Below are 72,089 nucleotides of genomic sequence, written 5' to 3' on the forward strand. Positions count from 1 at the left end.
GACAAATGCCAATGGTTTGTAGAGATTTACCCAATCATCCCTGGGATGAATTAGCTGTTGACATTTTGGGTCCTCTCACAGGGGTATCTGATACACCTTATCTTATTGTTTTAATTGATTTATACTCACGTTGGATAGAGGTATGTGCTGTTAATGACATAACCTCAAGTTCAATCATAAAATTTTTATCTGACATATTTATGAGAGAGAGCTTTCCTAATAGCATCTTATCGGATAATGGTCCGCAATTTTGTTCTACCACCTTTGATGATTACCTTAGCAAATGTGGTATAGTACATAAACGTTCATCGTTGTATCATCCTGAAACGAATGGTGCTGTTGAGAGAGTCAACCGTACATTAAAGGAATGTATTCAGTTAGCTAGAGCTAGTGGTTTAAATTGGAAAGGAGCACTAAAGGAAAGAATTGATGCATATCGTTGCTCTCCTCACTTGACCACTGGAAAATCCCCTTTTGAACTATTCAAGGGAAGAGCTCCAAACACAATGTGGTGTCCAGGATGGATGAATTTGAAAAAGGGGTTTGTTGATAATCATGTTGGTACTTGGAGAGAGAGAGAAATAGAAAAACAAACTTGTAGGAAAACATACTTTGACAAAATTAAATGTGTTAAGTTTCATGAAGTAAAAGTGGGTGATCTTGTAAAAATAAAGGCACCTGTGGGGAGAAGGTCTTGGTCAAAGTACACTAATGTCAGATCTGTCATTAAAGTTTTTGGTAATGCAATCAAAACACAAGATGGAAGGATTTGGAACAAAAGTCGTGTTGTGGTTGTTAAGTCCAAAAACATTGCTCGTACTGACTGTGATTCTGACACTAATCTTTTTGGTTCTATTAATCCTTCTCCGTCCTGTTCTAACTTCTCTACCAATAATCGTGGGAGAAGTCAGAGATTGCGTAGTGCTCCAATGTATATGAAGGATTACGTGTAAGCAAAGTATAATTTTCTTCCTTATGTTTAGTTTTAGTATCTTCTTTTAATTTAGAAGTTTTATTCTTAAGTTGTTGTAAAGAAGGGAGATGTGTAATATTGGCCTTATATGCATCTTTCCCTTTAAGGTTCTGGCTTCCCTTCTCGGGACGCTTCATGTACAAGTGTGTTCTGTATTCTAAGAATGTGGAAGTTAGGAGATTCTAGGTCAGTTACGACCTGAGGCTGTTGCTGGATGAGGCGAATAAAACATACTGGAGAACTACTCTGCATTATATAATTATTTCTTAATAGAAAACACCACACCCTTCCCGCGGGCCATCCCTGTGGATGTGAACTTCTACAGGACTTGTAAATTGGCGAAAAGGTGCGTTTTGGTGATGAACTGAGACGTAAATACTTGCACTGGACATCCACTCTGCAGGGGTCTGTGTTACGCCCCTGTCTGCATGAAGCGGCACATGTGGATAGGACGGGGGTGACACAGGGCCCTGCAGTCCCTGCAGCGCAATGGGGCGGAAGGGGGCATGGTTCAGGGCTTCGATGCAACCCTAATCCTTGGAACACCTCTGAGATACAGTAGTCTCAGGCACCCCTCATCACATTCTTCAGGGTCCCATCACTTTGTGTTGCCTGCAGACTTAGGTCGTGAAAAACACCGTCGCGGTCTGTGGCAGGGCACGCACGCAGGGCCGGGCATGACGCACCAATGCAAGATATGACAGGCCCAGTGACTGGAGGAAATCGGAGCAGAAAGTTTTAGAAACTTTTTATAAAACGTTTTAAACACAAAGAGACACATTAGGCAAATCACACATCATCAGGTCTGGTAGCGGGGACCCCCTTGGAGTCCCCATGTCCGGTGCTGGCTTTGCATCACTTCCGGCATGGCAGAAGGCGGGGGCAAGGTGCTTATACCTGCCCTTGCCCACTGGGCCTTCCTCTTTTGTCCAGCAGGCCACGCCGTCTGGTCGTCGTGAGATTGCGGTCCGCATTTCCTTCTACGGATCTGGAACTCTGAAGTTGCGTAGTCCTCAACCAGGTAGTAGCGGTCGGTCGTATGAGTGCTGCCGGGCGGAGTTGTGGGGAGGGGGAGGGGAAGTGTGGGGGGTAGTAAACTATGGATTAGGGCCGATTACAGGTAAGTAAACATAAAAATATATAAAATGAATTTCGTTGCGCGCACTGCATCGCCAAATGAAAAGTCTGATTCTCACACTGGGAAAGTAGGTATCGCAGGGCAGGGGGCACGAGGAGCAAGGGTAAAGGATGCAGAAATTCAACATAGGACCAGCCCAAGACTATGGTCAAAAGGGGTGCAGGGCCCTTTTTATTCCCAATTCTCTGTCCCTGCAGGACCAGCCAAGTCAGAGGTAAGGATTGGAGGGGGAGGTATGGACAGCCAGGGCTCACCTTCCTTATTTTCACAGATGACGACAGGCGGGGACTCTCAGCCCAGCCTATCTCAAGATGCCGACTGGGCATCATTCATGCAGATGGCGAAGACAAAAGGCTTGGATTAGGTGAAGGATTTAATGAATGTGAGAGAACCCAAGACACTGCCACATCTCCCAGCACCTGCGCACACTTCACTGGCTCCCCATCGAAGCTAGAGTCACCTTCAAGATGCTCACCCACGCTCACAAGGCCCTCCACGACACTCGACCAGCATACCTGAACAGCCGACTCAAATTCCCAAAGGACCCTACGATCAGCCCAGCTCTCCTACGCCGTGGTCCCCCGCACCAGAAAGACCAGATCGGGAGGCCGCTCCTTCTCCTTCCTCGCGGCCAGAGCCTGGAACGACCTTCCGCTCCACCTCAGACAGACAACATCGCTCCCCATCTTCGCAAGAAACCTCAAAACCTGGCTCTTCGACAGACCACTCCTTGATGGACTAGATCCTGCGACCCCCCCAGCGCCTTGAGAGCCGCATGGGTGAGTAGTTGCGCTTAACAATCACCTGATTAATTGATGGATTCTGGGGTCGAATTCGACAGAAGCGCCATGGAGCAGCCGTCCCCGCGGACGCTGGGCCCTCAAGGTCGAAAAGGGCCTGCAGTCCGCTGACTAAGGAATTCACCGCGCCAAGGGCTAGAACACCAGCAATTCAGCGCGAGGCAGAGACCGTGGCATTACCATCCATTAGCGCAGCACAAGCAAGCCCAGAGACCATGGAAAAAATGGGTAAACTGATGGACACCACGATGAGTTTTATGGCGGACTTCAAATCCCGTCTCACCGGCCTGGGGCCCCCGCCCTCACGCAATTGTGAATGTGTGGGAGAGGGAAACATCCTTTACAACGCAACTTTTACCACGCAAACCATTACAAAGCATTGCGCTGGGGGGCGCTCTAGGATGGGGAATAGATTTAATTTACTATCCAACACCTTCCCTAGTGTCCACGGGGACTGGAGTTGGAATAGTAAATTAAACTATTCACTATCCAGCACCCCAAAGCGCTATGCGTTGTAATGGTATGCGTTGTAAAAACTGCCATGTAAAAGCATGCGTGGTAAAAGCATGCGTTGTAATGTCATACATCCTGTGGGAGAATCAGACCAGTGAAGAGCAGACACGGGGCGCAGTTTCCCTCAAAAAGGCATCATCACCAATTACACAGGTGGAGAGGCAGTTGGATGCTACACAAGCTATAGGCACTCCCACAGGAAGCAGCAGCTCGCTGGCACCTACCAGCCCACCTCCCACTTCTTTGTCCTCCCTTGTCCAACTGGTGGTTGAATTGGGACCTGAAGCACAGATCAGGGAGGCAGGCCACCCATTGGATACAAAAGGTACAACCCCGTCACATAGACCGGTAGAGCCACCAAAGGCAGCGGGCAGGCGGTATCTGGTCGCTGCACACTGGCGTGGCAGGTCCCGTTGGCAGCGAAGGAGGGGATTTGGTGACAGGAATTTGTTGATATATTCACATGACTTATGCATGGTCTGGATGGGATGGACACAAGAAAGTTGGGCAGGAAGGATGCGGACCAGAAGGTGAAATATCAAGACCGCCTGGAAAAAAACTGAAAACTGGCTAGAGGCTTTTTCCATCCTGCCAGCTGTAGTGATGGAAAAACACCCTGAACAGAGCCCTGGGCTCTTCCGATGTTCCCACGCCATTCACAATGAGGCCCTAAAGTCGGGGGGCCTGGGGTGGTACAATTATGATAGGGAGTTCAGAAAGAAGATGGGGATATGCCCGAACTGGGATTGGATAAAAAAAAAGTCCAGCTCTGGATGGAGCACGTGGGCACCTCTACCCCGTAGCAGAAGGAATGACACAACAAAAATCAGGGTGGGCAATCATCAATTGGGAGACACCACTTCAAGCAGCCCTTTCAAGGCACGCACGGGGGAACTGGCCATAGGGGAGGTTCAAACAGTCCCCCAGGGGCACTTGCAGGTTGTTTAATGCTGGGTCCTGCTCATGGGGTAAAGCCTGCAAATTCGCTCACAGCTGCAGCAAGCGTGGGGCCCCTCATTTAGCAGCGGCTTGCAATAGCAAGCGTGAGCCCCCCGCGCCAAACAACAAGAGGCAGGACGGTTGAGCTGCGCCAGGCGAACATCGACCCTCCCCCCTTATCTACCCAGACCATCACAGCTTTTCCCTGTGAGGTGTCCACTCCTGGGCACCCCCAAGGTGGAGGCCAGGCATCCAAGCGCTGCTGGGGCCGTGGTGGAGATTAAGCAAGCTATTGCCCAGAGTTGCGGAGTGGGACTCCATGATTAGAGAAGGCACCGAGGCGAGAATTATCAGGTCCGTGGAATTTTGAGCCCAAGACCCGCCGAGGCGGGAATTGAACCCTGGTCTCGGGCTAGACCTCTGCATCAGGGTCTGCCGCTCTAACCATTGAGCCACACTTCTCCACACTACTCCACAATGTGGACAGCTCACTAGCCACTGCCCGCACAGACAAGGGCCCGTCACCAATACTCCTGCATAATACCCTACCACTATCAGACAATACCCCAACGCAAAAGATGGACAGCTGCTGGTGAATGGTTTTGGAGAAGGCTTCAGCAGTGGTACAGGAGAAAGTCGCGAAAGAACTGACATTAGGAAGGGTGGTAGGGCCATTCCCTCGCCCCCCGCTCAACAACTTTGTTGTCTCCCCACTGGGTTTGTCCCTAAGAAAGAGCCAGAGAACTTTAGATTGATACACCACCTGTCACACCCCAGGGGGAATTCAGTCAACCAGGGGTTGGAGGGGGGAATCTGTTCGGTGTCATATTGCTCATTTGACATGTCAGTTGGCATTGGTCAAGAGGGCGGGAAAAAGAGCCTGGTTGGCTAAGGCAGACAGCGAGTCGGCGTTCTTCTTGCTGCCCGTCCACCCTGAAAGCCACCACCTGCTAGGTTTCAACAACAGTTCTACTATGACAAGTGCATGCCCATGGGTTGACCAGTGTCTTGTGCTTACTTCGAGACACTCAGCTGTTTCTTACGATGGGCACTCCAAGAGACCTACGGTGTAAAAGGGGTGACACACTACCGGGATGATTTATTGTTCATTGGGGAGGCGGGGACTCACGTTTGCAGGGTGGCACTGCAGAATTTCCAAGGATTAACTGGCCACTTAGGGGTCCCTCTGGCACCAGGGAAAACCGAGGGCCCAGCGCAGGTCCTGACATTCCTGGGCATCGAGCTTGACACAGTGCAGGGTGCGTCTAGATTACCGGTGGGCAAGGTACAGGCCAAGTGTCAGGACAGCCAGGCAACACTGGTGAAGGAAAAGGTAAGTGTAGGCACCATCCAGAGCATCCTAGGTAAATACATTTTTGCATCAAAGGTGATCCCAGCGGGGAGGGTTTTTGCCTGAAGGTTGGCCCAGGCCACGGCCAACAAAAGAAAGAAATAAACACCACCTAGTTAGACTGAGCAAGGGACTGAAGCAGGACCTTAGAAGGCGGGTCTAATTCTTGGCTGATTTCAATGGCTCTCTTATCTGGAGAGCATCCTAGGCAGTCAGCCCCGAACTGCGCTTGTTCACAGATGCATCAGGCAGGGAAGGTTTTGGCGCAATCATGGGGAGCGAGTGGTGTGCAGAGATAGGCCTAATGCCTGGCGCAAAAAGAAGATCAGAGCCAACGTTACAGTCCTGAACTGTTCCCCATACTGGCAGCCCTCCATCTATGGCCGGAGGCCCTGGTGTCTAGAAGGGTTCTGTTTTGGTCCGACAATATGGCAGTGGTACAGGCCATAAATGCATAATCAGCTAAATGTCCACTGGTGCTCTGCTTACTGAGGGAATTGGTGCAGACTTGCCTGCACAGCAATGTGGAGTTTAGGGCTAGGCACATCCAAGGGGGCCAAGAACGTGGCAGCTGACGCTCTCTCTCGTTTTCAGTGGCTCCATTTCCGGGAGAAATGGCCGCGAGCGAGAGCGGAGACGACCCCCGTCCCAACCCACCTTTAGCACCTTCTTCAGTGGAATAGCAGTTAGTGGAATGGGGCAACCTATCTCTAAGACCAGGGTCCAAAAGGTGGTACAAGGCCTGCGTCTTCACTTTCTGCAAGGTGGTAGGGTCCCGGGGTGGGAATGCAACAACACTGGAGCACAAGGTGCAAATGTTTGTCTTGTGGGCCAAGGCCCAGGGCAAGAGCCACTCCTGGACCACTGGCCATCTTGCCACTGTGAGCCACCATGCCTAAACCAGGGGACTACAGGATCCGGCCAGGGCATTCCCTATTAGGGCGGCGCTTAAGGGTTGGGCTACAGGGGGGACACGAGTACCGGAATCAAGGTCGCCCATTGAATTCCTCACGCTTGAGGGTATGATAGAGGAAGTGCACAGGGCCAAATATTGGCCGTTTGAAGCCAGCCTCTTCGCGGCGACATTCAGCTTGGAATTCTTTGGGGCCCTCAGAATAAGCGAGTTGGTGGCCAGATCAAAGAAGGATGGGTCTGGGGATGTTATGGGCAGACAGGACATCCAGCTCGTACGAGATTCCCTGGATGTGAGAAGGTCCAAAACTCCCCAGGCATGGCTGGGGAAAGTGACCATGCTGCAATCTCTAGGTGACAAGAGGTACTTCCCTGTGGGACTGATCTCTGACTACTGAGCCCTCCACCCCAACACGGGAGGCTACCTGCTAATACATGCAGATCTCAAGCTTCTTATCAATTTGCAGGTTGAGCAGGCCATGAAGTCTTGCCTGGATTTGTCAGGAAATTCTGGGCCAGGGAAGCGTTTTTCCTGCATTCCTTCTGGATAGGAGCCGCCACCTCAGCATTTAAGGTTGGCCTGCCACCTGACCGCATAATAAAGGTGGGGCGGTAAGAGTCACAGTGATATAAGTGCTACATTCACCCATAAAGATTCAAAACGAAAAATAAAGGGGGCGCAATGTAAATCAGAGCGGCTATCGATGTGTACCATTATCTTGCAGTATTAGTATTAGTACATGGGATTTGTCAGTTATTACGTGAACTTGATTTCACAACAGTGTATTGTGTATGTAAAATTAGATGGTGTTTGCAACTGCGCATTTCTTTATTTTGCCAGGTTTCAAAGTATGGGTGATCGACCATCAGGCATCGATCGGGAGGCGCACTGGGCAGAAAGCAGGAGTTGGAGGCATGGGTTCTCCCACACACAGAGAGCCTGCTTGGGGTTCCCAGGCATGCAATGGCACAGCTTGCTCAATAAGCTGCAGCAGAGACTAGCATGAGGCGGACCCCCCAATATTTTGGTCATTCACCTTGAGAGCATCGACCTGACGTTCATGGGTGGAAGGGCACGTTTACAGGCTATGAAGCCACCATGAGCAAAATCAGTAATTACATTGGGCAATGTGAATTATGGTGGTCAGAGATCACCCCACGGAGGGTCTGGTAAGGGACCAGGTCAGGGGAGCCCATTAAACTTTCTCGTAAAAGGGTAAACAGCGCCTTGCACAAGTTCACGGAGCAGAGGGGCTTTGGCTTCATTAGACATGGACTCCTACATGCTAACGCCACTGGGTATTTGAAGGATAAGGGTGTTCACCTGTCCAAGGTGGGCATAGACCTGTTCTTGCTGGACCTGGGTGAAGCCTTAGAGACAGCGGGTTGTAAGTAAGAAGGTTGCCTGCCTTGGTAGGGGGGAGCCCTGGACGTGATGGCTGCCAAATCCAGAGCTGTGGCTGAGTTACATGGCGATCCGGTGGCTGAATGGTACATAGGGGTTCCCTCTTCAGGAGCACAATAGGGGTGCAGAAGCCAAACCCCAGGAGTCTTTATGGCAAGACCCTGGAGGAAAAAGACGGGGCCCGCTAGTCCTTCAGGCAGTTGTAAGCCTGAGCAACCGGGGGCTTGCCTATACACGCTCTGCCCCTAAAATGGCGCGAGTAAAGGGATGGACTGGTGGTCCACAGTATTTAAGGGGCATAACCCCCACAAAATGGTAGCACCGATTGGGTTGGCCACGGTGCAGTTGGCTCGTCAGGCGGGCAGGGCACCACTGCCTGACCTTGGATCGCCCGAAATTTGACCCGCCACATTGACATATTTTATATGAAATAAACCTGCAGCAAAATGTTTCCAACATACATGTCTAGTGTGTTTATTTTATTACTGTGCCTGCTATGTTTTTCATGGGGCTGAGGCTGCCGATATTGACACTATGTGCTTGGAAAGCGGGCTCCGACTAAGCGAAGCCACACTACTACAGTTAACAAAATAGCGAACGCAAAAGGGCCAAGGATAAAATGGCAAAGAAGGGAAGGAAATGTAATATGTCGAGCATAAGTTATAACAAACCAACGAATCAGGGTTACTCTAGGTAAAAAGAGGTATTTACAGCTTCAGTAAATTGTTCTGTCCTCAAAGAGCCCCCGGTGGGCAGCAGCGCGTTCATTTTTGGTGCTGAAAGATTCAAAGCTGCCAAAGATACTGGAGAAAGACAATGTCTCAGGAAAGACACAGTTAAACAGGAAATAGTTCTGCTCCCTGCCCAGGAGTATCCCACGTCACAGGAAGTGTTCATGCTGAAAAGGATCTTTCAAAACGCGCCCAAGTCTGCTGGACTGGTTCTCCAGACACCGGCTCAAGGGTTCTAGTTTCAGGGGCCTCCCCGCAACTCAAGTTCAGATCGACAACACATGTCCGGTTGCAACTGGACCTGGTCATTTCTTGGCAGCAACTCTCGCTCCAGCTGAACCTTGCACTCTCATAGTTAGACATAGAAGACAGGAGGTGCCCCTTTGTAACTGGACTACTGGTTTACCTTCAGACAGCCGCTCCCTCTGCCCCCTGACCGCCTCATTCTACAGAGGTGGACATGAGTGTCCCTTTGTAACTGGTCCACTGGTTTACCTCCAGACAGCCTCTTCTTCTGTTGCTGACCGCCTCATTCTTTAGAGGTGGACATGAGATGTCCCTTTGTAACTGGTCTACTGGTTTACCTCCAGACAGCCGCCCCCTCTGCCCCCTGACCGCCTCATTCTTTAGAGGTGGACATGAGGTGCCCCTTTGTAACTGGTCTACTGGTTTACCTCCACACAGCCGCTTCCTCTGCCCCCTGACCGCCTCATTCTACAGAGGTGGACATGAGTGTCCCTTTGTAACTGGTCTACTGGTTTACCTCTAGACAGCCGCCCCCTCTGCCCCCTGACCTCCTCATCCTACAGAGGTGGACATGAGTGCCCCTTTGTAACTGGTCTACTGGTTTACTGGTTTACCTCCAGACAGCCTCTTCTTCTGCCGCTGACCGCCTCATTCTACAGAGGTGGACATGAGGTGTCCCATTGTAACTGGTCTACTGGTTTACCTCCAGACAGCCGCCCCCTATGCCCCTGGTCTCCTAATTCTACAGAGATGGACATGAAATGTCCCTTTGTAACTGGTCCACTGGTTTACTGGTTTACCTCCAGACAGCCGCTCCCTCTGCCCCATGACTGTCTCATTCTACAGAGATGGACGCGAGGTTCCCCTTTGTAACTGGTCTACTGGTTTACTGGTTTACCTCCACACAGCCGCTTCCTCTGCCCCTTGACCTCCTCATTCTCCAGCTGCAGGAGGCAGGGTCTACAGAGGTGGACATGAGATGTCCCTTTGGAACTGGTCTACTGGTTTACTGGTTTACCTCCAGACAGCCGCTCCCTCTGCCCCATGACTGTCTCATTCTACAGAGATGGACGCGAGGTTCCCCTTTGTAACTGGTCTACTGGTTTACTGGTTTACCTCCACACAGCCGCTCCCTCTGCCCCCTGACCGCCTCATTCTCCAGCTGCAGGAGGCAGGTTCTACAGAGGTGGACATGAGATGCCCCTTTGTGACTGGTCCACTGGTTTACCTCCAATCAGTTGTACACCTGGGAATATGTCAACATGGTACGCCTCCCAGACCCAGGTGTAATGAGGAGAAGTATCTTTATTTCTTCTCGTTACTTTCTTTTTCTATGTATGATACATCACACACCACTCATAGAACAAGGAAAGTACCTGTAAGGATTGCGTATATGCCGGACGCTGTCCCTTCCCGCACTTAAACCCTCCTACTAGTAACGCAGCCCCCTTGCACCATGGGGCACGGGTCCCTCCGTTGGCGGTGGGCAGCAGACGGTGCAGCAGAGCCAGGAAGCAGCAGAAATGAGCCATATCTTTGTAGATAGGATGCACTTCCGATGTCTCCCTTCCACCCGCTGCAGCGCAGCAAGTTGCGTTGCAGGAAATGTTAGTAAATCTGCTCCAAGGTGTATGTGACAGGAGTCCAGATAGAAATGTGAGTGGCCTTTTGTGAAACACGGCTTCTGACTTTAGGCAGGCTGTGGGTAATGTTTCCAAATTGGGTAAGCCTTACAATTAATGAAAATGTAGCCACACCAATATTCTTTACATACTCAAGGGCTACACACAGTAAGTGTGATTTTGATGGTGCTTTCCTTTCAAAGGAATTAAATTCAAAAAGGGGGTGGTGATGGACAGTTTTGGCCACCACAAGTGTGGAAGGGTATGCTCAGATGTGAGTCCCTTGCTCACTGCACCATCAGGATTCAAGCAAGCCGGGCCGAAGACGGCTGTAATGCCAGAAACCGGTCCCCGAAAGCTTGTTTCCTTTCCAGTAAAGAATTGGCTTGGTAGTTTGGTCTGCCCTGTTCCCATGATGCACTGGGCCAGGGTCAGACTAATTTGCATGTAGCCAGGTTCTGAACTGGGATGGTGCAGTGAGCTAAAAAACGGTGATGGATCAAGCCCTGATCTTTTGACTGGGTAGGAGTGTTCTGCTTAATTCAGATACTCTGTCCATCACCACCCCCTTCTTGAATCATTCCTTTCAAAGGAAGCTACAATAATGGTGAAACCCAAGATGCAGTTCTAAAAGCATGCTATAATTACAAGTGGGACATCATTTTTCAACTTCTACACCTCATATCTGCACACTCTGCAACTGTTCAAAATCCACTGCTGTTTACCAAAGTAACTGGGATTGAAACTTTAGAATGAAAGCAGTTCTCCCTTTAAGCAGAATAGCAAGGAAACCGAAGGGTGGGTCTAAATTAAAACACCAAGCGGGCTCCAAGGGGCGACCTGGGTGTCAACTGGTCTGACAGCAGAGAACCCCAACAAGACTTACAGTGGCCGGGTGTAGGAAGGTGGAATCTGACTGCCTAGTTATCCCCACTTTTTTTCCTAATGTTTTGCTAGTTTTTGACTAGTCTGACTGGGATCCTGCTAATCGGGACCCCAGTCTATCTGCTTTCTGCCTTAAATTGATTGCATATTCTTTAGGTACACTCCAAATTGGATTCTGAGGTACCCTTATCAGTCCCTAGTATATGGTACCCCATGTACCCAGGGCATAGGAACCCCAGAGGCCTCCCAGGGGCTGAAGCATGTATCGTACCACCCCTGAGAGGCCATTCAAATTGACACGACAAGCCTGCTACAGCAGACTGTGTAACCTGGTGCTTGCACCACTTTCTTAAGATATAGGTTCACTATATCTATCTTTATCACTACACTTAAATACCTACAGTCACCCCTATGTCAGACCTTAACAATCCTGAATTGCAAAAAGACCTATAGATGGACAGAATGCAGAACAATGTCATACATTCACCCCAGTACAGAGATCTGGGCCTAAATCCATTGTTTTTTTGCTCACCATGCCGTTCCAGTATGGAGTCTGGAGTCAAGCTATCCTGGATGATGACGGCTGATAGCCAGAAACCGGTCCTTGGATGCTTGATTCCGGTCCAGGGAAGACATGGCTTGGCAGTTCGGGCTGGACTGTTCCCATGAGGCACAGGGGGTAAACATCGTTTACCGCGAAGTTTTTACAACGCGGTACCTTTAGCACGCATCCCTTACAACGCAAGTCGTTACCACGACTTGCGCTGGAGGGCGCTAAAGGATTAAAAATAGTAAATTTACTATCCCAACACCTTCCCTAGGGTCCACGGGGACTGGTGTTAGAATAGTAAATTATACTATTCGAAATCCGCACCCCCAACGCAAGTCGTGGTAACGACTTGCGTTGTAAGGGATGCGTGGTAAAGGGATGCGTTGTGACGGTACGCGTTGTACCGTCATACATCCGGCACAGGGTCAGACTGATTTGCATATGTCCATGTCTGAACTAGGGTGGCGTGGTGAGCAAAATAACGATGGATTAAACCCAGATCTGTGACTGGGGGTGAATGTTTTGCTATTGTGCAACATTCTGTCCATCATCTTGTGTGTTTTGCTGTTCGCCCTATGTGGGAAGGGTATGCCCAGACGTGGGTCCCGTGCTCACTACGCCACTGGAGTCAAGCTATCCTGGCTGATGACGGCTGATAGCCAGAAACCGGTCCTAGGATGCTTGATTCCATTCCAGGGAAGACATGGCTTGTCAGTTCAGGCTGTACTGTTCCCATGAGGCACAGGGTCAAGACTGATTTGCATATGGCCATGTCTGAACTGGGGTGGTGTGGTGAGCAAAATAACAATGGATTAAACCCAGATCTGTGACTGGTGTGCACAGAGTCCAGTGGATCCCCAGAGTTATAGCAGAGGCTAAATCAGATAATCACTAAGAGCTCTGTTTGTGGTTGTGTGGTCGATCAGTTAGGCTTACCAGAGGGTGTGTTGAGCATTTATTGTATTGACTCAGGCAAGAACTGAATACACACTCAGAGACAGAAGCCAGACCAATTAGGTAAGTATAAAAAGGTATACTTATGTTTTCTTTCTAGAACCAAGCAGAACTTGACATGGGTAGGTGTAACGAGGTGACCGGGACATTGTCTAACAGTAAGGGCGGCGACAGAGAAGATCCATGGTGGTCTGTTCATGATAAGGATATGGTTGCTCCTTCTTCACAGGACGATCCTTTGGCTTGGGGAAGCCCGTCGCAAGAAATAGAACACGGCCACTTTAACTGGCCGACGGAACAGGACGCCGGGACTGCCCATCGTGACGTATCCTTCATCGCATTGGATAAAGCCCCGGAAACATGGAGGTCGGGGTGTGACGTCACCGACCCGGGAGGAGGCCGCGGAGAGGAACCCGAGGAGGAGAACGCCACGCCAGGACGAGAAGCAGACGAGGCTGGGAGAGGAGAGGCTCTGCCCGAAGAAGACGTGCCAGGAGGCCAACGAGACCGCGCAGCGCCGTGCCACGCTCCCGAGGGAGGAGTGTGGCTACGACAGGTACGGGAGCGAATCTCGAACTGGGTAGGACGGCGGGGACATTCACCCGCAGTAAAAAGCCTCACAACCCCATAGTATCCTACACTACCCTTCCCCGTGTTAAAATACCCTCCCTCACGCCTGTCACGTAGCCGCAGTAAAGTCTACAACACTTGAAGGTGTCCCTCACTCCCTGGTACCCCGGAAAAGAAAAGTATAGGACATGGCAGTAATTGGTCCTTTTCTGTTTTATTTCCGGTATAACTGTTGCGAGAGGTCCCTCTGGAAGAAGCGCTATCCTGACCCAAGACGCTATAAAGGAAAGAACACCCCTCCACCGTCAGCATCACGGATCCTGCTGGTTTTGCCCGAGAAAGACTCACTTTACGGAAAAAGAAACTTTATGTTAAAATAAAACCCTCGTTACCAAGACCCCGTGTCCAGTCCATTCCTGACCCCCCTTTACAGTAGGTTAAATGCCAGGCTGTACACAGCAATGCAATTGTGGATGAAATTGGTATTTGTACAGGTTTGTATTTGCTGTAAAAACAATTCAGAATACTTTGAAATTACTTTTTCATTACTTCAGTGTTACTTTTTCGTTACATCGACTACTCGGGTGATATGCCTAGATATCACACCGTGGGTCCTACAATACAATGGTAAGTACGGCAATTTGCTTTTCAAAGCACAGTTACTTTTGTTCCATACAAAAAGCAGGTCGACACAGGACCTTTCAGAGGGAAAACCACAAAATGGGTTCCTATTGGGAAAAAGAATGTTATTGGTTTATAGGTAAGTAAACAACTTATAAGGTTGAGTGTTTGGGGTTAAAACCAAGGTTCCCCAAGGTTCACGAAGGCACTCGAATTGCACCACCATCGGCCCTAGGGCAGTCGGGTGCAGCGTACAGGGGCCCGATGTTAGCCAATGGGACTAGGGGGCCTTTCGGTTAGGGACTGCTCCTGGGTTTAAGATCAGCACTGCAGGGGCCAACAATCAGCACAGGAGCTGCACCACCAGTGGCATAGGGTGGCCAGATGCAGAGTGCCAAGGAGACATTGGGAGCCCTGTGGATTCCAATTGAGATCTCCAGTTCAGAAGAAAGGCGCAGGTGAGCACCAGCAAGAGAGGTAAGTTGGGCTGTTGGGGAATGTCTGGACACCGTCGGTTGGGCTACCTAAGCCTGTGGGGCGCCGGGTGCAGAGGTGTCTTTAGGCGTCAGGTTTTCTTACCAGCTCCGACCACAGTTGGGGGATCCCTCATGTTGAGCCTGCAGGCATCGGGTAGATTATCGAGGCCGGTCAGGGATCATTGGATCCCAGGTCAGGATCGCTAGGGAGACCTCCTCGCAGTGTTGGGACACTTGAACTTGGGCTGTGGGCATTGGTTGCAGAGTGGTGGAGAATTGCGGACCAGGCTTAATCTGGGGTCTGTGTTGTAGTCTTTGGTTGATCAAATCCGGTGCTCAAGGGATACAGAGTATTTTTGGTGAAGGCAGGGCAGGTCCTCCTGGTTCTGGATGGATGCTGGCTGCCGTTCCTGCCGGGGTTTCGCTGGTTGCAGGGTGCAGTCGGAACAGGTCGGTAAGGCTGGGGCTAAAGCAGTTGCTCTTTTGCCTTGTGCACCACGGTTTTTCCGTCCTTCTTCTTTCTTCGTCTTGAGCCTGAGAAGGCAAAGTTCAGGGTCCTCCCTAAATACTGCATTTAGGGGTGTTAATGGGGTGTGCAGATTGGAACCAATGGGTCCTTTCCTTAGGGTGAGTACACCCCCTACTATGGCACACTCCAGTGGGAGGGGCATGAACCGCTCTCTGGTTAGATGGATCTCCTCATCTTGCAGATGGAGGGGACTGAGATATGTCCTTCACCTGAGAGGCGGGATTGGTAAAGGTGGGCACACCTCTCTTCCTAACTTGGTTTTCCCATCAATTCTCATGCCCAAAGGGGGCACAGAACCATTAGGAGCCTGTTGCTGGGGGAGCAAAAACCAGGGTCAACTAACAATGGTGGCAGGACTCTCAAACTTCCCCTTCATAGAGCCAGCCCATCCTAGGGGAGGAGGCATGACGCCTCTGTCCAGGATGAGCTTTGTTTCTGGACCCAGAGAGTGGAGACCCTCTACCCAGAGGTCCAGAAACCTGTCTGGTGGCAGCAGATGACAGGTAGCCATTCAGGAAGCACCCCAGGGCTGGTCATTTTTCAGGGGGCATCTCTAAGATGTCCCTGAGTGCTTTTTATGTTACATTCCACACTGACATCAGTGTGGGTTTAGTGTGCTGAAAAGTTTTCTACCAAACTTCCCAGGTTTCAGTAAATCCATGATGGTGCTGTGGAGTTCGTAATGACAAACTCCCAGACTATTTACTCTTTATGGCTTTACTGCACTTACAATGTCTGAGAATGGACTTAGACACTGTCAGGGTACAGTGCTCTTGCAACTGTACCCTCACCTGAGGTCTAGTGCACCCTGCTAAAGGGGCGACTTACCTAGGCTACCGGCAGGGGGTTGCAGGTATGGCACTTAGGGATGGGTGCCATATCAACTCTTCACGTTTTTCTACATCAAAGTACACAGCCTGCAATGGCAGTGTGTGTGTGTTGAGGTGCAGGGCCTCTAAGGGTGGCACAACAGGTGTTGCAGCCCTTAGTGGCCTCCCCTGGTCACAGTGCCATTGGTACCCATGGTCCCTTTTACAAGGGGCTCACATGTGGCCAGAGATGTGCCAATTGTAGATAAAAAGATACAGTTTTTGGGAAAGAACACACGCCCTGGGAACCTTATTGGCAGGGACCAATGGCACATCAAATCAAAGTGCATCAAGTGTCAGGCAAACAGTGGGGGGTAACCATAAAAAAAGGGGCAATTTCCTGCACAGACCGACTCAGACACTCATGCGCCCACTCACACACCCAGTGAGGACTTATGCAGCCATTTTTATTTATTTATTTGTATTTATTAAGGAGTTTTATATAGCGTTGGCCGGACCCGAGGGTATCGGAGCGCTTTACAACAGTTTTTGTGCAAGAGTCATACGATAAAGCAGTATTATACATATTGGTTCCGAAGTCCAGGTGTGCTGAGCAGCATTGAGGTAGTACGTGAGTCCTGAGATAACCTCATTGAGTGCATGTTGTCTTGGGTTGAACCTCTTAGGGGGGGTGGAACAGGTACGGGTCAAATAGCAAGGAGGAGGTAGGTCTTCGTGATACAATGTCGGGGAGCAACAACGAGCAGGAATTTGCGTTTAGGCGGCGGCTATCCATTCAGGAGGGAGCGGTTGAGGAAGAGGACTTGTATGTGTTTTTTTTTAATTTTGTGAATTTTGAGATAGTCCTGATATCTACTGGGATGAAGTTCCAGATTTTGTGCGCGTTACCGGCGAAGGACAGTGCGGAAGTTTTTTGTTTGCGGGTTTTCATAGGGGTGAGTAGTAGGGTAGTGGAGGTCCTGAGGTTCCTTGTCTGACCAGCCCTCTTGAGTTTGGCAGCCAGGTAGTCAGGTTTTCCTGTGCGCAGGGCTTTGTGCTTGAGGCAGGCAGTTCTGAAGCTGGCACACAGTTCGACTGGGAGCCATTTTAGTTCTATGAGTGCTGGTGAAATATGATCGTATTTCCGAATTCCAGTGACCATTCTGGCTGCTGCGTTGAGAGTAGTTTTGAAGGAAGCGAGGTGGGATTTTGTTGTACCAGTGAGGGTTGCATTCCCATAGTCGAGTCTGGATAGCACCAGTGATTGGATGGCTTGTTTGAGGTCTTTGGTTGGGATGAAAGGTTTTATTTTGTTGAGTAGCTTCAGATTGACGAAGGCATTCTTTGCGAAGTTCTTAATGTGTTTGGCCATGTCGAGTTTTGGGTCTAGGGTGATTCCTAATGATTTTACGGAGTTGGTCAGAGTGCGATTGCCGTTGAGAGCATCCCTAGCTTTTAGCCATTCTGAAATTTGAGGGTTCTCTTCTTTTTTGGAGATGAGGAGGATCTCAGTTTTGTCTTGGTTGAGTTTTAAGTGGTTAAGAGACAGCCAATGTTGGATTTCTTTTAGAGTGTCATTTAGTCTGTGAATGTCATCTATGGGGGAGGTTTCCTGATAGATCTGGGTGTCATCTGCATATAGGTGGAATGGGATGTTGGTATTTTTAAGTAAGGTGGTGAGGGGTTCCACGTATATGTTGAACAGTTGTGGTGAGAGCACTGAGCCTTGGGGGACGCCCCTGCTGACGGGGTGTAGGTCGGAGGTAAAGTTTTTTTTTATCCTTTGTGAGCGTCGGTGTAAGAAGGAGGAGCCAATCCCAGGTCCACTCAGACACTCACTCACAGACCAGCTGAGAGACTCACACTTTCACTCACAGACCCACTCAAAGACTTATGCACTCACTCACAGACCCACTGAGACACTTACACACCCACTCACAGTCTCAATGAGACACACACACCCTCTCATAAACAGACTCAGAGACTCATGCACCCATTCGTAGACCTACTCAGACATTCATGCACCCACTCACAGACCCACTTGAACACTCACAGACCCTCTCATGCTCTCATGCTCCTCCTCACAAACTCACTCAGGCTCATGCACCCACTCAAAGACCCACTCAAAGACGTATGCACTCACTCACAGACCCACTGAGAAACTCACACACCCACTCACAGTCGCAATGAGACACATACATCCTCTCATAAACAGACTCAGAGACTCATGCACCCACTCATAGACCTACTCAGACATTCATGCACCCACTCACAGACCCACTTGAACACTCACAGACCCTCTCATGCTCTCATGCTCCTCCTCATAAACTCACTCAGGCTCATGCACCCACTCAAAGACCCACTCACAGACTCGTGCATACACTCACAGACCCACTGAGAGACTTATGCACACACTCACAGACCCACTCAGAGACTCGTACATTCACTCACAGACCCACTGAGAAACTCACACACCCACTCACAGACCCATTCAGACACTCACACACCCATTGAGACACCCACGCACTCACTCACACACCCATTGAGACACCCACGCACTCACTCACACACCCATTGAGACATCCACACACTCACTCACAGACCCTCCAAGACACCCATGCACTCACTCACACACCCATTGAGACACCCATGCACTCACTCACACACCCTCCAAGACACCCATGCACTCACTCACAGTCTCAATGAGACACATACATCCTCTCATGAACAGACTCAGAGACTCATGCACCCATTCGTAGACCTACTCAGACATTCATGCACCCACTCACAGACCCACTTAGGTTCATGCACCCACTCATAGACCTACTCAGACATTCATGCACCCACTCACAGACCCACTTGAACACTCACAGACCCTCTCATGCTCTCATGCTCCTCCTCATAAACTCACTCAGGCTCATGCACCCACTCAAATACCCACTCACAGACTCGTGCATACACTCACAGACCCACTGAGAAACTCACACACTGTTAGAATTGGGGGTCTCTAGTTGCCACAGGTAGGTACTTGTGACAAGTAGGGGCCCTCTCCTCTAGTCAGGGTAAGGGGGTACACTCCCAATATAACTCCTGCTCACCCCCTTGGTAGCTTGGCACAAGCAGTTTAGGCCTATCTCAGAGGCAGTGTGTAAAGCACTGGTGAACCCATACAGTAATCAAGGGACAACACTACAAACGGACACCAGGCAGGTATTATATCAAAAATAGTTCGCTTTTATATAAAGACTTAGCACAAGACCAAATAACGACAAAGTATTCCACAATACTAGTAGCAATAAAGAGTTCTTGTAAAAATGCGTAGTTTTAGAATTCTGTGCAATTCGTACTCCTTGTCCGGCTCTCACAGCAATGAAAAATAACACAAAGAGTCTAACAAGCGCAGCGGACGCTTCAGTCCGATGTGTTTAGGATGGGGTTCGAGACGTACACAGTACCTTTAGGTGATGCGTCCGAAACGGACGAGGCGTTGCAAAAGGAAGGCGATGCACGATGCTTTGTCGGCCAGTCACGGTGGAAGCTCCGGCTCATTGATGTCCTCTGTACGAGGCGGAGAGCCGCATTGAGCGAGGCGGATGGTGCGGGATGCAGTGCGATCAGCTTACATTGTGGCGTACGAGCCGTACTGCGGGAGCTGCATTATTCAGTCTGGGATGCGGTGCGAGGCGGACGTACGGAGCGTACCCCTCTCCAGGTGCGATCGGCAGACTCAAACTCAGAGGCAGTGTACCTGTCGTTCCGACCAGGGCGATTCGAGGCGGCGAAACATCGTATGATGTGTTGTCGGACAGTCACGGTGCGAGCTACTGCTCGGGGACGTCGTGGGTACGAGTCGTTTGAGTAGAAAGCCGCGTTGATTGAGGCGGACGGTGCCTGATACGGTACTTGGCGGGATGTGAGTCGATCGTACGAGGCGTACACAGCTCCCGGCCTCGGCAACTACGGAAAACAGCGTTTCCCACAGCTCTCTTCGAGTCGGATGAAGTCCACTGGTCCTGGGACTACGTTCAGGGGGCAAGTTCGCTTCCAAGCCCTTGGAGATCTTGTGGCACAAGTTGAAAATAAAGTCTTTCAGTCTCTCTCCTCTCCTTTAGCAGCAAGGCAACTACTGCAGGCCAGTCCTCCAGGTCAGGGACAGTATTCCTCCTTCAGCTTTCCCAGTTCCTTCTCTTCAGGCAGAGGTTTCTTCTTGTCAAATCTGGATCTAATTTCTTGGGAGCAGGGTGCCAATACTTATACCCCTAAATCCTTTGTTCCTCTAGGGTAGAGGGGCCTTTGCCCAGCCAAAACCAGTTCTTGAGCACTTTGTTGACATGGCTCTGACTTTTCATTCAGGGAGCAGGCTGGAGACATTAGACACTCCACAGGAGGTGGAGCCAGCATTGTGGTGGAGAGGCACAGTTCTATTCAGAGCCCAGCAGTCCTTGGGCCATCCCAGTGGTCTTGGTCCGAAGGCTGCAGCGCCAGGTGCCACACCCAAACTCTGGTTCTGTGTGGACTACCGAGGGCTCAATTCGGTCACGAAGACCGACGCGCACCCCATCCCCAGAGATGATGAGCTCATTGATCGGTTAGGGGCTGCACGGTACCTCAGCACGTTTGACTTGACGTCTGGGTACTGGCAGATCGTCTTGACTGATGGGGCAAAAGAGAGGTCAGCATTCTCCACACCAGATGGGCATTTCCAGTTCCGGGTAATGCCCTTTGGAATGAAGAATGCCCCTGCCACCTATCAGAGGTTTGTCAACCAGGTGTTGGTTGGGCTGGATGAGTTCAGTGCCACCTACCTGGATGACATCGCAGTGTTCAGTGTCACTTGGGAAGAGCACTTGCGCCCCCTCTGGGAAGTGTTGATGGCGCTGTGGAAAGCAGGCCTCACGATCAAGGCGAGTAAGTGCCAGATTGGGCAGGGTTCCGTGGTGTACTTGGGACACCAAGTGGGGAGCAGCCAGGTGGAGCCCCTACAGCCCAAGATTGAAACCATCCTGGCTTGGGAACCCCCCAAACCCCAGACAGAGGTGAGAGCCTTCTTAGGACTCACTGGGTACTACAGGAGGTTTGTCAAGGGTTATGGCAACATTTTTGCACCCTTGACAGAGCTGACTTCCAGGAAGCAGCCCAAGAAAGTTATTTGGACTGACACCTGTCAGAAAGCTTTTTAGGCCCTGAAAACTGCCATGTGCACGCCGCCCGTGCTCCTGGCACCCAACTTCTCCAAAGAGTTCATCGTTCAGACAGACGCTTCAGAGCATGGTGTAGGGACTGTTCTCTCACAGATTACTGAGGAGGGCTTTGACCAACCTGTAGCTTTTATCAGTAGAAGGTTTCTTCCACAGGAACAGAGGTGGAGTGCAATTGAGCGTGAGGCATTTGCTGTGGTCTGGGCACCGAAGAAGCTGAGACCATACCTGTTTGGGACTCACTTCCAGGTTCAGACAGAGCACAGGCCCCTCAGATGGTTGATGCAGATGAGGGGTGAGAATCCAAAGCTGTTGAGGTGGTCCATTTCCCTACAGGGTATGGATTTCACGGTGGAACATCGCCCTGGTTCAGACCACGCCAATGCTGACGGTCTGTCCAGATTTTTCCGCCTTAGCGATCAGAACTCCCTGGGGTAGGGTAGTTCTCCACACATTTCAGCTGGAGGGGACACGTGTTAGACCTGGCACCTTGGCGTGGGTCTCCCTTCCACTTTTTGTTGCTGTGCCTCATATGTTTTGCTGGTGTTAGCTGCTCAGAGCACTGTGCCACTGCCAACCAGTGCCACAGTGCAAGTGCTCCCTGTGTAAAATGCTATATTGATTGGATTCCATGATTGGCCTATTTGGTTTACTGTCAGACCCTAGTGCAGTGCACCAGGACTGCCCAGGGCTTGTAACTCCAAATGCTGCTGGTGGATTTGCAGCACTTGTTGTGCCACCCACAGAAGCAGCCTTGTAAAAATGTACCTAAGATCTGCCATTACAGAGCCTATGTGCATTCTGGTACTGTCATGCTGACTGGGCAAGTGCACCCACCTGCCAGTCCCTAAACCTTTCCTTACCTTCATGTTAGTCACCCCTATGGTAGGCCCAAGGGCAGTGTGCATTTTAAGTATAAGGTAGGAAAAGCCATGATGTGTGTGGCGATGTCCTAATAGTGAATTACAGCCATTTTCGTTTTTCACTATTGCAAGGCTACCTGTTCTCATAGGCCAGAATGGGCTGTTAGAATTGTTACATTCTATAATCCTAACAGACTCAGGGAACATGGTAGAAATTCGAGTTTAGTATGCCTGAACTCAGAATAATAAAATACATCTTTTAGTAAAGTTTATTTTAATATTCTGTGTTTACAAATACCACTTTTAGAAAGTAGGTATTTGCTTGCCTAACCATTTCAGCCCGCCTCTGCTAGGATGTGTATCTGCTGTCTGGTTTCTGTGAGTGACAGGGCTGGGGAATTCCAGAGGGCAGGGCTAGGTAGCCTGGTGGTGAATAGAGAGATTTACATCCAGATGGGTGGGAGGAGTGCACCTGGGCTCTGAATAGGACTGCGCCTCTCCACCACAATGCTGGCTCCACCTCCTGTGGAGTGTCTAATGTCTCTAGCCTGCTCCCTGAATGAAAAGTCAGAGCCATGTCAAGAAAGTGCTCAAGAACTGGTTTTGGCTGTTCAAAGGCCCCTCTACCCCAGAGGAACAAAGGATTTAGGGGTATAAGTATTGGGACTCTGCGCCCAAGAAATTAGATCCAGATTTGACAAGAAGAAACCTCTGCCTGAAGAGAAGGAACTGGGAAAGCTGAAGGAGGAATACTGTCCCTGACCTGGGGGACTGGTCTGCAGTAGTTTCCTTCCTGCTAAAGGAGAGGAGAGAGACTTAAAGACTTTATTTTCAACTTGTGCCAAAAGATCTCCAAGGGTTTGGAAGCGAGCTTGCCCCCTGAACGAAGTCCCAGGACCAGTGGACTTCATCCACCTCGAAGAGAGCTGTGGGATACGCTGTTTTCCATAGTTGCCAAGGTCGGGAGCTGTGTACGCCTCGTAAGATCGACTCGCATCACGCCAAGCATCGTATCAGGCACCGTCCGCCTCAATCAACGCGGCTTTCTGCTCAAACGACTCGTACCCACGACGTCCCCGAGCCGTAGCTCGCACCGTGACTGGCCGACAACACATCATACAACGCTTCGCCACCTCGAATCGCCCTGGTTGGAACGACACGTACACTGCCGCTGAGTTCGAGTCTGCCGATCGCACCTGGAGAGGGGTACGCTCCATACGTCTGCCTCGCACTGCATCCCAGACTGAATAACGTCGCTACCGCAGTACGGCTCGTGCGCCGCAACGTAAGCTGAACGCACTGCATCCCGCACCGTCCGCCTCACTCAACGCGGCTCTACGCTCTACGCCTCGTACAGACGACATCAACGAGCTGGAACTTGCACCGTGACTGGCTGAAAATGCATCGTGCATCGCCTTCCTTTTGCAACGCCTCGTCCGTGCCGGACGCATCACCTAAAGGTACTGTGTACGTCTCGAACCCCATCCTAAACACATCGGACTGAAGCGTCCGCTGCGCTTGTTAGACTCTTTGTGTTATTTTTCATTGCCGTGAGAGCCGGACAAAGAGTACGAATCGCACAGAACTCTAAAACAACGCACTTTTACAAGAACTCTTTATTGCTACTAGTATTGTGGAATATTTTGTCGTTATTTGGTCTTGTGCTAAGTCTTTATATAAAAGCTAACTATTTTTGATATAATACCTGCCTGGTGTCCGTTTGTAGTGTTGTCCCTTGATTACTGTATGGGTTCACCAGTGCTTTACACACTGCCTCTGATTTAGGCCTAAACTGCTTTTGCCAAGCTACCAAGGGGGTGAGCAGGGGTTATCTTGGGAGTGTACCCCCTTACCCTGACTAGAAGAGAGGGTCCCAACTTGTCATGTCCAGTCTAACACACACTCACTCACAGACCCACTCAGAGAGTCACACACCAACTCACAGGCCCATTCAGACACTCACACACCCATTGAGACACCCACTCACTCACTCACTCACTCACTCACACACCCATTGAGACAGCCACACACTCACACACCCTTCAAGACACCCATGCACTCACTCACATACTAACTCTCAAAGGTTACAGGTTACAGTTGGGAAATAAAAAAAATTAAAACATTAGATCACACACCTACTCACCAAGCCACTCACTCACACATACAGGTACTCGCACACCTACACACTCACCAATAGAACCATGCACGCTGCCACTAAGTCACCAATACAGCTACTCACACACTTACTTACTCATACAGCCACTGGCACAGCCACTCACTCACCCATACAACCACTCACCCACCAACTCACAAACCAACACCAACAGAACCACTTACATACCCATTCACACATCCATACAACCACACACACACCTCACTCACACTTACAGCAACTCAGACAGACATTCACTCTCCAAAACAGCCACTCGCGCTCACTCACCTACCTAAGCGTACACTGAAACAGCAGCTCACTCACCAATACAGCTAGTCACACACCCACTCCCTCGGCCTTACAACCTCTCGGCCACCCACACAGCCACTCACACACCTATGCAGTCACTCACAGAGTCACTAACTCACCCATACAGCCACTCACACACCTATGCAGTCACTCACAGAGTCACTAACTCAACCATACAGCCAATCACACACCTACGCAGTCACTCACAGAGTCGCTAACTCACCCATACAGCCACTCACACACCTACGCAGTCACTCACAGAGTCGCTAACTCAACCATACAGCCACTCACACACCTACGCAGTCACTCACAGAGTCGCTAACTCAACCATACAGCCACTCACACACCTACGCAGTCACTCACAGAGTCGCTAACTCAACCATACAGCCACTCACACACCTACTCACTCTTCAAGACAGTCACTCACACAGCCACTCACTCACCCATAGAACCACTCACACACTGACTCACACACCCACAGAACCACTTACATACCCATTCATACATCCATACAACCACTCACACACACACCTCACTCACACTTACAGCAACTCAGACAGACATTCACTCTCCAAAACAGCCACTCGCGCTCACTCACCTACCTAAGCGTACAATGAAACAGCAGCTCACTCACCAATACAGCTAGTCACACACCCACTCCCTCGGCCTTACAACCTCTCGGCCACCCACACAGCCACTCACACACCTATGCAGTCACTCACAGAGTCACTAACTCACCCATACAGCCACTCACACACCTACTCACTCTTGAAGACAGTCACTCACACAGCCACTCACTCACCCATAGAACCACTCACACTGACTCACACACCCACAGAACCACTTACGCACCCATTCACACATCCATACAACCACTCACACACACGCACACTCACTCTCACTTACAGCAACTCAGACAGACATTCACTCTCCAAAACAGCCACTCACGCCCACTCACCTACCTATGCGCACACTGAAACATACCCACTAACATCCATATAGCCAATTAGATGCCCCCTCACACGCCCATACAGCCACTCAGGCAACCACTCACACACGGATACAGACAGCCACTCGCATAATATATGCTAGAAGTAATGTCACTCATTCGTAGTGCACCGAGTATACTCATTTAACTTTTATAGTAGCTTAGTATATATGTTTAACAATCATAACCCCTTACAAAATACTTATACTCCTTTGATGTCATCAGTGTGACCCTGTAACCTTTGCTTTTCAATGGGTAAAAAAAAAATACATATAGAGAGAGAGAGAGAGGGAGAGAGAGTTGTTAGAATAGTTTTTGATTTCACATTCTCTGGCTGCAGAGAGCTGTCTGTGGGCTGTTCGAGCTGTGAGTGCGAGTAGGTTGCCTGTGGGGGCTGTTTCCATCAGTAACCTTTATCCCTTGGCCCTCTGCCCCCCCCTCCGCCCCCACACGCACACACATCTTGGCAGAGGCCTCACTCCGCGCTCCTCGCCCCCCTCGCCCCCCCTCCTGCTCACTCGGGCCCGCTCGTGTTTGAAGAATAGATGCTCAGAGAGGCTGGTCCTCCGCAGGCTGCGGTTGCTAGGCAACGCCTCCAGAAAGGGGCCATGTGTGAGATGAGAGGTGAAGGACAGAGGAGGGGAGGCAGGGAACGGCAGCAGCAGCAGCAGGCGCAGCACGGAGGGCAGCAGGCGCCTCCGAGCGCATCCGCCGAGCGGGCTGATGGATGCACGGAACAGGACGTGCTGCACAACAGAGCGTGCTGCAAAGAACGTGCTGCACAGAACAGAAAGAGCTGCACAGAACAGGCAGTGCTGCACAGAACAGAATGTGATGCACAGAACAGAACCCGCTGCACAGAACAATACGTGCTGCACAGAATGTACTATACATAACACAACTACTGAGAAAAGAGTCCCGTGCATGGAACACAGCCCACAGCACGCACAGAAGAGGTCACACTGCATGCACAGAGCAGAACCTACTGATCAGAATAGAAACCACTGCTCAGAACACTGCTCACTGCACGTAGAGAACAGAACTCACTGCTGGGAACAGAGCACACTGTGCGTAGAACAAAGCCCACTGCACAGAACACAGGCCACTGTACCTACAGAACAGGTCACACACACTGCATGCACAGAGCAGAACCTACTGCTCAGAATAGAACTCACTGCACAGAACACTGCTCACTGCACGTAGAGAACACCTCAGTGCTGAGAACAGAGCACACTATGCGTGGAACAAAGCCCACTGCACAGTACACAGGCCACTGTACCCACAGGAGAGGTCACACAGCATCTACAGAGCAGAACCTACTGCTCAGAATAGAGTTCACTGCACAGAACACTGCCCACTGCACGTAGAGAACACCTCAGTGCTGAGAACAGAGCACATTATGCGTGGAACAAAGCCCACTGCACAGAACACAGGCCACTGTACCCACAGGAGAGGTCACACAGCATCTACAGAGCAGAACCTACTGCTCAGAATAGAGTTCACTGCACAGAACACTGCCCACTGCACGTAGAGAACACCTCACTGCTGAGAACAGAGCACACTATGCGTGGAACAAAGCCCACTGCACAGAACACAGGCCACTGTACCCACAGGAGAGGTCACACAGCATCTACAGAGCAGAACCTACTGCTCAGAATAGAGTTCACTGCACAGAACACTGCCCACTGCACGTAGAGAACACCTCACTGCTGAGAACAGAGCACACTATGCGTGGAACAAAGCCCACTGCACAGAACACAGGCCACTGTACCCACAGGAGAGGTCACACAGCATCTACAGAGCAGAACCTACTGCTCAGAATAGAGTTCACTGCACAGAACACTGCCCACTGCACGTAGAGAACACCTCACTGCTGAGAACAGAGCACACTGCGTGGAACAAAGCCAACTGCAGAGAACACAGGCCGCTGCACCTACAGGAGAGGGCGCAATGCATGCATAGAGCATGCAGCACAGCTCATGGCAGAGAACAACTCTTATAGACACAGAACAGTGCCCACTGAATGCACAGACCAGGCCACGCCGCATGCACGCGGATCGCTGATTAGAACAGGGCCAATGCACAGAACAATACTCACTGTATGCACTGAAGAGAGCTCACTGCACAGAACAGGGCGAGGGTGAGACCTGGCCTGGTAGTTTGGGCTGGACTGTTCCCATGAGGCACAGGGTCAAGACTGATTTGCATATGGCGGGGTCCAAACTGGAATGGCATGTGAGAAAAACAAACGATGGATTTAGGCCCAGATCTCTGTACTGGTGTGAATGTATGACATTGTTCTGCATTCTGTCCATCAACTGTTCTTTTTGGGATGCTGGAGCATCTCCTGCACTCTGCCCATGTCCACTTGGGCACTCAAACACCCCATCATTCTGTCCTCTTCCTTCCCTTCCTCCTGCCTTGCCCCTCACGCACCACAGGAAGCCCCTACCTTTCATCGCCCTGGTCAGCTGGCCTCCATCAATTTCCTCCTCGTGTGAACCCCCTCTTTTGTTCAGCACTGCCTTTCAGCTGGGGTATGAAATGTACCCATCCCAATGAAGGTACGTGTGACCATCTGACCCGTGATTTGCTACAAGATTACTGATAAATGTACATTCACTCATGCACTATAGGACAGAGGCGTCATTATCCCAGTACAACTTCAATAACGTGAGAAAACAACCCTTAATATCGCACAGATGTCACTCTAGAACCCGTTAGCAGATGAAAACAGTATGTATGTGACCAGAATACCTTCTGACATAAATATTGGGTGCTAAATACCGCCTACAAAAAGATTTCCTCGTTGCAATTATTAATAGAAAATCTATACAATATTTTTCTAAATGATATGCAGGACACACTATTTGTGTCAGATGTTTCTGTACATGATATATTTGTTCCATGCCAGCCAGTGGATAAAGAACGGTGATGGATTAAACCCAGATCTTTTGGCTGGGTGTGAGTGTTTGATTGGTTCAGATGCTCCGTCCATCACCACCCCCTTTTGTACCACTTTTGGCCGCCATAAGTGTGGCAGGGTATGCTCAGACGTGAGTCCCTTGCTCACTTTGCCACTGGATTCAAGCAAGCCGGGCTGAAGACGGCTGATAGCCAGAAACCGGTCCTCGGAGGCTTGCTTCCAGTCCAGGGAAGGCATGGCTTGGCAGTTCGGGCTGGACTGTTCCCATGAGGTACAGGGTCAGACTGATTTGCATATGGCCATGTCTGAACTGGGGTGGCACAGTGGGCTAAAGAACGGTGATGGATTAAGCCCAGATCTTTTGACTGGGTGTGAGTGTTTGATTGGTTCAGATGCTCCGTCCATCGCCACCGCCTTTTGTACTGCTTTTGGCCGCCATAAGTGTGGCAGAGTATGCTCAGTCGTGAGTCCCTTGTTCACTTTGCCACTGGATTCAGGCAAGCCGGGCTGAAGACGGCTGATAGCCAGAAACCGGTCCTCGGAGGCTTGCTTCCAGTCCAGGGAAGGCATGGCTTGGCAGTTCGGGCTGGACTGTTCCCATGAGGTACAGGGTCAGACTGATTTGCATATGGCCATGTCTGAACTGGGGTGGCAGAGTGGGCTAAAAAACGGTGATGGATTAAACCCAGATCTTTTAGACTGGGTGTGAGTGTTTGATTGGTTCAGATGCTCCGTCCATCACCATCCCCTTTTTTACAGCCAGTGGATATAAATCATGCATCCCAGAGTGACATGTTATTTGGAGCACGTGCAGCAATAAACACAGACTCTGATATCGATCACCATTGGTGGGGGAGCGTGACGTCCTCGAGGCGTGCACCGCCGCTCTCATCTCCCATTTGTTCCCGCCTGGCCTGGCCTGGCGCTTGGAGCAGCTGGTGTTGGATTGCGCTGCAGTACCCATGCTCCGCCACTGGGGGGCGCTGTTGGACTCTGGTTCAGCTCCTCCCAAGGCCACCGCGGCTTCTTTGCTTCAATAAAGTTGATTTGTGGGTGGCCGGGGACTGGGGGGGGGCCCTGGCAGCGCCCAGACGCGGGGCCCCCGGCGCTTCCTAATAAGGAGGAGGAGGCCTCGGTCCTGGGCACCGCGCAGCTCTCTAGAGTCTTGGGTTTCTGAGCCTGAGGCATGTGAACAGAAGAGAGGTGTAGAAGCAAGCCTCCCCTCTTGGTGCGTGCTGCACCGCACGCACATCCCCAGGTCTCTTGGCACGACGTGAATCCCACTTTTCAAGGGGTTCACCTGCACATCCACCCGCCGCCGCAGCAAAGCGCCAGTGTGTCGTGGGCCCTTGTGCAGGGAAGGAGGTGGCCCCATTCCTGCTGTTGGAATGATGAACTTTAGCAGAAATCAAGGTTTAGTGACCCCTCCTCGAGCCTCGGGCCCGGTGCAACTGCACCTGCTGCACCAATGGAGCGCCCTGCAGCGCCGTTTGTTTTCTTGGAAACAGCAGCGTGTGCTTGTCTTACTTAGGACGTGCTACATTCCTTCATTCATCTAATTTTGGAAGGGATTATGAAGGAGTGTTTTGATAAAAGACAAACACACTATTTTGGGAGTTAAATAAACAGCATTATCAGTGTTAGAGGTCATGGCGCTTCATGTGACCCTCCGTGCACCCTGACCGGTGCTTTAAATGGGCTGGTTCTGTCCTCGAGGTCAGTGTTTTCAAGAGGGCCGCTCCTACCTTCTGACATACATTGTAGCATTCATATAGCGCTTGAAAGCCTGCCCTGCATGCCTCCAGGCGCTTCATGTGACCCCCCAGGCACCCTGACCGGTGCTTTAAATGGGCTGGTGCTGTCCCGGATGTCAGTGTTTTCAAGAGGCCCGCTCCTACATTGTGAACAATACTGCAACATTTATATAGCGCTTGAAAGCCTGTGCTGCACGCCTCCGGGCGCTGCATGTGACCTTCCACGCACCCCAGGTCAGTGATTTCCAGAGGACCGGTCCTACCTGGTGCACCCTGTCCCGGATGTCAGTGTTTTCTGGTGCACCCTGTGCAGCGCACCGACACGTGGCACGCTCCTCCGCAGGGGGGCGCGCTCTGCAGAGCGCAGCATTTCGTATGATCCTCATTTGTGGGAAGTGTTTGGGTGTCATCCCAGAGAAATGCTCTTGTCTTGAATGCAGCGCCTAGAAGGGCGATGAAAGGACATGGGAGAGAGGCGCTCGTATTATCACTGCCATTTCCCGTGGTCATAATTTCCTCTGCAGGCCCTGAGCTCGGGGCTGTGTTTCTGTCCGCTAGAGGCGAGGACAGGAGGCGGGGGGGGGGGGGGGGGGGGGGGGAGGGGGGGGCGGGGGGGGGGGCAAGGGTGCCGTGTTAGCTGCGCACCTCTCACAAGTAGGTAACCCGCTTCGGTCGGTGACGCCCGCCCTGGGGCACCTTCCCCCCTCCCCCCCCTCTCACCCGTCAGGCTCCCTTCTTCTCCCACCAGCTGGTATCATCTGCTGCTTGTGGGGACCCCCTGCTGGGCCTGTCTGAGCAGCAGCAGCTCCCACGGATCCATGTGTAGAACAGCCTGCCCTGTACACAGGGAGGATGAAGGCCGAGTCGGCCCTACCGGATTCAAACTCCCAGCTGCGGCGCACACGGTCTGGAAGCAGGAAGGACCGTGGGGCGGCGCTTCCAGGGCGCGGGTCTGAATATTATTTATTTATTTATTTATTTAATGCATTCTTATAAGCGCGGACTTTACCGGAAGGTGTCAGAGCGCTGCACAATAGAACCAGCTACGTTACATGAGGGAACTGTTAAAAAATGGAAACAATCAAAAATAGCAGGACGCAGAATCAAAACAACACAGGCAAAAGGAACATAATATCAAGCACAGCAAGCACAGAATGTACAAACAAAAATATAAATATATGTGACAAATTTACAACGAGTAATGAACTTCCTGGCGGGTCTGAGAAGGAGGGAATTAGGTCTGAAAGTGTCTTTGGAATAGAAGAGATTTGAGGACCGCTTTGAAGATCTGGATGGAGGTGATGGCGCGGAGCGAAGGAGGAAGCGAGGTCCAGGTTCTCACCGCATTACCTGAGAACGGATGTATGTCAGTACAACACGTTCAAAATGATCGCGGTACTTTACGATGCAGCCATTACAGGGCGCTAGATTGTGATTCCTTTAATTTACTATTCCAACTCCAGCCCACGTAACAGTAGGGAAGGTGTTAGAATAGAAAATCAAACTATTCCTTTAACAAGAGTGCCCTCCAACGCAAGTCGTAGTAACGACTTGCGTTGTAATGGCTGCGTAGTAAAGGACGCGCGATGTAAACACCGCTTTGTAAAGGATGTTTACCCCTGAGAACGATTGCGCCATTGATCTTTCCCTTTTGAAGGATGGGGGGCTCAAGCAGGAACTTTTCGGCATTCCGAGACGGTCTTGAGCCTCCAGACAGTTTCAGTTTATTCGCCAGATAGCGAGGGGTGGAGGAGTGCAAGGCTTTGTGGGTGATGCACGCCAGGAGAGGAGAGAAGCCAGCCAGACTCCGGGGATAAATGAACACTGCTGTGTCAATGTGGCGGGCAGTCAAAACCGTGTCTGCAGGCGTGCAACGCCCATTGGGCTCAAAGGGCTTCAGCCACCCCCATCCCCATCGTGTGTGTCAGCCTGGCTGAGACAGCCTCCCGGGCACACACACAGCCGCACCCGAGTACTTCACAGGTCTTTAAAAGAGCATTTACTGCTAACGAGGCTTTGTTGTTTTTCACCCCTTCCCGGTAGCCCCCCTCCCCTTCCGAAATTTGGCTCTAGTTGCGCCTCTGAGTGTCTGCCTAGTGAGTCTTATACAGGTTCGATACAGGGCTGACAGGTGTAGTAATGTCAGACTTTATATGAAACAAAAACTGAATCACGTTTGTTGTAAAAAAAACTGTGACTCTCCTGATAAAACCGAGGCTCAGCCGGCTGCTAAAGGTTGAGAGGTGTGTATGGTGTAATGTGGTGTGTATGGTGTAATGTGGTGTGTATGGTGTAATGTGGTATGTATGGTGTAATGTGGTGTGTATGGTGTAATGTGGTGTGTATGGTGTAATGTGGTGTGTATGGTGTAATGTGGTGTGTATGGTGTAATGTGGTGTGTATGGTGTAATGTGGTATGTATGGTGTAATGTGGTATGTATGGTGTAATGTGGTGTGTATGGTGTAATGTGGTATGTATGGTGTAATGTGGTGTGTATGGTGTAATGTGGTGTGTATGGTGTAATGTGGTTTGTATGGTGTAATGTGGTGTGTATGGTGTAATGTGGTGTGTATGGTGTAATGTGGTGTGTATGGTGTAATGTGGTATGTATGGTGTAATGTGGTATGTATGGTGTAATGTGGTATGTATGGTGTAATGTGGTGTGTATGGTGTAATGTGGTTTGTATGGTGTAATGTGGTATGTATGGTGTAATGTGGTATGGTATGTATGGTGTAATGTGGTATGTATGGTGTAATGTGGTATGTATGGTGTAATGTGGTATGTATGGTGTAATGTGGTATGTATGGTGTAATGTGGTGTGTATGGTGTAATGTGGTATGTATGGGGTAATGTGGTATGTATGGTGTAATGTGGTGTGTATGGTGTAATGTGGTATGTATAGTGTAATGTGGTATGTATGGTGTAATGTGGTTTGCATGGTGTAATGTGGTGTGTATGGTGTAATGTGGTATGTATGGTGTAATGTGGTATGTATGGTGTAATGTGGTGTGTATGGTGTAATGTGGTGTGTATGGTGTAATGTGGTATGTATGGTGTAATGTGGTGTGTATGGTGTAATGTGGTGTGTATGGCGTAATGTGGTGTGTATGGTGTAATGTGGTGTGTATGGTGTAATGTGGTATGTATGGTGTAATGTGGTATGTATGGTGTAATGTGGTATGTATGGTGTAATGTGGTATGGTATGTATGGTGTAATGTGGTATGTATGGTGTAATGTGGTGTGTATGGTGTAATGTGGTGTGTATGGTGTAATGTGGTATGTATGGTGTAATGTGGTATGTATGGTGTAATGTGGTAGGTATGGTGTAATGTGGTATGTATGGTGTAATGTGGTATGTATGGTGTAATGTGGTATGGTATGTATGGTGTAATGTGGTATGGTATGTATGGTGTAATGTGGTATGGTATGTATGGTGTAATGTGGTATGGTATGTATGGTGTAATGTGGTATGGTATGTATGGTGTAATGTGGTATGTATGGTGTAATGTGGTATGTATGGTGTAATGTGGTATGTATGGTGTAATGTGGTATGTATGGTGTAATGTGGTATGGTATGTATGGTGTAATGTGGTATGGTATGTATGGTGTAATGTGGTATGGTATGTATGGTGTAATGTGGTATGGTATGTATGGTGTAATGTGGTATGGTATGTATGGTGTAATGTGGTGTGTATGGTGTAATGTGGTATATATGGTGTAATGTGGTATGTATTGTGTAATGTGGTATGTATGGTGTAATGTAGTTTGTATGGTGTAATGTGGTATGTATGGTGTAATGTGGTATGGTATGTATGGTGTAATGTGGTATGGTATGTATGGTGTAATGTGGTATGGTGTAATGTGGTATGTATGGTGTAATGTGGTATGTATGGTGTAATGTGGTGTGTATGGTGTAATGTGGTTTGTATGGTGTAATGTGGTATGTATGGTGTAATGTGGTGTGTATGGTGTAATGTGGTGTGTATGGTGTAATGTGGTATGTATGGTGTAATGTGGTGTGTATGGTGTAATGTGGTGTGTATGGTGTAATGTGGTTTGTATGGTGTAAGGTGGTATGTATGGTGTAATGTGGTATGTATGGTGTAATGTGGTGTGTATGGTGTAATGTGGTGTGTATGGCGTAATGTGGTGTGTATGGTGTAATGTGGTATGTATGGTGTAATGTGGTATGTATGGTGTAATGTGGTATGTATGGTGTAATGTGGTATGGTATGTATGGTGTAATGTGGTATGGTATGTATGGTGTAATGTGGTATGTATGGTGTAATGTGGTATGTATGGTGTAATGTGGTATGTATGGTGTAATGTGGTATGTATGGTGTAATGTGGTGTGTATGGTGTAATGTGGTATGTATGGTGTAATGTGGTATGTATGGTGTAATGTGGTATGTATGGGGTAATGTGGTATGGTGTAATGTGGTGTGTATGGTGTAATGTGGTATGTATGGTGTAATGTGGTATGTATGGTGTAATGTGGTATGTATGGTGTAATGTGGTATGTATGGTGTAATGTGGTGTGTATGGTGTAATGTGGTATGTATGGTGTAATGTGGTGTGTATGGTGTAATGTGGTGTGTATGGTGTAATGTGGTATGTATGGTGTAATGTGGTATGTATGGTGTAATGTGGTATGTATGGTGTAATGTGGTATGTATGGTGTAATGTGGTATGTATGGTGTAATGTGGTTTGTATGGTGTAATGTGGTATGTATGGCGTAATGTGGTATGTATGGTGTAATGTGGTGTGTATGGTGTAATGTGGTGTGTATGGTGTAATGTGGTATGTATGGTGTAATATGGTATGTATGGTGTAATGTGGTGTGTATGGTGTAATGTGGTATGTATGGTGTAATGTGGTATGTATGGTGTAATGTGGTATGTATGGTGTAATGTGGTATGTATGGTGTAATGTGGTATGTATGGTGTAATGTGGTGTGTATGGTGTAATGTGGTGTGTATGGTGTAATGTGGTGTGTATGGTGTAATGTGGTATGTATGGTGTAATGTGGTATGTGTGGTGTAATGTGGTGTGTATGGTGTAATGTGGTATGTATGGTGTAATGTGGTGTGTATGGTGTAATGTGGTATGTATGGTGTAATGTGGTATGTATGGTGTAATGTGGTATGTATGGCGTAATGTGGTATGTATGGTGTAATGTGGTGTGTATGGTGTAATGTGGTATGTATGGTGTAATGTGGTATGTATGGTGTAATGTGGTATGTATGGTGTAATGTGGTGTGTATGGCGTAATGTGGTATGCATGGTGTAATGTGGTGTGTATGGCGTAATGTGGTATGTATGGTGTAATGTGGTATGGTGTAATGTGGTATGTATGGTGTAATGTGGTATGTATGGTGTAATGTGGTATGTATGGTGTAATGTGGTATGTATGGTGTAATGTGGTATGTATGGTATAATGTGGTATGTATGGTGTAATGTGGTATGTATGGTGTAATGTGGTATGGTGTGTATGGTGTAATGTGGTATGTATGGTGTAATGTGGTATGGTGTGTATGGTGTAATGTGGTGTGTATGGTGTAATGTGGTGTGTATGGTGTAATGTGGTATGTATGGTGTAATGTGGTATGTATGGTGTAATGTGGTATGTATGGTGTAATGTGGTATGTATGGTGTAATGTGGTATGTATGGTGTAATGTGGTATGTATGGTGTAATGTTGGCTCAGCAGAGCGTTGGGGCCTAACACTGGAGCGACACAATAACAGACACCACAACCTTAGTACTCAGATTGGGCCGGAAGTCTCGAGCGGCCTCTGCCCGTTTATTTATACCCTTTGGCCACACCTGGCCAGAGGTCGATACAAAGTGTAGAGGCCCTTCCGCGCCAGGCGTCTCGGCGTGGCAGTCCAAAAGAAACTAGACCGCTACATCCCATCCCAAGTCAGCATTCAAAACGAACACCACAAAGTTAGCACATAAAGCCTGTGCGTCTTTGGCTCGGTCTTGGGTTAGGCCTCAGTTCGTACTTTGGGACCGGACTCCACGACTCGCCTGAGGGCTGTTTGGCAGCCTGGTGGCGACATCGGTTGCGGTAGTCCCAGCCTCCACAGGCATCGGGGATGGTAGGCTTACTGCAGTCTGATTATCCCAGAGACACACTGATCAGCAGCATTGTCAGCATGTCTAGGTGACCACCAGTCGACGCTGGTGTCATGCACTCGTTTGAACCAGGATATGTTCCGGGTGATGTTCCGGGTAAAGCCTTCAGTTCTTTTCTGGACCATGTCTATGTACTCTTCTGTCTTTGTTTCCTGTTCGCCGCCATCTCCATCTGTCTCTGGCGGGTGTCTGATAGGAAATCTTCCGGATTCTTCGCTCCGGGTCGATATACCACCTCCATCTGGTAGTGCTGCAGCTGTATGGTCCAGTGTTTGATTCTTGGTGGAGGGTGCAGTGCCGTGCCTCGGAACAGCAGGGAGAATGGCTGGTGGTCGGCCACTACCTTGAATGGATGTCCGCTGATGTATAGGTGAAAGTGGTTGCAGGCCCACTTGATGGCTAGCGCTTCCCTTTCGATCTGAGAATACCTGGAATCTGTCGGCATGAGTGCCTTGTTTGCAATGGCAAGTGGGGTCCACTTTCCGTCCCCTGGGTCACAAGAGCCCCTAGTCCAACTGGACTGGTGTCCACAAGGAGTTCTGTCGCTCACGTGGTGTCAAAATATGCCATGGTGGTTCTTCCCAGCAGAGTTTCTTTGATCTTTTGGAATGCGTTTTCTTCTTCTTGGCCCCACTTCCAGGTCACATCTTTCTTGGTCAGGGCGCGTAGAGGTTCAGCTAGTGTTGCCAGGTTCGGTATGAACATCCCGCAGTAGGTGGCCATTCCAAGGAAGCTTCCCACTTCCGATGCTGACATTTCTGTGGGGGCTTGTTGTATCGCCTGCGATTTTCTAGGGTCTACTCTCACCCCATCTTGGCTGAACACATAACCAAAGAATTCAATAGACTCTTGAAAGAACAAACACTTGTCTCGATGGAGCATGACTCCGTGCTCAGCGAGACGTTGAAGCGTGGCTTGTTTACTTATTTATTTATTTAAGAGTTTTGTATAGCGCGGACGTGACCCTTGGGTATCAGAGCGCTTCACATTACATGAGTTAGTTTAGGCTTGGAGGTGGCGATGGTGTTCTTCCATGGTCGCGGAGTGTATCAGGATGTCATCGCTGATATTGAGTACTCCGTGGAGTCCTGACAATACCTTCCGGATAGTGTCCTGGAAGATCTCTGCGGCTGAGGATTTGCCGAAGTTGAGTCTTTTGTATCAGCGTAGGCCCATGTGGGTCGAAAATGTTGTGATGTACCGGCTCTCCTCGGCTAGCCTCAGCTGGTGGTATCCTACGTTGAAGTCTATCTTGGAAAACCAGTGTGACCCGTTGAGATCGGCTAGGATGTCATCTATGGTGGGCATCAGGTGTCTTTTGCGCTTGATTGCTTGATGGGGTAGGCGCATATCAATACATAGCCGGATTTTTTGCGAGCTGCTTTGGCTTCTGCGCGATCACCATGGGGGATACCCATGGTGTCGGCCCTGTAACCTTCTCAATGACGCCTTGTTGTTCTAGTTCTTGTAGCTCCTTCTCCACTAGGGTTCTCAGATGAAATGGTACTCATTGGAGTCTCAGGGGTTTTGGCTTTTTGGTTTTTTGGATATGTAGTTTGAGCTGGGCTGTCTTTAGGTATCCGAGTCCTTTGAACAGTTGTGGGAAGAGGTTCAGGACGTCTTCAGTTTGTAGTGTCTTGATCGAGTTGGCAAATGTAACTAGGCCAAGGTCTTCAGCTGTGTGGCTGCCCACCAGAATGTCTGCCTTTCTGTCGACCACGTGGAATGTGGAATGTGGTTGTGACTTCACACCCTTCTGCTTTGACTGGAGCCGTCACCACGTGGCTCTATATCTTGGCGGAGTGTTGCTGGGGTCAGCATGGCTTAAACCATGTATGCGCCGTCACTGGGAGCACAGCCGGTAGTTGTGCGCATGCGCGCACCTCTGCACCACTACGCCGGCTCCGACTGGGCCTGCACCGGGAGCACCAGCGACAGCACCGCACACAACGAGTGTTCAGTCTTCAGGCAGGGGCAAGCAGATGCTTCACTTTGTAAATATGGTGCAACAAGGCACATTTTTTACGCCGCTGGTGCGTCGCGGCCCAAACGTCATGCAAGGGCTCATAAATAATCCCCGAAGTGCTTGCGAGGTGGCTTCCATGAAAGCACAAAAACAAATCAGCATGCCGCATGTTATCCTTCGGTCCTCACGCCTCCAAGTGACGCCAGCACTTTCTCAGATCCCAGAGACACTTACTCTTTCCAGGAGAAATGAGGAGGCATCCCCAGGCCTTAGAATGTCCTCCCAGATAACTTTCACTTTTGATATTATCAGTGTCTGACATTTCAGGATAAAAGAGAGACAATGTGGTGAAAGTATACATTCCCTGACATCATCGTTTATGCTAGAACTCAGCATGCAATAGACTTGATAGTTCCTATTTTGTTTAATATTAGCCACTGGAGCTCAGGAGAAGCACCCAAAAACCTTGCCAACCCACTGACCCCCCCCCCAACAAGCCTGCACTGCTGGGATGTGTGAGAAGTTGGCCTGGCATATGCTGTCCACTATTCTAGTGGGCACCTTGCACCAGTCGAAACGACCCTTATTGATGGTAGGTTTAAAGACAACCTTATAGACACGCTATCCTAGTGGTAGCTGTGGAGAGCAGCCATCAGGCTAAGTCTTGGAGGAATGTAAAGCAGCTTGTTTAACCAGTCTATAATCTCGTGAATGACCCAATGAAAGGAGAACCACACCAGGTATATATATATAAAATATATGGATTTATTCTAAACACATCCCGTTATTCTCTTTATGAGGCTAGAGGCAAAAGTACATTCAGTAAACTCAATAACACACAGTAAATTAGCACAAAGTACGTTGAGCCCTAGGGGCGTACCAAACCATATATTAAGAAAATGGTATAAGAACCGTGACTTGACTAGAAACAATGCCTAGAGCCTTGTGTCTACCCAAGGTAGGGACACAGGAGACCCACAGGGGACGCTTGCAGTATCTGAACACAGCCGTGGATCGCCGTTAACTTGAATGGGGAAAGTCGCGGTTGGAAATTTAAAGAAAAGGGACACTTCGGAGAGGACTTTCAGCAAACCCCTTTAAACTTAAGGGATTCTAGGGCCAACACTTACGGGAGCACCAGAGTACTCAAGTTACCTCACCCAGGGAAGCCGGGGGCATAGGTGTCTTTTGGTGTCGGGAATCGTCGTCGTTTCCAATGGCGATCTGCTTCAAAGTGCTGCTGTCATCGAAGAGGAAAGTGTCTGGGGTGATCCAAGCCTGGATCAAAGATGTGAGAAACCTGAAAGCAGAGAGGACACAGTCTGGGTCACTTGTCAGTGACCAGGAGGACGATAGGCGGACGCCCACCGATGTTGGGTGTTTTCAGGTGAAGAAGGTGAAGCTTGAATCTTTAGCCAAAAGGACCAGGAGGCACCGACGATGACCAGGATCTGGAATCGAGCTGTCCCCCAAAGGATGTCGAGTGCTGTGGTGTCGGTGCCTGGATTAAACCCAACAAGCCTTGGCAACAGCAACCCATGCAGAAAGTAAAGAAATGCTTTGGTGGGGACCAGCAAAATCCAAGGGACTCACCACTTGGTAGAGAGTCAGGGCACGTCTGGAGCAACCAGGAAAGCCCAAGGAAAATCAGAGTTGCATTCACAGGGACCCACCAGTTGACTGACCAGAGATTGCGAAGGAGCCTCGAGCTGAAATGCAAGAAGCGGGCTCATGGATCACTCGTGGAGTGTAGGCCCACAATCTTCAGTGAACAGAGTGCTCGGGGCTTGGGCTACAAGTAACTCAAAGCACAACTTCAAGAGATGTCGAGAAGTCAATGCACCAGCAAATGTGCACTGTTAGATTTGGGGGTCTCTGGTTGGCACAGGTAAATACTTGTGACAAGCAGGGACCCTCTCCTCTAGTCAGGATAAGGGGATCACCCTCAAAAATAACCCCTGCTCTCCCTCTAGGTAGTGTGGCGCAAGCAGACAAGGCTTATCTCAGAGCGTCATAGGTTAAGCATTTGTGAACACATACAGTAATTCAATGATAACCCCACACATGGACACAACACTAGATTTTGTATAAAAAGAAGGTATTTTATATAAGTATTTCAGCAGGCTTATGACAAGACCAACATAACGTTTCAAATGACCACAATACTGTTTTTGGAATAAAGAGTTCTTAAAAAATGCGTGTCTTTCTGTTCAGTGCGCTCCGCGCTGGCTGTGCGGCTTGTTCGGGGAAGATCGTACCTTGAAAATGAGTTAACTAAATGTTGCAGGCTCTGCGGTCCAATGCGCACACAGACTCAGTTTGAATCGTACAGTACCTTTGATCGAGGCGTCCGACGCAGACGGTGCGGTGAAGAATTGAAGGCGAACGAGGGGCTCAGTCAGCCTTTCTGTGATGCGGACCCGGTGTGCCGTAGGCGTCTTTACGAGGCGTAGAGCGGGGGTCCGGAGGATCGAGGTGGATGATGCTGGTGTCAAGCGTTCTTGTTCATGGCGTGGTGCGCATCGCCCCTTCAGAGCGGGGGATACCGTACAGTCCCAAAACAGCGTGGTGCGGGGCGGAGGGTACGCCACGTACGTGCGAGTCGTACTCCACCCGGTGGTGCGCTGCGTATGTCAGGTGGCCCGTGGCTGGGACACGGCAATTGGTGCGGATTGAAGCCAGAGGGTGTAGCAGTGTGCGGTGCGGCCCGTGTTGCTTTCGGTGCGAGCTTCGGCTCGTAACAGGAGCAGAGTCACACGGCTCGGGGCGGCGAGGGCACAAGTTTCTTGGCAGTCAGGGCTTCGAGGGCACTTTGGATTGCAGGGCCCAGTAGCAGGGGACAAATGGCAAGTTCCAGCAGCTCTTGGTGAAGGGGGTTAGGAGTCCAATAGTCCTGGGACTCCGTTCAGGGGGCAAGCCAACACACAAGCCCTTGGAGATCTTTTGAAGCACAAGTCTTTAGAAAGTAGAAAGTCTTTGTAGGTTCTTCCTCTCCTTTGGCAGAAAGGCAACCACTGCAGGCCAGTCCCCCAGGATAGGGACAGTTTTCCTCCTTCAGCTTTCCCTGGGCAGGAGTCTGAGGGGCAGTGAGAGGACCTGCCCTTCATCTCAGTGCTAGAGTTGTTGGGCAGGAGTCTGAGGGGCAATGAGAGGACCTGCCCTTCATATCAGTGCTAAAGTTGCTGGGCAGGAGTCTGAGGGGCAGTGAGAGGACCTGTCCTCCATCTCAGTGCTAGAGTTCTGTGGCAAGAGTCTGAGGGGCAGTGAGAGGACCTGTCCTTTATCTCAGTTGTAGAGTTCTTGGGCAGGAGTCTGAGGGGCAGTGAGAGGACCAGCCCTTCATCTCAGTGCTGGACTTGCTGGGCAGGAGTCCGAGGGGCAGTGAGAGGACCTGCCCTTCATCTCAGTGCTAGAGATGCTGGGCAGGAGTCTGAGGGGCAGTGAGAGGACCTGCCCTTCATCTCAGTGCTAGAGTTGCTGGACAGGAGTCTGAGGGGCAGTGAGAGGACCTTCCCTTAATCTCAGTGCTAGAGTTGCTGGGCAGGAGCCTGAGGGGCAGTGAGAGGACATGTCCTCCATCTCAGTGCTAGAGTTCTGTGGCAGGAGTCTGAGAGGCAGTGAGAGGACCTGTCCTTTATCTCAGCCGTAGAGTTCTTGGGCAGGAGTCTGAGGGGCAGTGAGAGGACCTGCCCTTCATCTCAGTGCTAGAGTTGCTGGGCAGGAGTCTGAGGGGCAGTGAGAGGACCTGCCCTTCATCTCAGTGCTAGAGCTGATGGGCAGGAGTCTGAGGGGCAGTTAGAGGTCCTGCCCTTCATCTCAGTGATAGAGTTCTTGGGCAGGAGTCCTAGGGGCAGTGAGAGGACCTGCCCTTCATCTTCGTGCTAGAAATCCTGGGCAGGAGTCTGAGGGGCAGTGTGAGGACCTGCCCTTCATCTTCGTGCTAGAAATCCTGGGCCGGAGTCTGAGGGGCAGTGAGAGGAGCTGCCCTTCATCTCAGTGCTAGAGTTCTTGGGCAGGAGTTTGAGGGGCAGTTAGAGGACCTGCCCTTCATCTCAGTGCTAGAGGTCTTGGTCAGGAGTCTGAAGGGCAGTGAGAGGACCTGCCCATCATCTCAGTGCTAGAGGTCTTGGGCAGGAGTCTGAGGGGCAGTGACAGGACCTGCCCTTCATCTCAGTGCTAGAGGTCTTGGGCAGGAGTCTGAGGGGCAGTGAGAGGACCTGCCCTTCATCTCAGTGCTAGAGTGCTGAGGCAGGAGTCTGATGGGCAGTGAGCGGACCTGCCCTTCATCTCAGTGCTAGAGGTCTTGGGCAGGAGTCTGAAGGGCAGTGAGAGGATCTACCCTCCATCTCAGTGCTAGAGTTCCTGGACTGGAGCCTGGAACAATCTGGGTGGTGTCCAGCCCCCCCAGGAAGTCTATCAGGCTGAGGCTGACAGGAGGCAGAGCTCACCTCCCCTTTAAGAGGGAACATTCTGTTCCCATGACGCTTTTCTCACACCCTCCTTACATGTTTCCTTCCATATCCTTCCCCCCAGCTCTCTCTGGGTCAGTGTGTCCAAAGCTGAACTCCCACTGAGCCAGCCTCTCCGGGGCTGGACACGTCTCTCTAGGCCAGTCTCTCCCAGTGGTAGGCAACTGTCTCTGGCTTAGTCTCTCTGAGTTATAGAGAGCTCTTCCTGGGCCAGTCTATTTGAGTAGTATCACGTGGATCCCTATGCACTCTCTTAGTTTACCAACTTTTTACGTAGCTTTTGTAATTCTTTGGGGTGGCGTCGGCACTTGTCGCACAATGCCTAATTGTGCCTTAAAATAACTGCAGTAGTGTGTGGCAGTTGCAACAACTTTCACTGAAGTGCGCGCTCGTGTGCACATGAAATTATTGAAATTTCTTCTCCAATTCAAAATTATCGAGTCATAGTTTTGTTATTCGAACATTTCTGATTTATTTTTCGTTATCTCTTGTTATTTCTCTTATTTCAATCATAAGAATATTTCATTTGTTCACCAAATGGTCAAAATCTGTACATTATTCACGTTGCCCAATGCATTTCGGGTCTGAGAACAGGACCCTTCGTCAGGGGCCTGGAAATGAAATAATACAGGACCTTAGTGTTCACTATCGTACACACTATACATAACAAATTAAAAGGTGAAACATTTTAAACTTCATTACACATTTAAATAAAATACATTCATCCGCTATAAACTAACTTCAGGGTTGTTTTAACTAATATCAAAAAGACGAAAACGAATATTATATGACTGCGTATTGTCTGTTAAGCGAAACCGATCAATGGTGAGTAATGTTAGGCGGTATGGCAATGAACCGAGGGGACTGGTCAATGGGAAAACATATCGTGAAAAGGTAACAGGAAGCTGAGGTGAGCCCGTGTCAGTAGCGGCTAAATTATATTCAGTGCATCAAGAACAGTCAAAACTGTGAAACATCTATAGCGAATGGTTACGCACAGGGTAGTTACTTACAATTCAAGATAATGACAGGAGTCATGAAGAGTAATCCGGTTTACGCGGCGTTTGTCGGCAGTTATCGCATGCTTAAAATTTAAAGGCGTGTCTGTAAAGGTCATGTGACATGGGTACTGAGGCTTCAATGGAAGTCGATAAAAGACTTTCCGTTTATGGAGATTTTACCAGCGGAAGCTAAAGTCAATCTTAAAAGTGGGTAAATGTGTCCATGAAGTAAAGGGTAATGCGTGCTAGTGACTAATGAAATTAAATTAAAAGGAGAAAGTGGCGAACTTGTAGATTATACGAGTTGATGTATATTGGGTTGAGGTAGTATGTTACCTGAAGTTGAAGAAAACTGCGAGAGTTCTAAAGATAGAAAAGGGACAATAACAGTCTATAGGGATATTCATACAGGTGGTTACGTGATGTTGACAATACGAGTTTGCAGTCTGATAGAAATACATATGATAATGATAAACAATAAATTGATGTGTATACGCAAGTGTGTTTAACGAGTTCACAGCATACATATGCTCAAAATCAAAGTTCCATAAGTCAAGTGGATAATTTCAGGGAAGTAGAATAGTTCTCATTTGATGCTGATTCATAAGAAGCACGAGTATTCAATGCGATCGTTCATCCCGATAGGTTGTAGAGAGTTCATTTTTTTTATCCAGAAAAATTCTGCTTTGAGTCTCTGTTTAGTGGGGTCCATGTCGTTGCGTGACGGAATTGTCTCCAAAACTGTAAACTTCAATTGCGAGATTTGATGCTTCGCTTCAATCCAGTGGGTAGCTACAGTTGATTTGGTATTACCTAGACGTATGTTACTTTTGTGCTCTGTTATGCGTACCTTGATTTTCCTTTCGGTTTGGCCCACATAGACCTTTCCGCATGGACATTTGATTACATAGATAGTGTTCTTAGTGTCACATGTACTAGTGTGTTGAAGTTGGATTTCATATCCTTGCGTAGGGTGCATAAATTTGTTGCCAACTAGCACATTGTTGCAGTGAGTACAATTTTGGCATTTTGACATCCCTTTGTGGGTGATTTTTTGCTGCTTTGTAGTTGTTAGGATTTCTTTCAAATTTTTTGATCGTTGGTATGCAAATGTAATCTTTTTATTGAACAAGTCTTTAAGATCTGGTTCCGTGTTGATCAAGCACCAATGTTTATTGATTATGGCTTTATTTATTTTATTTATTTATTTTTAAAATTTCTAGAGCGCGCAAATACCTTCCGGTGTCTCGGCGCTGATGTGTACAGATTGCAGGGGTTGTGAGAAGATGTTACTGGTTAAAAAGCCATGTCTTAAGATGTTTTCGAAAGGAAAACAGCGAGGTATGTTCCTTGATCTGGGAAGGAATCTGATTCCACAGTTTGGATGCAGCCACTACAAACCGTCTGTCTCCCCAAGTTGCCTTTTTTGTTGGGGGAATTTGGAGCTGTTGGGCCGTGGATGAACGCAGGGTTCGACTGGGTTTGTAAATTTTAAAGGCACTTTTAAAGAAGTCGGGACCATTATTATTCAAGGCTTTGTAAGTAATACACATGGCCTTGAACTTTATCCTGCTTCTTATGGGTAGCCAGTGAAGCTCTCTAATTATAGGAGAGATAGAGGCGTATTTTGGTATCCCCAAGAGGACCCTTGCAGCAGCATTTTGAACAAGCTGTAGCTTATTCACCACTTGTTCTTGTGCATTAAGCAGAAGGCCATTGCAGTAGTCCACCTTGGATAATACCAAGGAGGACATTAAAGTTTTACCAGCAATGGGAGGAAGAAACGGGAGCAGTTTCTTCACCATTCTCAAGGTGAAAAAGGAGGCCGAGACCACGGCGTTAGCGTGACCAAGGAACGTAAGCTTACTGTCGAAGAGCACGCCCAAGGTTTTCACCTTGGCAACTGGCAGTGGAGGCATACCCAGTTCCGAAGGCCACCAGACCGGAGACCAAGACGGAGTTAGTTCGCCAAAAACCAATACCTCCGTCTTGTCGGAATTTAGCTTTAAGCAATTCCGGTTCATCCATGTACTGATAGCCTTCATGCCTGCCTGAAAGTTGGCTGCCACAGCTTCTCCGTTTTTATGTATCTCCAGGATCAGCTGTGTGTCATCGGCGTACGATGTAAGCCCTATGCCGAATGACTTTATTACCCTCGCCAAGTCCGACACATAGATGTTAAAAAGTGTCGGACTTAGCGAGGAGCCTTGGGGGACACCGCAAGGAAGAGAGAAGTCGGGGGAACTGAAGTTTCCCATCTTCACGGACTGTATCCTGTTGGCCAGGAAGGATGCAAGCGTTGCTCTGGCCCTGCCCTGGATGCCAAGGGCAGCGACACGGTCGATCAGAATAGAATGATCGACCGTGTCGAAGGCGGCGGATAAATCCAGTAGTATTAAGATAGCAGTGCCACCCCTGTCCATGATAATCCTAACCTCCTCAGCCGCTTTAATCAGGGCCGTCTCCGTCCCATGGCCCTTCCGGAACCCGAACTGCGTGTTGTCCAGCAGGTCATTCTGGTCAATAAAGGTTGACAGCTGTTGGTTATTCACCTTTTCAATAATTTTTGAAGGGTAGGGGAGAGAGGCAATTGGACGGTAATTTTTGGGCTCTAAGGGATTTAGTGCGGGTTTTTTCAAGAGGGGTGTTACAGTTTACTTTTTCCAAATTACGGGAAATACACCTGTCTGAAATATGGCTTTACAGATGTTGGTGAGTACTGGGGCTATTAGGTCAGGGACTGTTTTAATGATGCGTGGGGGGCAGGGGTCCAGAGGGGATCCTGACTTAACAGTATTTATGAGCTCCGTCATGGATACCGGTGGTATGAAAGCCTCTAAGGTAGGTTTTAATGACCGAGGAGGAGTCTCCAGTGAGACTATATCTGTGGTCGATGTTGTGGTAAATTTATTGAAAGTGTCAATGACCTTGGCCTGAAAGAAGTCTGCCACCTTGTTGCAGAATGATTGAGATGGTTCGACAGAGGGTGGGGCAGGAGGATTGGCTAGGTCTTTTACCACCTGATACAGCTGTTTGTTTGAACTAAGAGCGTTTGCTATTTGTGTGCTGTGGAAGGCGCATTTCTCCGCAGTGATCATCTTTCTATAACTAGTCAACGCGTTCTTATATATCTCTTTGTCGAGGTCTGCATAGTTCCTACGCCAGCGCCGCTCCAAGTTTCTGCAGCGTTGCCTCTCGAGCCGTAATGACTCCGAGAACCAAGCCGCCGAAGGTTTGATGCGGTTAGGCTTCATTTTTTTTTGGGGGGCTAGGCGATCTAGTGCCTTAAGTAGCCAGCATTGATAGTTCAGAGCAGCTTCGTGAGGGTCGGACCTATCTTCGGGTATCGAGGATTCCAAGATGTTATCTTGTATGCTAGTTTCCAGTTCTCGTGAAAGCTACGAGTATTAGGCCTATGTAAGGTTACGTTGCCACGTTTCTCAGTGTGCACGTTATTTCATTTATGTGGTATATAAATAAATAATACCGGATCTAGGTTTGACTGGACATAGCAATAACAGATAGCTCAATAAATAAGAGTCAAGATTCGAGGTAGTAGGAGTTTGCAGGTTTAATACAGCATAAAGGACAGGAACAGGACAACCTGCACAGGAATAGGATGGCAGAGCCCGGCAGCTGCCGGGGCTGGATCTGGGATGAGCGCGCTAACTTTAATAACAGTACACAAGCATATATACTAAAACAGTTGCATTACAATACATACAATAGGCGGAGCAGTGGGTGTGGTCAATAGCAGTCGCGAAAGATAAGGGTGAAAGTGGGTGTAACAGGAGGCGTATACATAGACATGTGATGTAAACGTAACAGAATATGTCATAAATGGGGCGGAAACATGGAGGGGGCTACCTAAGGAGCCGGGACCTCTAACCTAATGGTGCGCGCAAACTGACAATGACGTGTCACTAGGAGAAGCTGGGGGCTATGAACTCTGTGCTAGGAGCAGAGACTGAAGTCTGGAGAGTCAGGGCGACATGTGCCTAAACAATATCTAGTATCTGATGTTTAGAGAACATGTCGATAGAATCCAAAAGTTATCGGGGTAAAGGCTAACAGACTCTAAGACTGGTGCATGCATTATTCTACATGTAGTGCGTGATGAAGAATATTAAATGACCATAAATACAGTATTTCTCTTACATGGAGACGTAAAGGCTAGACGATGACGGAAACTATTGATGCGATTCAGTAGTTTAGGAATGCAGAGAAGGAGGGCTGGACTGATAACTAGAATCATAACATACTCTTGGCAGACTAGCAGGCAGAGCCAGGCTGAACCGGGCACTGTGAGGCAGGAAGTAAGTGAAGGGTCAGGAACACAGGTGGGGGCTGTATCGCTCCTCAGCGAGGGCTCAGGAGACAGTAGCTGAATCTGGTGTCCGGGCCCTTTTGAGGCCTAGAAACAGGGACTTTTCAATGAAATAACGTGCACACTGAGAAACGTGGCAACGTAACCTTACATAGGCCTAATACTCGTAGCTTTCACGAGAACTGGAAACTAGCATACTAGAGATGGACACAACTATAATTGCGTCTTTAATCGAACATGGGGGATACATATGCATATTAATCATGCACACATAACATAAGATGGGGAACACGTAGGGACACAGAACATGGCAAAATTTACTTTTCCACATTCCCTCCTTGTCACTACGTTTCCATCAGGAAACATCAATATTCATGATACCATCTATCATTTCATACAGTATCATTTGCTCGTCTCGAATTTTCTTGGAACGGGATTTAGAACGGGACTTGGGACTAGGAATACAAGAGGTAGCACAAATGCCACAAATCGCAGGGCCACATTGTATACAGAGGCAACAACTGAATATGATCGCTACTGCAATACCTAGAAAGGACAATACTTTCCATCCCCAGGCGGAAATCATATTCCAGAACCAACCGGACCATGTCCAGGTGCCTGGATCTTGGTGTAACATATGGGCAATTTTATGGAGTCTGGTTATAGCTGAATAAACAGACGGCGCGTTATTAGGAATGAAAATGCAGCAACTAGATCCAATGACTCTACATGCCCCGCCCCTATCGGCCAGTATGACGTCAAGGACGAGACGATTCTGGAGCACGACAATTCTCATAAAGGATTGCTCCTCGATTAAGTTACCTAGAGCAGAAGTAGTCTCAATCACTACTGCTTCAAGTGTTCTGGTTAATCTACGTATCAATTTACTATTCACAACAGTACCTAAATAGGGAAAGACACCTTTATTGATATCTATGTATTGTTCTAGAGCAGTTTCAGTATAATCAACAATCGGGAGGTCTCTCTTGTGTCTAGTATGTACTAAGTGGGAATTCCTATGGTAGTCATGTGGAAAAGTAAATTTTGCCATGTTCTGTGTCCCTACGTGTCATCCATCATATGTTATGTGTGTATGATTAAATATGCATATGCATTCCCCATGTTCGATTAATGACGCAATTACAGTTGTGTCCACCTCTAGTATGCCAGTTTCCAGTCCTCGTGAATACTACGAATATCAGGCCTATGTAAAGCTACGTTGCCACGTTTCTCAGTGTGCACGTTATTCTATTATAAAGTCCCCGTTTCTAGGCCTCAAAAGGGCCTGGACACCAGATTCAGCTCCTGTCTCCTGAAGCCTCGCTGAGGAGCGATACAGCCCCCACCTGTATCCTCGACCCTTCACTTACTTCCTGCCTCGCAGTGCCCGGCCCAGCCTGGCTCAGTCTCTGAGTCTGCCAAGAATATGTTATGATTCCAGTTATCAGTTCAGTCCTCCTTCTCTGCATTCCTAAGCTACTGAACTGCATCAATAGTTTCCGTCATTGTCTAGCCTTCACGTCTCCACGTTAGAGAAATACTGCATTTAATGGTCATTTAATATTCTTCATCACGCACTACATGTAGAATAATGCATGGTCCAGTCTTAGAATCAAGTTAGCCTCTCCCCTCCTGACTTCTAGTTTATATCAACATGTTCTCTAAACATCAGATACTAGATACTGTTTAGGTACATGTCGCCCTGACTCTCCAGACTTCAGTCTCTGCTCCTAGCACAGAGTTCATAGCCCCCAGCTTCTCCTAGTGATACGTCATTGCTAGTTTGCGCGCACCATCAGGTTAGAGGTCCCGGCTCCTTAGGTAGCCCCCTCCATGGTTTCCGCCCCATTCATGACATATTCTGTTACGTTTGCATCACATGTCTATGTATACGCCCAGTTACACCTACTTTCGCCCTTATCTTTCGCGACTGCTACGCGTCACGCCTTCTGCTCCACCCACTGCTACGCCTACTGCAATGTAATGCTAAGTGTTTGCGTTATGTATATATGCTCATGTATTGTTATTAAAAGCCAGCGCGCTCATCCCAGACCTAGCCCCAGCAGCTGCTGGGCCCTGTCATCCTATTCCTATGCAGGTTGTCCTGTTCCTGTCCTTATGCTGTATTAAACCTGCAAAACTCCTACTACCTCGAATCTTGACTCTTATTTATTGAGCTATCTGTTATGATATATGTCTAGTCAAAAAGAGAGGTATTATTTATTTATTTACCACATAATGGCGCCCGAATAGGGACTTGCCCTTTCCCCACGCGTCGGTGAAGCCACGCCGACCCCCTGACCCTCTGCAGTCGTGACGGAACTCTTCTGTGCACCGGCAGATATTTCTGCTTCAAGTATCCCTCAGGCCCACGGAGGAGACGGAGGAGGCGGTCCAGCATCCAAACGAGACGGTGGAGGAACGCGGCGAGTCCCGACCAGAGCCCAAGCCAAGAGTCCAAGGTCCGAGGTATCCGGAGGTCCACCCGTAACTGAAGTCCGAAGTTTGTCGTCCGTCGTCGTAGCAGTCCAGTCCAGTCCGAGGCTTTCCGTTCTTGCTGCCCGGTGAGTACCATTACTGGGGTAGTATCTAGACAGGGTCAATCTAAATTGACTCTGGTCCGTGGGTTGGTGGTACACAGACTCACAAACGAAGTGTTCACCTAGGTGGATACGGGTCTTGATGCGTCCCTTTATGGGACCGGTATGTTCCGTACTGTTTCAGCAGTGCATCCAGTAACTCTAGTCTGTTCCGTTCTCGAGAAATTCTTGTGTTTCTGTTCTCAGTATTCCAGGTAATATTCTGTCCGAACTGTTATGTTATGATGTTGTTCAATGTATTTCCAATGTCGTGGTATGCCTGAATTGTTTTCCCAGTTGTTATTGTTTCTCGTGTATTGTATTGTGTTCCGATTCAAGTTTACAATGTCTCTCTTTTCGAGATTACGTCAGCTAAAAACTAGAAAAGGTTTGTTAGAAGAAGCAGTTCCTGTTCCGCCGAGGGACAGTCCAGGTCATTTTATGTATCAGAAGCATGGCATAAGCGCCATATTGTATCTAGATTTATGGGTAGAGTATACCAAACAGTTAGAAGAAAAGTATAGATGGCCCGTATCGGGTACATGGGATGCCGAGTGCATCATGCGAGTAGAAGAAGCATTATGGAAAAAGAAAGCCAGACAATCACAGAAAGATGCCATCGAGTTATGGCGCAAAGAAGCTCATAAAAGAACTGAAAAAGAAATCAGAAAGTCAGAATTAAGTAGAGAATCCTTAGAACGAGCACAAGAAAAAGAACTAATCGAGATTGGTGAACAAGTCAAAGCCGAACAGTCAGACAGACAGAGGCATGCCCTTAATAGGGGTATGTATCCTCTTCTTGCCGAGGGCTTGCCAAAAGCGACCCCAGAGGCATCCAGTAAATTCCCGCCACCATTAGTTCCGACCAAGCTACGTCACAAACAGACCGCAGCTGATATTTTTATTTCGTCCTATTTGGACGACACAGTCCCAGAATATGCAAATCCTGTTCGCGCCCCGCCAGTCCCTGTAAATCAGGCACTTCCCGCTTCTCCAGACACCGGAGTACCTGTTACGGTACCCCCGGTCCAGTCCGTCATACAAGTCCAGCCTACATTTCCATTTCCCACTCTGCCAGGACGAAGAGCCTCAGTAGACGACTCCAGTTTAGGGGCCGCAGGGGGAGGTACTCCTCAAACCCCGCCGCCACACAAGCGTTTAACGTTATCCGAATTACATGCACAAGCATCACAGCGTACGCCCAGACATCAGACTGTAGCAGAAATAAGAAAATCCCTTGCCGAATGCGGCTATGATCCAGTCCCAGGCGAGGATAATATGGTTTTATATTCATTCCGCGTAAGAAAGGTGGCCGAGTATCTAGTCACCTTACCGAATATGAAAGAAGATCTAGACAGAATATATCGTTTCATCCGTACAGGAGATGATCCAGAAAGTATTAGCGAGGCCATGTCTCAAAGGAAAGCCGAGATCCAGCTCATGATATTAAAGTTTCTGATCAATTGTCTAATAAGAGAACAAGATTACCCGTCTAAAGATCCGGCCGAAATGAAAATCCTGACAAGGTGGAGTGATAATATAGCCGAGGGTAAGCACAAGACCGTCGGTGCTATGGAGAGTATGTACAAGAAAATCCGTAGAGAAATAATAAGGTTACACGATCAACGTAAAGCAGTACAAGTAAGCGAGAAAGAAAGTAACTCTGATACTGAAGAGGTAGAGGACGAGAATCCCGCCAGAATAGCGTATGTAGGAAAATCTAGATTTCCAGATCGCCATTTACGCCTAGAACACAAGTCTACTTTCCATCATCCAGCACCAGAACAAGGTTCTCTAGAACAAGTATTCCAAGCTACCGATCACATTCTGAAATCACGAATCGGTTACAGTGAATTAAGTACCATGCATGAACAAGAACTAGCCCGATCAGCAGTCCGATGGATTACTGATTCTACCACTTTTCCAGATGAAATAGTGGCACAAATGTTTCTGAAAATGCCCCCAGCCGAGCAACGACTGGCGGGTATGTATATGATCCAGCACCTCATTACATTGTATGAGGGTCAGCACTCTGATCCAGGTCCGTTACATGATGTCCTGAACGAGTTACTCCAGTATAGATGGAAAGGTCTAGGTACCGATTTAATTAGTGTCATTCTAGAACAGCGCCACAAATATAGGACGTTTTTGAACCCGCATTTTGTTCATGCCTCACCTCCAGAAGGTAAACCATTTTACATGGAGAGACAGAATCCGTTACGAGAAGTCCACCCAGTTAAAGGAACGGGTGGCGAAATGCAGCGAGTGTTTGTATACACTCCAATAACAAAGATGGAACTCCTCGAGATGAAGAAATTAATTCCCTGTCATGACAAAGATCCAGCAGGGTTCCATAGAGAACTAAAAGACATGCTCCGTATGGGAGAATACACATACCCAGATATAATTAAAATGTTAAAGGTTCTGCTGCCCGCAGGGGTGTATGAAAAGCTCAAGGAAAAAGAATGGGAGGTGGGAGAGAAAAAGATCGATTGGGCAGTTCTAGAAGCTGAAGACAAGGCACGAGTACCAGGTACCGGTCTTGGAGATAAATGTAGAGAATTACCGGAATTATTAATACAAGTTTTACCCAGATTATTGACCACTAGAAAAGAAGACTGGGATGCAATCTCAGCCTGTAAACAAAAGCAAGATGAGGATATTAGTGATTTTTATTCTAGATTTGAAAAATGTTTTAGCATCAACAGTGGCCTCAAGACAAGTAGTGAGTCATACCCTCACCTTTTTGTTACCAAATTAATCGAGAATTCAAGCCCACAAATTAAAAATCGAGTTTTGAAAGTCGAAAGTACCTGGCAAGCTAATACCCCGTCCCAGATGTTGCAGATGCTTCAATACCACCAGAATAGAATCAGAGAAGAGCAAGAACACGAGAGAAAACGTATGAAAGATACGAAAATGAAAGTACTAGTTGCACAATCTGTTCCTCAAGACAGTCAGAAGAGGGGTCCGAATCAAGCCAGTCACCCTGCAGCTCCCGTTAAAGGGAACTGCAATTATTGTAAACAGCCAGGTCATTTTATAAATGAGTGTGCAGTTCTGAAACACAACATAGCTACTGGTAAGACTAAAGAAAGACCACGTCCGCCTAGACAAGAACAAGTTTCCCAGATTCCTCAGTCACAGAATGCACCACAGACAGTTACAGCACCGCAGCCTATTGCTGCAACACAGCATGTTACATCGCAGATGTACCAGTATGCACAGTCTGAGTATCCAGAGTACCAGCAGTATTCATGAAACAGCCTAGAGAGGGAGGTAGGCTTGCCTCTCATCGAGATACCTGTAGATCAAGAAGGTCCCTATGTTCATAGTCAAGTATTAGGGAAAGACAGAAAGTTTTTGATTGATACAGGGGCAAGTAGGACCACAATTAGTCATGCCGAAGTTCCAGGGGCTCCGCTCTCAGGCTCAAGAAATGTTTCCCTTGGATTTTCAGGAAAACCTATCGTAAATGAGATTTCAAAACCAGTTTCTCTAGAAGTAGGTCCATTGTCCCGCACTACTGATCTGTTACTTACTAAGTCATGTCCAGAAAACCTATTAGGCATTAAGACACTGAAAGAGTTAGGTGCAGTTATATGCTGTTCCCCAGAGGGAATACGATTGTTCCTACGTGACTTCAAGGGTCACTATGTATTACGAGATTTTGATTCAAGACTGTCTAATGTTCCGCAGCACTTATGGGCGCAAGGTCCAACTGATGTAGGTTACATGCAAATCACACCCTATCGTGTGACTCTCAAGCCAGGTGTAGTGTTACCACGAATCAGACAGTACAGATTGCCACCTGAGGCTGTAGCAGCCTTATCCAAAATTATTGACGAGCTCATGGCTCAAGGAGTGGTTGTAGAAACTGACTCCAACGTATGTAATTCTCCGATCATTCCAGTCATGAAACGTACTGATCCAAATGCACCCCCAGTATATCGATTAGTGATTGACCTACGAGAGCTTAATAAATGTATTATTCCGCAGTACCCAGTTGTCCCAGATATCTCTTCCCTATTAACGGCCATTGATTCCGAAGCCACGTTCTTCACTGTCATAGACCTCAAGAACGCATTTTTCAGTGTTCCTATTCATCCAGACAGCCAGTTCCTTTTCGGATTTTGTTTAAATGGAAGGAGCTATATGTTTACACGAGCTCCTCAAGGTTTCACAGAAAGTCCTAGTATTTACAGTCAAGCACTCAAGAGACAACTAGACAACATTCACATGCCAACTGACACTGCCCTGCTCCAGTATGTCGATGATCTACTGATCACAGCCCGTTCTGAACGTGCATGCGAGCGAGCATCCCTTACAGTTTTGTATTTCCTAGCCGAGATGGGGCACAAGGTGTCCCCTTCGAAGCTTCAATTCTGTGTCCAGCAAGTGGTCTACTTAGGACACTTACTGTCCAAGAGGGGTAGGCAGTTGACACCAGACCGTATCCAGTTAATAGCGAGTCTTCCTCAGCCCAAGACCCAGAAGGAGGTACGTGCTTTTATCGGCCTCACTTCTTACTGCAGACAATGGATTCCTCAGTATGCATTTCTAGCCAAACCACTGATACAGTTAACGACACAGGAGGCAGCCGTATCGACTGTCCTCCCTTGGACATCTGAACATACACTTAGTTTCAATGAGTTAAAGAAAGCCCTATGCCAAGCTCCAGTTCTAGCAACACCGAACTACAGTAAGCCTTTTACACTTTTCGTCACTGAACGCGAAGGTACAGCATTATCTGTTCTCACACAAGATCAAGCAGGACAATACAAGCCCTGTGCTTATTTTTCGAGCACATTAGATCCTGTAGCCCAGGCTCTGCCTGCGTGCCTCAAGTCAGTTGCAGCCACAGCACTAGCAATCAGACAAAGTGATTCCATAGTCTTAGGACACTCCTTGACAGTACAAGTTCCACATTCTGTGGAAGTTCTTTTAAACCGAACACAAACTCAGCACTTGACAATTGCACGTTTAACAGGTTATGAATTGACACTGTTCCAGCCTCACATAGAAATCAGACGCTGCAACGTTTTAAATCCTGCTACACTGTTACCATCAGTTACTTCGAATTCTGCCACACATGACTGTGTGGAAGTAGTTAACATTACGACAAAGCCAAGACAAGATCTGACAGATATTCCGTTACCAGACCCCGACCTGACACTTTATGTGGATGGTTCATGTATGAGAACAAGTACAGGAGAACTAGTCGCCGCGTATGCAGTGACTACTGACACCGAAGTTATTGAAACACACCGTATTGACACCCTGTCCGCTCAAGCAGCAGAGCTAGTTGCTCTGACACAAGCCTGTATACATGCCAAGAACCAGAAAGTTAATGTTTACACAGATTCACGCTACGCATTCGGAGTTGTACACGACTTCGGAGTGCTCTGGCAGGAGAGAGGTTTCATGACTTCTCATGGAACCAAGATTCAGCATGGTCTCCTTATTCAAGCTCTGTTAGATGCCATACATTTGCCGACATCTATCGCTATCATGAAGTGCAAAGCACATACGAAAGTTACTGACATTATTTCCCAAGGTAATGATCTAGCAGATCGCACAGCCAAGCTTACAGTACAGACTCTAGACATTCCAGTTAATCAGACACATACTCCAGATCCGACCACATGTATGACAGTTAAGGACCCTACACAAGATGTCATAGATATCCAGTTACATGCTACTCCCGAAGAAATCAAGAAATGGTCCGAACAAGGAGGGGTCCAGACAGATCAAGGATGGTTAACGAAGGGTAGAGCCACATGGTTTCTCCCCGACTCTATGGTTCAAGTCATTATTAATACCGCACATAGTCCAGCACATTTAGGAGAAAAAGCTATGTTAGACAGTATCCAGAACATTTGGTTCAACAAGCATTTACGAGCTGCAGCCAAGCAGAAAGTCCGTACCTGTATGATATGTTGTCAGTTTAATCCAGGTAAAAGTGTCCCGGTGGAACAAGGTGGATTCCAGCCCCCTGACCACCCTTTTGAAGTCCTCCAGATGGATTATATTCAGATGGAGCGATGTCGAGGTTTCAAGTATGTCCTTGTAGTTGTATGCGCTTTGTCCAGGTGGACAGAAGCATATCCAGTCCCAGATTACACAGCCGCGACCACTGCCAAGCAGTTGGTTCGTGAGTTCTTCCCCCGTTATGGACTCCCTAGAGTCGTATATTCTGACAACGGCCAGCCATTCTCATCTGAACTCATGAAGCATGTTTCCCTGTTATTAGGGTACCAGTGGAAGTTCCATTGTGTACGCCATCCTGAAGCAGCCGGTCTCGTAGAGAGACATAACCAGACCCTGAAAATCCGTATTGCAAAAGTGTGCTTTACTCTGAAAACTCCTCTGAGGCGGAAAGCCGGAGGACGGTACTCTGACGCCATTTTAAAAATTCACTTGTATTTTGTGTATAATACTTTTAAACGCACCTGCACTAAAGCGCTGCCTCACGCGCCAGCAGACCTTCTTGCACTCCTGAGACAGCGGCAACTCAGCGCTGAGACAGGAATCTGAAATCACCCGCCATCGCGGTTCGAAGGCGAGCCACGCCCCCTGCGAGGCCACGCCCACCAAGGAGCTTATATAAACGCTACCTGCAGCGCAACTAAACCTTACTCTGAAAACTCCTCTGAGGCGGAAAGCCGGAGGACGGTACTCTGACGCCATTTTAAAAATTCACTTGTATTTTGTGTATAATACTTTTAAACGCACCTGCACTAAAGCGCTGCCTCACGCGCCAGCAGACCTTCTTGCACTCCTGAGACAGCGGCAACTCAGCGCTGAGACAGGAATCTGAAATCACCCGCCATCGCGGTTCGAAGGCGAGCCACGCCCCCTGCGAGGCCACGCCCACCAAGGAGCTTATATAAACGCTGCCTGCAGCGCAACTAAACCTTACTCTGAAAACTCCTCTGAGGCGGAAAGCCGGAGGACGGTACTCTGACGCCATTTTAAAAATTCACTTGTATTTTGTGTATAATACTTTTAAACGCACCTGCACTAAAGCGCTGCCTCACGCGCCAGCAGACCTTCTTGCACTCCTGAGACAGCGGCAACTCAGCGCTGAGACAGGAATCTGAAATCACCCGCCATCGCGGTTCGAAGGCGAGCCACGCCCCCTGCGAGGCCACGCCCACAACATCGCCATAAATGTGTCGGCCACACAGGCGCAGCGGTCGAGCGCAGCGGGAGCGCCGTTTGCGCGCCGAAGGCGCGCTTAAGGCAAGCTCGTCTGCGCTCGTCCGCGCCTCGGCAGCGCCTGGTGAGCCACTTATGGCCCTGATATCCCCGTCCACCAGCAACACACCTCACTTGACGCGCGAGGCCCTACTCCTCCGTAGAGACTTTGCCCATGAGGGGCACTTGACCTTCCAAGACACCGCCTATCCTCTGCACGACTTCGCGCGCAAGGGCCTAATCACAGCCGGCCTGCTGAATGTAAGGTCCTTGCCCAAACACTCCCACGAAATCGCCCTGCTCATAGACAATCATCATCTTGACGTCCTATTCCTCACGGAAACATGGACCCACTCCGACTGCAACATAGATCTGGACTGGGCCTGTCCACAAGACTTCAAGATCCTGCATCTCCCTCGACCCAAAGGGCGGGGCGGTGGTGTCGGCGCTATCTACAGAGCATCTTGGTCAGTCAAAACTATTGCCATGGACCCAGTGGTCGGGACCGAAATATTCGGCCTCTCAATGGACTGTCATCTTGGTACTACCTTCACAGCGGTGATCTGCTACCGTCCGCCGGGAACGTTTAACGCTACTCAGCAGCAGTCGCTTCTCACCACCATCACCAATATGGCTACTTCCCACAACAACTTGATTGTCCTAGGCGATTTTAACCTTTGGCCCAACGGCAGCCTAGTTTCCGCCCTCAACAATCTGCTAGTGTCTTGCGAAGGACTGAAACTCTCCCAGTTAGTGGACAAACCCACTCACATAGCAGGGCACCAGTTAGATTTAATTTTCTCCTCCCCACAACTGGCTATTCTGAGTGACATTCTACCAATGTGTTGGACTGATCATGCCCTGATCAAATTTCACATAGTAGGCAGCAGGTATGGCAAACCGGTTTTCCACGGTCACATACCTCCTTACAGAGACTGGAAGGTCCTAGACAAACTTAGGCTGAATGGCCCTGTGTTTGAGGTAGAGGACACTTTCTCTACTACTCAATCGGTGGAGGCTAACTATCTATCCCTATGTTCTAGGATTTCCAGTACTACGGATCACCTCGTCCCACTGAAAAAGGGTAAACCCCAGAGACGAGCTCCCGCCCCCTGGTTTGATGACTCCTTAAGAGCTCTCAAACTAGTTTGTAGGCATGCTGAGAGAAAATGGAGGCAGGATTATTCTGACACTCATAAGACCATCTGGAAAACACACCTCCGGAAGTATAAAACTGCCATTGCCCTTAACAAAACTAAACACTATTGCTCCATTATCTCCAATGCCACAAACAGCTCAAAGAGTATTTTTCAAATACTCAAAAATCTGTCCAACCCGGATTGTGTTACCACCACACAGCCTCCCACCCAAGCCCTCTGCGATGACCTTGCAGAGTTCTTTATTAATAAAATAAAGACCATTATCCATAACCTGGAATTACCCCCCGCATTTGAAACCAATGAATTGCCGAGACCAGACAACAGCCCTCGGAACCTGTTGCTCCCTGGCTCTGGCCCTCTGGCAAGAATGGAGGCATTCCCCCCGATCCCGGCTGTCGAGTTTGAAAGACTTGCGCTTGGTATCACTTCAGGCTCCCCACTTGACCCCCTACCTCCAAAAATATGGAAAAACCTCGGCATGGATCTTTTTGACACCATGCGCCTAATCTGCAATCAGTCCCTGCAGAGTGGCCTTGTTCCCACCCCTTGGAAACAGGCACTAGTCACTCCCCTTTTAAAGAAACCCTCCCTGAACCCAGATTGCCTTTCCAATTATCGTCCCATTTCCCTGCTGCCATTTCCAGCAAAGGTCGCTGAGCGTTGGGTCAGTTCATGTCTGTCTACCCACCTGGAACAAAACAACCTCCTTGACGACTACCAGTTTGGTTTTCGTCCCGCTCACGGCACAGAAACAGCAGTTTTGACTGCCATGGAAGACCTTCGAATGCGAGCGGACAGGAACCAGCCAGTGGCTCTGATACTGCTGGACCTGTCTGCCGCATTCGACACGGTCAACCACGCCAGGCTGACGCAGAGACTTATGGAAGTGGGAGTGGAAGGCACCGCTTTGCTTTGGCTTCACTCCTATCTTCGGGACAGAAGACAGGCTGTCTCTCTCCCCCCTTTCCGGTCTGCCTTTGCAGCAGTGCCCCAGGGAGTCCCCCAGGGCTCCTCCATCAGCCCTATCCTCTTCAATGTGTACCTATTACCGCTAATTAAACTGATCCAATCATTTGGGGTCAAAACAATCAATTACGCGGATGATACACAGCTCATTCTCTCGTGGGAAGGCGAAGGTGCCATTCCGTTCTCAACATTCCACGACTGCTTAAGAGAGACGGCCAGATGGCTACATAGTAACTCCCTTCAGTTCAACGCCGCGAAAACGGAGGTTCTGTTCTGCTCCGGCACTAAGATACCCCGTCAGTTCCCACATGAATTCTGGCCCCCGGAGTTCAGTGTCAAACCTCTACCAGTGCCTTCTGTGCGCAACCTGGGAGCCATGTTGAACAACAACCTAAGCATGGAAACCCAGGTGACAAAAACTGTGGGGATATGCACTGCCCTGCTCCGATCACTGCGGAAAATCTTGCCTCTTCTCCCGGCACAAGCCAGGGCATCGATAGTCAGGTGCACGATACTCAGTCGCCTGGATTATTGTAACGCCCTGCTCCTGGAGTCTCCAGTTACGATGCTGGATCGACTTCAGCGAATCCAATCTGCCGCCGCCAAGCTGGCTCTTGGCTGGACGAGGAGGGCCTCAGCCACAGCTGCTCTGACAGAGCTTCATTGGCTGCCCCTGAAACAAAGAGTGGCATTCAAGTCCCTCTGCATTGTCTTCAAGGCTCTGCATGGACTTGGACCCAAACCTCTGCAAACCCTGTTCCAATGGTACATACCTGCGAGAAACTTACGTTCTTCTTCTGCTTGCCTGGTAAAGGTACCCAGATTTAACAGAACTAGAACAGGGGGCCGATCTTTCAGCGTAGCCGCGGCCAAGCTTTGGAACACCCTACCCGCTGACATTCGTCAGACTCCACAGCTTCTCCCTTTTAGGAGACGCATCAAAACTTGGCTCTTCCCCAAATAAACTGTCAGCCCAACTGTTCCCCCGGTCTACCGTCCACAGAGTATTTTCCAGCGCCAGGAAGCCTGCAAGGTGTCAGTTCGCGCTTTACAAATTCTCTAAATAAATAAATAAGTAAAGAAAAAGGTGTGGACTGGCTAGTAGCTCTGCCAGTCGCTTTGTTTTATATGCGCATGGTCGCACATTCCAGATCAGGTCTGTCCCCGTATGAGGTCGTTTTCGGCCGCCCCCCTAACATGTGGGGTACTCCTAGACCCCGAAGTATTACCGATGTTTCAAGTAATATGCTGACAGATTACCTAGCTTCCTTGATGTCTGCCCTCAACTCATGTCGTTCACAGGTTGCCGCCGCATTTCCAGACAATACCGAGGTGGCACCGCATGAAATCGTTCCAGGATCCATGGTGATGGTCCGCAACTTTGACAGATCAAGTCCGCTGGAACCTCGTTGGAAAGAGCCCCGACAGGTCCTCCTCACCACCCGTACAGCCGTGAAGTTGGAAGGACGCAAAGGCTGGGTGCACCTTTCTCATGTCAAACTTTTTAATGGACTGAAACCCGTCTTAAAGAACATTTCCCAGGATTTGAAGGATTGCCAAAGCATTGTTCTCAAGGACTGTCCCGCAAAAGACATTGCTACAACCCCTCCCCTGTTAGAGAAAACTCCACAACAGGAGTACAAGCTAAAACTCCGGTCTAGTAAAATAAGTCAGTCAGTTTGATTGTCTAAGTCCTCCCCTAGGTGAAACGGTTAGACTGTTTCTGACATGTATAAAATAGACCCCCATAATGAGAGAGTTAGTCAAAACTCAATCCGATGTATCGTTTTTCTATGTTTCATATTGTTTTCCAGCCTTATGATTTCCTGCACCAGTTATGCATTTTACCTATGTTTCCCAGTTTCACATGTAAATAAGTCTGCTAATGCTACAGTAGAGCACACGTTTAGTGACCTGCCTCCTCATGAACTCTCTTACCGCCTCGCTATGCGAAATAACTCATTTATCCGCATGTTACATTACTCACACCAGTCCAGCAATGCCACTAATTGTTGGGTGTGTGGTCGACTCCCCCCTTTCCAGATACCGAAGGGAGTCCTGCCACTTTTTCCTTATCCATTTTCACATAATGGTTCGTGTGGAGCATGGTCCACGTTAACGTCATCCTCAACAGATATGTCTTTTCTTAACAATACATGTTTTCCAGACAAGCAAGGTCTCCCCCACAGAACAGGGTTAGATCTAGAAAATGAAGTGTATAATTTAGGTAATTATTCGTCGAATTTTATGGTCCTGAATGTTCAGTCTGATACTACTCCAGACTTCCCTGCTATTTCAGTACTATCAGTCAAAGGCGAATTATGTGTCCGAAATTATGGTTCCATATACGTAGGACATAGTGATTGTACTACTATTGTCAAGTATAGTGACAGTGGGAAATCTATCTTCAAAGCTTCACGTCATTCTTATTTTATTTGTGGTCAAACCGCATATGTTCGTCTGCCCCTCGATTGGGAGGGAACCTGTTACATTGCCTTCCTACTGCCACCAGTTTTTCTAGCCCCACCTGATTATCATAGGAATACACATCTAGTACACATTAGACATAAAAGGGAGTCCCCAATTGTCGATTATACTGAAACTGCTCTAGAACAGTATACAGATTTCAATAGAGGTTTCTTCTTCTTTATAGGACCTATCCAGAATAGTAAACTGATCCGTAGGTTAACCAGAACCCTCGAAGCTGTAGTAAATGAGACTGCCTCTGCTCTAGGTAACTTAACTGAAGAGCAATCTGCTATGAGATTTGTCGTTTTACAGAATCGTCTCGTCCTTGACGTCATACTGGCCGATAGGGGCGGGGCCTGTAGAGTCATCGGATCTAGTTGCTGCATTTTCATTCCAAATAACGCGCCGTCTGTTTATTCAGCCATAACCAGACTCCATAAAATTGCCCATCTGATACACCAAGATCCAGGCACCTGGACATGGTCCGGTTGGTTCTGGAATATAATTTCCGCCTGGGGATGGAAAATATTGTCCTTTCTAGGTATTTCAGTAGCGATCATATTCAGCTGCTGCCTCTGTATACAATGTGGCCCTGCGATTTGCGGCATTTGTGCTACCTCTTGTATTCCTAGTCCCAAGCCCCGTTCTAAATCCCGTTCCAGGATAATTCGAGACGAGCAAATGATACTGTATGAAATGATAGACGGTATCATGAATATTGATGTTTCCTGATGGAAACGTAGTGACAAGGAGGGAATGTGGAAAAGTAAATTTTGCCATGTTCTGTGTCCCTACGTGTCATCCATCATATGTTATGTGTGTATGATTAAATATGCATATGCATTCCCCATGTTCGATTAATGACGCAATTACAGTTGTGTCCACCTCTAGTATGCCAGTTTCCAGTCCTCGTGAATACTACGAATATCAGGCCTATGTAAAGCTACGTTGCCACGTTTCTCAGTGTGCACGTTATTCTATTATAAAGTCCCCGTTTCTAGGCCTCAAAAGGGCCTGGACACCAGATTCAGCTCCTGTCTCCTGAAGCCTCGCTGAGGAGCGATACAGCCCCCACCTGTATCCTCGACCCTTCACTTACTTCCTGCCTCGCAGTGCCCGGCCCAGCCTGGCTCAGTCTCTGAGTCTGCCAAGAATATGTTATGATTCCAGTTATCAGTTCAGTCCTCCTTCTCTGCATTCCTAAGCTACTGAACTGCATCAATAGTTTCCGTCATTGTCTAGCCTTCACGTCTCCACGTTAGAGAAATACTGCATTTAATGGTCATTTAATATTCTTCATCACGCACTACATGTAGAATAATGCATGGTCCAGTCTTAGAATCAAGTTAGCCTCTCCCCTCCTGACTTCTAGTTTATATCAACATGTTCTCTAAACATCAGATACTAGATACTGTTTAGGTACATGTCGCCCTGACTCTCCAGACTTCAGTCTCTGCTCCTAGCACAGAGTTCATAGCCCCCAGCTTCTCCTAGTGATACGTCATTGCTAGTTTGCGCGCACCATCAGGTTAGAGGTCCCGGCTCCTTAGGTAGCCCCCTCCATGGTTTCCGCCCCATTCATGACATATTCTGTTACGTTTGCATCACATGTCTATGTATACGCCCAGTTACACCTACTTTCGCCCTTATCTTTCGCGACTGCTACGCGTCACGCCTTCTGCTCCACCCACTGCTACGCCTACTGCAATGTAATGCTATGTGTTTGCGTTATGTATATATGCTCATGTACTGTTATTAAAAGCCAGCGCGCTCATCCCAGATCCAGCCCCAGCAGCTGCTGGGCCCTGTCATCCTATTCCTATGCAGGTTGTCCTGTTCCTGTCCTTATGCTGTATTAAACCTGCAAAACTCCTACTACCTCGAATCTTGACTCTTATTTATTGAGCTATCTGTTATGATATATGTCTAGTCAAAAAGAGAGGTATTATTTATTTATTTACCACAGTCAGGTGGGGCTAGAAAAACTGGTGGCAGTAGGAAGGCAATGTAACAGGTTCCCTCCCAATCGAGGGGCAGACGAACATATGCGGTCTGACCACAAACAAAATAAGAATGACGTGAAGCTTTAAAAATAGATTTCCCACTGTCACTATACTTGACAATAGTAGTACAATCACTATGTCCTACATGTACGGAACCATTCTTTCGGACACATAATTCGCCTTTGACTGGTAATACTGACATAGCAGGGAAGTCTGGAGTAGTATCAGACTGAACATTCAGGACCATAAAATTCGAAGAATAATTACCTAAGTTATAAACTTCATTTTCTAGATCTAACCCTGTTCTGTGGGGAAGACCTTGCTTGTCTGGAAAACATGTACTGTTAAGAAAAGACATATCTGTTGAGGATGACGTTAACGTGGACCATGCTCCACACGAACCATTATGTGAAAATGGATAAGGAAACAGTGGCAGAACTCCCTTCGGTGTCTGGAAAGGGGGGAGTCGACCACACACCCAACAATTAGTGGCATTGCTGGTCTGGTGTGAATAATGTAACATGCGGATAAAGGAATTATTACGCATAGCAAGACGATAAGATAGTTCATGAGGAGGCAGATCACTAAACGTGTGCTCTACTGTAGCAATAGAAGACTTATTTACATGAGAAACTGGAAAACACAAATAAAATGCATAACCTGTGCAGGTAATCATGAGGCTGAAAAACAATATGAAACTTAGAAAAACGATACATCGGATTGAGTTTTGACTAACTCTCTCACTATGGGGGTCTATTATATACATGTCAGAAACCGGTCTAACCGTTTCACCTAGGGGAGGACTTAGACAATCAAACTGGCTGACTTATTTTACTAGACCTTAATTTTAGCTTATACTCCTGTTGCGGAGTTTTCTCTAACAGGGAGGGATTTGTATCATTGTCTTTTGCGGGACAGTCCTTAAGAATAGTACTTTGGCAATCCTTAAAATCCTCGGAAATGTTCTTGGAAACAGTCTTTAATCCGTAAAACTTTTTCACATGAGACAGGTGGACCCAGCCCTTCCTGCCTTCCAGCTTGACGGCAGTACGGGTGGCCAGGAGGACCTGTTTTGGCTCCTTCCAGCGAGGCTCCAGCGGACTTGAACGATCAAAGTTCCTCACAAGGACCAAACTTCCGGGAACGATGTCATGCGGTGCCACCTCAGTATTGTCTGGAAATGCGGCAGAAACCTGTGAACGACAAGAGTGTAGGGCAGACATCAAGGAAGCTAGGTAATCTGTCAGCATATTACTTGAAACATCGGTAATACTTCGGGGTCTAGGTGTACCCCACATGTTAGGGGGGCGGCCGAATACGACCTCGTACGGGGACAGACCTGATCTGGAATGTGCGACCATGCGCGTATAAAACAGAGCGACTGGCAGAGCTACTAGCCAGTCCACACCTTTCTCTTTACATATTTTGGCAATGCGGATTTTCAGGGTCTGGTTATGTCTCTCTACGAGACCGACTGCTTCAGGATGGCGTACACAATGGAACTTCCACCGGTACCCTAACAAAAGGGAGATGTGTTTCATGAGCTCAGATGAGAATGGCTGGCCGTTATCAGAATATACGACCCTAGGGAGTCCGTAGCGGGGGAAGAATTCATGAACCAACTGCTTGGCAGTGGTCGCGGCTGTGTAATCTGGAACTGGATATGCCTCTGTCCACCTGGACAAAGCGCATACAACTACAAGGACATACTTGAAACCTCGACATCGCTCCATCTGAATATAATCCATCTGGAGGACTTCAAAAGGGTGGTCAGGGGGCTGAAATCCACCTTGTTCCACTGGGACACTTTTACCTGGATTGAACTGGCAACATATCATACAGGTACGGACTTTCTGCTTGGCTGCAGCTCGTAAATGCTTGTTGAACCAAATGTTCTGGATACTGTCTAACATAGCTTTTTCTCCTAAATGTGCTGGACTATGTGCGGTATTGATAATGACTTGAACCATAGAGTCGGGGAGAAACCATGTGGCTCTACCCTTCGTTACCCATCCCTGAGCTGTCTGGACCCCTCCCTGTTCGGACCATTTCTTGATTTCATCGGGAGTAGCATGTAACTGGATATCTATGACATCTTGAGTAGGGTCCTTAACTGTCATACAGGTAGTCGGAGCTGGAGTATGTGTCTGTGTCGGATTAACTGAAATGTCTGGAGTCTGTGCTGTAAGCTTGGCTGTGCGATCTGCTAGATCATTACCTTGAGAAATAATGTCAGTAACTTTCGTATGTGCTTTGCACTTCATGATAGCAATAGATGTCGGTAAATGTATGGCATCTAACAGAGCTTGAATAAGGAGACCATGCTGAATCTTGGTTCCATGAGAAGTCAGGAAACCTCTCTCCTGCCAGAGCACTCCAAAGTCGTGTACGACTCCGAATGCGTAGCGTGAATCTGTATAAACATTAACTTTCAGGTTCTTGGCGTATATGCAGGCTTGGGTCAGAGCAACTAGCTCTGCTGCTTGAGCAGACAGGGTGTCAATACGGTGTGTTTCTATAACTTCAGTGTCAGTAGTCACTGCATACGCGGCTATTAGTTCTCCTGTACTTGTTCTCATACATGAACCATCCACATAAAGTGTCAGGTCGGGATCTGGTAATGGAATATCTGTCAGATCTTGTCTTGGCTTTGTCATAATATTAACTACTTCCACACAGTCGTGTGTGGCAGGAGTTGAAATAACTGACGGTAACAGTGTAGCAGGATTTAGAACGTTGCAGCGTCTGATTTCTATGTGTGGCTGGAACAGTGTCAGTTCATAACCTGTTAAACGTGCAATTGTCAAGTGCTGAGTCTGTGTTCGATTTAAAAGAACTTCCACGGAGTGTGGAACTTGTACTGTCAAGGAATGTCCTAATACTATGGAATCACTTTGTCTGATAGCTAGTGCTGTGGCTGCAACTGACTTGAGGCACGCAGGCAGAGCCTGGGCTACAGGATCTAATGTGCTCGAAAAATAAGCACAGGGCTTGTATTGTCCTGCTTGATCTTGTGTGAGAACAGATAATGCTGTACCTTCACGTTCAGTGACGAAAAGTGTAAAAGGCTTACTGTAGTTTGGTGTAGCTAGAACTGGAGCTTGGCATAAGGCTTTCTTCAACTCATTGAAACTAAGTGTATGTTCAGATGTCCAAGGGAGGACAGTCGATAGGGCTGCCTCCTGTGTCGTTAACTGTATCAGTGGTTTAGCTAGAAATGCATACTGAGGAATCCATTGTCTGCAGTAAGAAGTAAGGCCGATAAAAGCACGTACCTCCTTCTGTGTCTTGGGCTGAGGAAGACTCGCTATTAACTGGATACGGTCTGGTGTCAACTGCCTACCCCACTTGGACAGTAAGTGGCCTAAGTAGATCACTTGCTGGACACAGAATTGAAGCTTCGAAGGGGACACCTTGTGCCCCATCTCGGCAAGGAAATACAAGACTGTAAGTGATGCTCGCTCGCAAGCACGTTCAGAACGGGCTGTGATCAGTAGATCATCGACATACTGGAGCAGGGCAGTGTCTGTTGGCATGTGAATGTTGTCTAGTTGTCTCTTAAGTGCTTGACTGTAAATGCTAGGACTTTCTGTGAAACCTTGAGGAGCTCGTGTGAACATATAGCTCCTTCCATTTAAACAAAATCCGAAAAGAAACTGGCTGTCTGGATGAATGGGGACACTGAAAAACGCGTTCTTGAGGTCTATGACTGTAAAAAATGAGGCTTCGGAATCAATGGCTGTCAATAGGGAAGAGATATCTGGGACAACTGGGTACTGGGGAATAATACATTTATTGAGTTCTCGAAGGTCAATCACTAATCGATATACTGGGGGTGCATTTGGATCAGTACGTTTCATGACTGGAATGATCGGAGAATTACATACATTGAAGTCAGTTTCTACAACTACTCCTTGAGCGATGAGCTCGTCAATAATTTTGGATAAGGCTGTTACAGCCTCAGGTGGCAATCTGTACTGTCTGATTCGTGGTAACACTACACCTGGTTTGAGAGTCACACGATGGGGTGTGATTTGCATGAAACCGACATCAGTTGGACCTTGCGCCCATAGATGCTGCGGAACATTGGACAATCTTGGATCAAAATCTCGTAATACATAGTGACCCTTGAAGTCACGTAGAAACAGTCGTATTCCCTCGGGGGAACAGCAAATAACTGCACCTAATTCTTTCAGTGTCTTAATACCTAACAAATTTTCTGGACACGACTTCGTAAGTAACAGATCAGTAGTGCGGGACAATGGACCTACTTCTAGAGTAACTGGCTTAGATATCTCGTTTACAATAGGCTTTCCTGAAAATCCAAGGGAAACATTTCTAGAGCCTGAGAGCGGAGCCCCTGGAACTTCGGCGTGACTAATGGTGGTCCTACTTGCCCCTGTATCAATCAGAAACTTTCTGTCTTTCCCTAATACTTGACTGTGAACATAGGGACCTTCTTGATCTACAGGTATCTCGATGAGAGGCAAGCCTACTTCCCTCTCTAGGCTGTTTCATGAATATGGCTGATACTCTGGATACTCAGACTGTGCATACTGGTACATCTGCTGTGTAACATGCTGTGTTGCAGCAATAGGCTGCGGTGCTGGAACTGTCTGTTGTGCATTCTGTGGCTGAGAAGTCTGTGAAACTTGTTCTTGTCTAGGCGGACGTGGTCTTTCTTTAGTCTTACCAGTAGCTATATTGTGTTTCAGGACTGCACACTCGTTTATGAAATGACCTGGCTGTTTACAATAATTGCATGTCCCTTTAACGGGAGCTGCAGGATGACTGGCTTGATTCGGACCCCTCTTCTGACTGTCTTGTGGAACAGATTGTGCAACTAGTACTTTCATTTTCGTGTCTTTCATACGTTTTCTCTCATGATCTTGCTCTTCTCTGATTCTATTCTGGTGATACTGAAGCATCTGTAACATTTGGGACGGGGTATTAGCTTGCCATGTACTTTCGACTTTCAAAACTCGATTCTTAACTTGTGGACTTGAATTCTCGACTAATTTAGTAACAAAAAGATGAGGGTATGACTCGCTACTCGTCTTCAAGCCACTGTTTATGATAAAGCATTTCTCAAATCTAGAATAAAAATCACTAGTGTCTTCGTCTTGTTTCTGTTTACAGGCTGAGATTGCATCCCAGTCTTCCTTTTTAGTGGCTAATAATCTGGGCAAAACTTGTATTAACAATTCAGGTAATTCTTTACATTTCTCTCCAAGACCGGTACCTGGTACTCGTATCTTATCTTCAGCTTCTAGAACTGCCCAATCGATCTTTTTCTCTCCCACCTCCCATTCCTTTTCCTTGAGTTTCTCGTATACCCCTGCGGGCAACAGGACCTTTAGCATTTTAATAATATCTGGATACGTGTATTCTCCCATACGGAGCATGTCTTTTAATTCTCGGTGGAACCCTGCTAGATCTTTGTCATGACAGGGAATTAATTTCTTCATTTCTAAGAGTTCCATCTTTGTAATCGGGGTGTAAATAAATACTCTTTGCATTTCACCATCTGCTGTCCTGACTGGGTGTACTTCTCGTAACGGATTCTGTCTATCTATGTAAAAGGGTTTACTTTCTGGAGGTGAAACATGAACAAAATGCGGGTTCAGGAACGTTCTATATTTGTGGCGCTGTTCTAGAATGACACTAATTAAATCGGTACCTAAACCTTTCCATCTATACTGGAGTAACTCGTTCAGGACATCGTGTAACGGACCTGGATCAGAATGTTGACCCTCATACAGAGTAATGAGGTGCTGGATCATATACATATCCACCAGTCGTTGCTCGGCTGGGGGCAGTTTCAGAAACATTTGTGCCACTATTTCGTCTGGAAAAGTGGTAGAATCAGTAATCCATCGGACTGCTGATCGGGCTAGTTCTTGTTCATGCATGGTATTTAACTTACTATAACCGATTCGTGATTTCAGAATATGATCGGTAGCTTGAAATATTTGTTCTAGAGAACCTTGTTCTGGTGCTGGGTAATGAAAAACTGATTTGTGTTCTAGGCGTAAATGGCGGTCTGGAAATCTAGATTTTCCTACATACGCTATTCTGGCGGGATTCTCGTCGTCTACCTCTTCAGTAGAAGAGTCATTCTCTTTCTCGCTTACTTGTGCTGCTTTACGTTGTTCGTGTAACTTTATTATTTCCTTACGAATTCTCTTGTACATACTCTCTATACTACTGATAGTTCTGTGTTTACCCTCGGCTATATTATCACTCCACCTTGTCAGGATTCTCATTTCGGCCGGATCTTTGGACGGATAATCTTGTTCTCTTATTAAACAATTAATCAGAAACTTTAATAGCATGAGCTGGATCTCAGCTTTCCTTTGAGACATGGCTTCGCCAATACTTTCTGGATCATCCCCTGTACGGATGAAACGATATATTCTGTCTAGATCTTCTTTCATATTCGGTAGGGTGTCCAAATACCCGGTCACCCGTCTTACACGTATGGAATATATAACCGTACTATCATCACCTGCGACTGGATCATAGCGGCATTCAGTAAGAGCTCGTCGGATATCTGCAACGGACTTATATTTGGGCGTACGCTGTAACGCACATTCATGTAATTCGACTAACGTTACTCGTTGGTGTGGTGGCGGGGTACCAGGAGGACCTCCTCCTGCGGCCCCTAAACTGGAATCGTCGACTGATACTCTTCGTACTGGCGCGGCGGGAAATTGCAATGTAGGCTGGACCGGGGGTACCGTAGCAGGTACTCCGGTGTCTGGAGGAGCAGGATTTACATTATTTACAGGAGCTGGCGGAACAGGATTTGCATATTCTGGAACCGTGTCGTCCAAGTAGGACGAGATGAAAATATCAGCTGCGGTCGGTTTGTGACGTAGCTTGGTCGGAACTAATGGTGGCGGAAAATTACTGGATGCCTCCGGGGTCGCTTTTGGCAAGCCCTCGGCAAGAAGAGGGTACATACCCTTAATGAGGACATTCCTCTGTCTGTCTGACTGTTCGGTTTTGACTCGTTCACCTATCTCGATTAATTCCCTTTCTTGGGCTCGTTCTAAGGATTCTCTACTTAATTCTGACTTTCTGATTTCTTTTTCGGTTCTTTTATGAGATTCTTTGCGCCATAACTCGATGGCATCTTTCTGTGACTGTCTGGCTTTCTTTTTCCATAATGCTTCTTCTACTCGCATGATGCACTCGGCATCCCACGTACCTGATACGGGCCATCTATACTTTTCTTCTAACTCTTTGGTGTACTCTACCCATAAATCTAGATATAATATGGCACTTATGCCATGCTTCTGATACATAAAATGACCTGGACTGTCCCTAGGCGGGACAGGAACTGCTGCTTCTAACAGACCTTTTCTGGTTTTTAACTGACGTAGTTTAGAAAATAAAGGCATGACTGAACTGTAATCTAGACACAATACAATACAAAATGAACACGATAATTACACCACTCTCATACCACGACATTAAAATACATGAAGAACATTTAAAATAACAGTTCTGACAAAATACTACCTGGAATACGGAAAACAGAAAACATGAATTTTCTCGAGAACAGAACTGACTAGAACAGAAACTA

Source organism: Lissotriton helveticus, chromosome 5_1 (genome assembly GCF_964261635.1).
Source record: "Lissotriton helveticus chromosome 5_1, aLisHel1.1, whole genome shotgun sequence".
NCBI classification, from domain to species: domain Eukaryota; kingdom Metazoa; phylum Chordata; class Amphibia; order Caudata; family Salamandridae; genus Lissotriton; species Lissotriton helveticus.